Source organism: Dreissena polymorpha, chromosome 8, assembly GCF_020536995.1.
Source record: "Dreissena polymorpha isolate Duluth1 chromosome 8, UMN_Dpol_1.0, whole genome shotgun sequence".
NCBI classification, from domain to species: Eukaryota; Metazoa; Mollusca; class Bivalvia; order Myida; family Dreissenidae; genus Dreissena; species Dreissena polymorpha.
In genome coordinates this window covers 9969270-10041358 of record NC_068362.1, presented here as the reverse complement: position 1 = coordinate 10041358, position 72089 = coordinate 9969270, and the positions used below count along the sequence as shown (strand labels likewise).

Genomic DNA, 72089 nt, shown 5'->3' with positions numbered 1-72089 from the left:
TAAACTAACTAAACAGGAAAATGATTTCTTAGTAAAATTCGAATGGAAAACAAGCCTATTGTATGGTCTTCCAAAAATTCATAAAAGTAAAATCATTCAGGATGCAATTAAACACAGCAATTCAGAATATATAGAGTTAATGGATCCAGACGATTTAAACTTTCGCCCAATAGTCGCTGGAACTAACTGTGAAACAAGTCGTTTAAGTTCTTTAATGGATATCTTGTTAAAACCGTTTGTAAAATATGTCAATAGCAATATAACAAATAACATAGATTTCCTAAAACATATACCTTCACAAGTTCCAGAGTCAAGTACATTAGTATCATTTGATGTAATTAATTTATATTCTAATATACCGCATACTCTTGGTTTAGAAGCTATTGATTTTTGGCTTCAAAAATATCCAGATTCGGTTAATGAAAGGTTTTCGCAACGGTTTATAAAAGAAGGCATCAAAATAATACTTGAAAATAATAACTTCAATTTTGATGATAAGTACTACAACCAATCTAAAGGGACTGCAATGGGTACTAAATTCGCGCCAACATACGCTACATTGGTAGTGGGATTTCTAGAACAAAAACTATATGCAAGTATTGGATCAATTTATAATGATGAATTTCTTTCTTTTAAAAAAACATTTTGGAAAAGATTTCTAGACGATTGCTTTATTTTCTGGACAAAATTTCCCCGTGAACTTCAAAACTTTTATACTATTTTAAACAACTTACATTCGGATATCAAGTTTACAATGCAAACAAGCACACTCGAGTTACCATTTCTTGATATATTGATTATAAAAAACAATACTGAAATTAATACTGATATATATTACAAAGAAACTGATTCTAAACAATATCTTAATTTTACCTCGTGTCATAATAAACACACAAAGATAAATATTCCTTTCACTTTAGCGAAACGGATCTGCACCATAGTTTCGAATAATAAACTTAAACTAAAACGTTTAAATGAACTTAAGCATTCACTTATTCAAAGAAAATATCCACAATCTATTATAAATACAGGTATTAAAAAAGCACTTTCCATCCCTAAACATGAATTACTTTCAAAATCAACACAAAAAGACAAGAGTAATATAATTCCAGTTATTTCAACACAATATCCAAAAAATAAAGAACTGTTTGGCGTATTAAAAAACAACATTGACATTTTACAAACAGACCCGGTTATGAATAAAATAATTTCAAATCAGAAGATAATAAAATGTAAGCGACAGCCACCTAATTTAAAACGTCTGTTAACCAAATCTTACTTTTCATCTCAAGAACCAAGAGTATCCAAATGTAATGACTCTAGATGCGCCCTGTGTGGTTATATTATTGAAGGGAATTCTTTTGATTTTAATGGCAAAATGTTCAAAATAAAAACTAATATGTCATGTGATATACAAAATGTGATTTATGTATTATTATGCAATGGATGCAAACAATATTATATAGGTCAAACTGGCGATAAACTTAGAAATAGGCGATCTGTCCATGAACAACAAATGCGAGACCCCTCAACAAGACAGATGCCTTTAAGTAAACATTTAGATGAATGTTCACATAATGAACCAAAATTTAAAATATTTCCATTTTATAAGCTATTTTCAAACAATATTTCAGCTAGGTTAGCAAAAGAACAACATTTTATACATGTATTTAAACCCAAATTAAATTTCATTTAATATTTATTGACATTTCACGAATAGCATTAACACGCGAAATAAACATCAAGATATCCTAACATATCCGAAAGATCCCGAGTAAGAAATAAAATATAATCGGTAGTAAATAGCACCGGTTATAATCGAAGAGTTAAGCTTTAGAATGTGTCTGACGAATACTGATCAATTCTGGTCAGTTGAGATAACTGAATTGTTGTGAGAAATATCAACACGGGCGGTGTTTAGCAATAATGCAAGATTAACATATTCGCCACAACAAATACATGTCGCTGTGTAAGCGACGCGGACACGTAAATTAATACATCATCATTAGTTTGTCTATGCAATATATAAATTCTTTGAATATTATCCATTCTAGACAGACTTGACTTAGATAAGATTTCGTTTGCATTACACGCTTGTACCTCGTGCTTACCCACGTTGTGACCACGTGGTTTCCCATCGGCTGTGCGAAAAATATCACAGAAATCAACAACCTCACCATTTGCGGCGTTATCGTCTGCGCGTTTTCGTTTTGCAGGTGGCGCTGCTGCGGGCGCTGCTGCGGGTGCCGCCTCTAGCTGTGGTTCAGGAACAGGACTGATGCCGGCTCTGGTACCGGCGCCGTTTCCGCCGCATTCCTTCTACGCCATCTGGCCCTGTGTTCCTTTGCCGGGGCCGAATCAACTGCCGCCCGCATCTCCCGTCTCTCTCTCTCTCTGTCTGTTTCGCTACGGTTTGCCCAACCCGTCTACGCAAGCTACGACCTCTACCCGACATTGTAGATTTAAGTTTTATGAATGTGTAAACAAACGTTTCTCAGTCAAAGCTATTTCACAAAAAGAACGAGATACGTGGAGCACGAGCATATATTAGTTACGTCAGACAATCACTACTGAAATCGATTTCACGCATGGTTTATTGTCGTCTGCTTGTACCTAATGATTTATACGAGATTTAAACCTTTTATTTACCGGAGACATGCATTCGCTACTTCAAATAAAAGAAATTAATTTTTAAAGAAATTAATTTTTAATAGTGTATATTAAACTGCTGCCAATAAGACATACTGATGATATTATGGCTATTACTTTATTTTTTTAATCATATTTTTCAAATTCATAATTTTCACATTTATCTAAAAAGTATTCATAACATAGGTATTCGTTTTGTGAGATATTTGCTTATAGAAACTAATTGATAGATTTCCTAAGAAGCATTTGATTTACATTTCGGAACAAACGTAACTTTCTGATTGAAAAATGCTTGATTAACATCATAAGTAAAGATATTGAACTTTTAGAAGAAATGTACAATTTTCACAATGAAACATAAGGGTCTATACTACAAACTTACATAAAGAAACTAGTAACCAGACATAAAGAAGAAAACATGTTTATACAATATTATAAAAATGTGCATGCTAATATCTAAAATTCTTTATAGTATTAAAATTGTATTTGCAAGGTATTTTCTGTTTAGAATGTTTTTAAATATAAAAGTGTTTGTAATATATATGAAAACATTTGTTTAACAACGGTATATTTATTAATTGAACACACATGTAGTACATATACATGAACTGCTCTGTGTATATCATGCATGTATGTAATATCTTATCGTAAAAATAATAATTTGCATTAAAAGCTACTTTACTTTGTGAATAAAGTTAATAATTGAAAATCCGTTCCCATTTGTACTTTAACATTAACTGTAAGAATGTTCATTACCTAAACTGGTACCTTGTAGACATATTCTGATTCCCATATAAATAGTAATTATATTGTGAACTATAGTTTTTAATATCTACACACATTGTCCCTATTTTAGTAACAGTTAAGAACAACAAGACGTTTACTTACTACTGTGCTTACTTCTATTCTGTTTAAAAGTTTAAGCGTTTTGTCTCTTAATATTCCTTTTTTTGTATCAGTATTCAATTTGTTTAAACTGTTATTATGACTTGATTAAACATATAACAGGGTGAAGTTCTTTTCTTCATCGGAACATTTGTACCCGGGCTGTGTGCAAAAACTACTGTTGATTTAGATCTTAATCTGACATCGTTCGTTTGTTTTTGGGCATGTTTTTTTAAATGATACAGCTGGTAATTGGTTTAATAAAACCATGATCAAGTGTTACTAATACGAATTATACGGTGTTTGTCCGGTTGGACGGAGTTTACAGAAAATTAATATGTATGTTATACTTGTATATTGTACTGAATATTAAAGTAAATAGCTACACTCTCTTAAAGGACATTTCGACAAGAGAAAGGTGTTGTTAATTTATACAGAGTGTCACACCTTTTTTTCAAAAGAATATACGCGCATCAGGGTGCATTGATTTAATGAACCTATATTAAAAACAAAATGAAAATAGACTGAGAGCATTTTTAATATAATGTTATTTTATGTAGCGATTATATGTGTTGTTTTAGGTAATAAACTGTGTACCTATTGATGCAATATTCGTGAGTTGCATGTATTCGATTCTAAAATTATCAAATTCAACATAGAATCACTTTATAACGCACACATGCGGACAATGTAGGCATGCACATTGCTTTTTTCAAACAGCTCTTAATGTGAGATACAATCTTTGTAAGATAACAGTTGATATGAAGCCATGTGTTGCGTTAGACTGTAAATGGCCCGTAATGAATCGCATGTGTTTATCAAACATGCTTCCGTCTGGCGAATTACATAAGAATTCCGAAAACGATACTGATTCAGTTCGTATAACCGTTTTGTAACGCAGTTATTTTACGTGCTCGTTGGTGAATCTGCATATACACTTTTGGATATAATTTGAAATGAAAGTGGACTTATATTGGACATGATTTTCTTGCTTCTGATCGCGATCAAAATTGTTGGAGGGCAGGGGTATGTAGAAGTTAATTTTTCTGTAAGTCTTACATATATCATATATTAACAAGTTACATATATTAACGTGCTATTCGTGTTTGCTTGTCATGAACAAGAAAGTAAAGGCAACATTATTGGTTAAGTTTTATTTAAATCATAGTAATGCATTGCGTTGAATGCATAAACATAATCATCGGACTTGTGAGTTATATTATATAAGTATCATATGGCCGCGTGTCTGACACCAATATTGTTAACGAGAGAAACGGATGTAATCCGAGTTAAAAGCAGAGGGTACGTTTATATGCTTTGGCAAATCAAAGTCCAACAAACTACGCTTTTGACTTAAATGGTAAATCATCATCATCCTCCTCTTCCTCCTCCTCCTCATCATCATCATCATCACTATTTTGTCGCTTACATTTTATGTTCGTTGAAATACAAACACAGTAAATCTTGTATATTTAAGCTGACGTCACGACTATTCGGATCCATTTTGAGCTTTGAATATACTTTCTTTGTTGAACTGCGATTTGACGTAATGTTTCAAAGCAAGTACTTTGGAATTTAAAAGTTATTAATATAGTTTTGATCTCATAGACATAGACTTGACAATAACGACATTCAAAAGTAAATAAACAATACCGCTTATTATGTATAACCCGAAGTAGTGGAGATGCTTGTTACATTTAAACGTCCATCACATTATATACGACCGTTGTTTGCAATGTAGTTATTTTGAATAAAGTGTTTACTAATAGAACAAACTAATTGTATAGCCTAGTTATCAGAAGATACGCTGGATTCAAATTCACACGAATTCGATTTGATTTAATATCAACATTAATGACTTCATTCTATATGTTCAATAAATCTATTTATACCTTAAAAATACAATTATTAATATCATTTTTTAATCTTTGTACTTCTTGATTAATGGTGAGCAGCATTAATAACAAATAATATAACTGCAAACTACCTTAACATGTATGTACCTTTGCGCATGAATTGATGAACTCCACAAGTGACAGGAAATGCACATTTGAATTAAAATCAAATGATATGTTGTCATTCATGCCAGCGTGTTGTTTGCAAAGATTTTTGTTATCTAATATACGAATAGTGCAATGTTTTCATGTAAAAAATAAGTATAGATACCAAAATACAAATGTGAATGTTTCTCGTTAAAACCATATATACTATGTATAATACCTATTAGTAGACTACAGGCGGTGTGTGTGCGCGCGCTTGGAGCAGACACGTTTTGGATATATACACTTGTGTAGGTCTGCTATTTGTTTTAGTACTGTTACGTTACCAATATGAATTGAAAATATTAAACAAACATTCATTAGATTTAAAATAATGTAAAGTGCAGTTACGCTTTTGAAAGCATTTTATCAGCACATACAATTGAACTGTATCTTACCTGTCTATATCATGAAATAAAAACTAGTTATGGTTTTGAAAATAGATTGGGGCGTTATTAGAAAAATGGCTACAATATTACTTAATACAATTACATTATATCTTACTTGTGTATTGAAAACTGAAAACTATGTTTGCTTTTGCCAAAACCATCAACATTAAACTATTTTAATTTTAAATAAAACAACTTATATTATGTGATTTGTATTTTGATATTAAATACTTAGGTCACTTGGGGCAAGTAATTGCCTTTAGATGGGTTGAATTATTCGTCATTAATTGACAGATTGTTTCATAAATTTTCATGAATTGAAAACATTAAAGACACCGAAAAATAAAATAAAAATAACATTGTTTTTTCCATTTTTAATTAACTTTAAAGCAAAATTGTCCATTTTATTTTGTGTCCACGTAGTGGTGTATTACTTCAAATACGAATAAATTACAATAAACGTATTGGAACATTAATGTTTAGGATAACACTTTTAAGTGCTAAAATGCTTATCTGATTATTTTAAACTATTTTTTCACATTTGATAATATATTGAGTGGGACGTACTTTCTTTAAACTCAATCGCATGGACACTGGCTGTGCACTGCTCTAAACCAGGCCACGTTTACGTTAGGCAACCACGAACAATCGCGAACTGAATAGTCGTTTTGCGATCGATAGCGAACGCACTCGGTAGTAGCTGGTGAATAAAACTTAAGAATTAAAAGACGACAAGAATGGTGTTGCAGCCAAAAAAAACACATGTATGTACTTAACACATAGAGTATAATTGTTCAACATTGTTGTTATCGATAATCACTTCAATATGTTCAAAGGTCAACGTTATTTCGCAACGTCTCTGCCATTAATTCTCAATTCTATTTGGGCCGCCATCTATAAACGTACATGGCGGTCTTGTAGTTTAACAGGGCCAAATAAGAAACATAGTGTCCTTTGCGAACGTTAATTGTAACTGAACGCACGATGTAATTTCAATATATGAGCCCAGCCTTTTAGCGATTACGCATGCTTAATTCTCTACTAACCTTGCTCATCCTGGTGGTTACTTGTTTTCTTTGTTATTAAACTAAACACTTTCTGCTCCGAATTCGCAAAGACCAGATAAGGTGTATTTGGAATTTTGTAGCGTATGGAGGTAGTTGTTTTCTTTTAATGTATATAGTGATTTAGTTTAAAAATTACGAAAGCTAAGAGTTTAGTATCTGGAATGAAACGTTGTTCGGTGGTCGTGTACAAAAGTTGTTCAAATCATGCCTATTGGCTTCGAAATTGGCCCCGACATAGTGAAAACCTCCGTATATAAGTGAAATTTATTAAATCATCTATGAAAATGTTAGGCTCAGATGTTTGGTATGCGTGATGTTTCATTGAATGTGAGTCTTCTACCATGTTTTTTTAAATCATGCCATTGGGTTCAAACCTTGCCACGCCACAATGTCTTACACTTTAACAAACACAACTTTATATAGAAAAAGCCTACACTAATCTTCCTGTATTTAATCTCAAAGCAAACGGCTTACATCAGATTTATGAAGCATGATCTTGAGGTACTCTACACAGTTTTTTTCTATTCTGCAAACAACAAGCTTCACCCTGGGAGTCCCCAGTATTATCTAGACTTATATAGGGAAAAATCTTTAAATATATTGTTATCTGAAACCCAAAAGTCCATGCCTGTCATACCCATTAAGGCCCATCTAGAAGTCCCCTTCAATGATTGTTCAAATGTTGCTATGACCAATTTGATCTAATTTTAGATTAACCCATGTATACAAAACCTAAACATCTTCTTTTTCTCCACCGCAAAGTCCACGAATTACGTCATGGTATGACAAATCATCTGTATATATATTCTACAAAGTATTTTAAAATTATACACCTGAGGTAAAAACTGGGCTCCTCCTGAGGTCACCAGTTTTACATTAAATAAACTAGTTAACATCTTTAAACATCTTCTGTTCTGAAACCGCATAGACTATGGTTTATTCCATAGATAAGCCGGCATTGGAGTTGCTGCCGTGACTAAACCTAGACTAAGTTAATTTTACGAATATAATAAATCATGATCGAATGTTGTCGAACACTCAAACTGGAATACACAAAAAACTTAATCAGTTTTGGCCTAATTTGTAATCGAATGTCGTTGCTATTTTGTTCCGTTTCACCAAATTTCTGGAGATATAATGCACTATTGATCCGTTACACCCTAAATGTAAATACCAGTTTTAATTACTGTCGCATAGTTGGAAGAACACAAGAACGTACACAATTCCATTTCAGTTTGCATTGGGATTTATTTTTGCTGATCAAACTCTAACACAACGTTGAACAATGTCCATACAATATTTTGAACAACAATTAAGATAAATACGGCGGCCTAACGGCCCGCGACAACAAGCTTGTGACCTATCTGCTCGTTTGTCTAAAGTGTTCTGACCTCCCATTTTTTGTTACAGTGACATTTGCCAAAATGGGCCAAACATGCAATACTAAGTTAAGTCTGCCTGTAGTGTGTAGCGTAATTGCGTATTGTTCGTTGATAATACACAGTAACCAACAAAGTTCATTTCTGATTTCTTTGCGTTTTATTTCTAAGTAAGACTGTCCATAAATATAGATATAAACAACGAAAGCTTTGATAAGTGTTATGTGTACAATTCTGATTGGCTGTGTAACGTCACGTGTCTACATGTACAATTCTGATTGGCCGTTTGTTAAGTCACGTGTCTGCAACCTAAATATACGTATGCAACGGACACCTAACGAATACATACGGAAATGACCGAAGATTGACACATACGGTAAGCAAATATTCGTGTCCGGTAATTATAACCCGAGGCTTATGATTTGTTGATCCAGATGGCTGCCTATTTAAGATTGTATGAAATGTGGTACAAATTTCGATCATTATATAAATCCAACAATGCCCCAAATGTGCGTTTTGTGTGCATTATGTTACAAGTGAAACTACGAATGAAATTTCTGAAAATAAGCTCAGTTGGTAAATCGCAAGAACCCATATCGTGGATCGCGGGTCGATCCCCGATCATGCTTCATGTTTGGTGATTTCTCATGGTAATTAAGTAAGGACAGTTGCGAATTACTGACACATAATTACGTACACTTAGTACTGAAACACATGAATACAACATTCATCAACCCTATACATCTGAAGCAGTTTTTTCTGTTATTGAAACATTTTAGCCTTAATACAATATCAAGAGAGGTATTTATGCACGTTTGCTATATATAAAAGTTTTATCGAACTTGGTCAACGCGAACTAAAGACCGGTAACCAATTTGTCTGTTATTGACCTGTTTAACACAGCCAGTCCGCCCGCCATGCCCTAATATAATAACTAGGAGTTTCAACTTCGTTGAAAACCAGATAAAATTATTTCATTACGATAACGCTTAAACCGTCACAAAATAGTAAATTAACATACTTTGCCCTTTATTCCTGAAATTGTCTCCCTTAGTACAATCAGCAATTATTAACTTGTCTCTCTCTTCAATTATGATACAACACGTTATGACAGTTTATTGTTACCTCCGTTTTAGAACTTATTCGCGACACACTCGGTGACTACACTGTGGTGTTCTATATCGCCGCGGGTGCCGCTGTGTACATGGCGTACAGGAGTCTGGCTACGACCTGCCATGTACGGCGACGAGAAAAGGCTTCATCGATAGTAAAACACGTCGAGGAGAGCATCACACAATAAACAATGATAAACTTGATTACAATATTATATAACATATCATACGATTATTAAAGGCACCTTACCGTCGCCTGCTTAATTAAGTGGCCAGAAAAGACTGCCATCAATGAAAAACACAGCATCAAATATTATACAAATGATAAACTAGAACACACCATTTAAGTAGGAATGGTAACGAATATCCGGAGAATAAAAGAGGACCCGAATTCTTATTGAACGAAATTTCCTCTCTTGTTATGCACAATATTTTCTATAGAGTATATTTCGACGTATATCTGTATACAGTATACAAGAAATCGTTATAAAGAGCATCGTTGTCAACTGCTGAATGATGTGTGCAGAAAGTTACGGAAGGTATCATCATATATTCTAATCTTGAATATGATGTTTAAGTAACATCGCATTCATCTGCTTAATGAAGTGTCCAGAAAATTACAGACGTAATGACACTTAAGCAGATATCGTTGAACAATTAACTTGAAATCTATAATAATACAAACTGTGAAGGTATCAGTACCGTGCCCTGCGTACTACAGTGGCCAGTAAAGATTAAACATGTCATTATACGGACAGGGGATAGCGACGCATGACGCATGTGACTGAAGATACACGTACAAAAGCATTTACTAAATAGCACTTTCGCCAGCTTTATACAGTGGAAAAAGAAGAATGCTGGCATAGTGAAACAAAGCGAGGATTACGTCACACGCGATAAATAAAACTGTAGTTGGATAAATGAGTGTCGTTTTGCGAAAACTGGGTTTAATACATATGCGTAATGTGTCGGCCTATATTAGCCTGTGCACTTTCCACCTTGACTTGATATTCCTTTAAAGTAGAATTCCTTAAAACGAAAAAAAAAAACATCAAGGCGGAAATGTGATCCCTGATTTGCCTGTCGGGACTATACAGACTAATCTGGAACGACACTTAACGCACATGCACAAAGCTCTGTTTTACCAGAACGCGGCTCACATGTTGAAACGCCTCTCACGCGGAGCGCTCTATACGACACTCAACAGTCTAGTTGCTGTCAGCTTGATAAAGACATAGCAAAGACTGCCATCATAATGAAACAAATCGAGAATAAAAGCGGATATCTTATATAGAAATAAAAACTCTTTTAAGTGGGCTGTCCGATTAGCGAAATGGTTGTTTCAAATGCATCTTATCTCTTCGACCCGGGTTTTAAGCCCCGTTCCCTGCTTAATTCAGTGGGCAGTTAAGATTAAACACGTCATGAAACTTACAGAGGATAGCGACGCATGGCGCAAACTGAAGATAAACTTAAAACAAAATCATAAACTAAATGTTAATGTCGCAAGTTAATACAGTGGCAAACGAAGACTGCTGTCATATTAAGGATAACATATAATAAATGTCATATAAACTCTTTTCAGTGGGCTGTCCGGTTCGCCCAGTGGTTGGTTCATATGCTTCTAACCTAGTCGACCCGGGTTTAAGCCCCGTTCCCGGAAGCACGTGGGTTCTGTAGGTGGTAACCACACCGGTCAGGTGGGGCCTCATCCGGGTACTCCAGCTCCTTCAATCAACCGACTTAACAAAGATCACAAAACTCAATTGAAAATATTGTATTGACATTTAAATAAATTGCAATTGCAGCTGTTATTCATAATTCTTATCACTTCAGTGTAGTAATTTTATTTGGAATTAGTGCTTCGGCACACTCCGGGTCCACACATACGACAGACTTAGGCGCAAGGACATCATACACTTTGATATACACACACACACACACACACACACACACACACACACACAAGTTGTACTTTTAGCGAATGTTAATACGCTGATGGTCAAGATAAAGAAATCCCTGCTGCATGCCATTTTCGTTATATGAGCAACGCTCTGTGAAAACAGGGCTTAATGCATGTGCGAAAACTGTTCGCATGCAGTTCGCACAGGCTAATCAAGGACGACACTAACCTCTTATATGAAATATTTTGTATCGTACAACACACGAGGATACCATCCCATATAATACAGTGACGAGAAAGGACTGTCGTCATATTAAAACACAGCGAGGATAGCATCACATATTATAGTATAACTTATGATTAACTAGAAAATACAATTTAAGTGGGGATGGTAACGAATATCCGGGTAAAGTATCCAGGTAGTAAAAGAGGACTCGATTTATTGATTAAACGAAAAATCCTATCTTGTTGTGCATACTAATTTCCATATGGTATATCTCGATGTAAATCTGTATTCAGTATACTAAACATCGTTTGAATAGCATCGCTGTCGCCTGCAGAATAAAGTGTACATATAGTTACCGATGATAACCTGATATATTGTGAGCCGAATATATTGTTTAAGTAACATTGCAGTTAGCTGCTTACTGAAGTGTCCAAAAAATTACAGATGTAATGACACATAAGCAGATGTAAACTTCAAATGAATAACTTGTCATTGCAGCTGTCATTCATAATTATTATCAATTCAGTATAGTAACTTACAAGGACATCACAAACTTCGAAATACACACACACACACACGTGGTACTCTTTACCAATGTTGAATATGCCTTTGGTCAAGTTAACATATCCCTACTGTAAGCCATTTTAATTATACGAGCCACGTTCTGGAAAAATGGGGCTTAATGCATTTGCGTAAATTGTCGCACCAGATCAAGTGGTACTTTTTACCAATGTTGAATATGCCTCTGGTCAATTTAACATATCCCAACTATAGGCCATTTTCTATAACTTCACTCTAAATTCATGCGAAACAAGGAACATAAGTAAAATCACTATCGGACTATCTATGGTTACATGTATATTCAAAACGAGTTGCATGCAAACAATTCGGACAAAATAATTCAAAAGGATGACCATTTATGAGGTATTATAAGGAAGTAAAAATAATTATTTTCCGGTTTTTTAATTGTCACCAGAAAGAATGCAAGAAACTTTCAAACATTTGATGTATGTGATATACTACGCTCGTTTGAGAACGCCATACAATTATTTTGTTTGACGGTTAACTCATTGCTTACAGAAGCCCGTGTCTCAGTGAGTGGTAGTTTTTGAACCCCTGAAGACAAAGGCAATGAATGACTTTTTTATTGTTGAAAACAACTTAATCGATCACGTTTAAAAAGGAAAAACATAAGCAAATTGATATTTGCTCAATATTATGTAGGTGAAATCATTGCTATAAGCGCTTTTAAATACATTTATCTGATTGCGAACATATAATATGCATAATGTGTGTTGAATAGGGGCCTGTTCAAAATCCCGTAGGGTTGCATGTTTTGCCTTTTCTAGTTCCACTAAACACGAATAAGACACGTTATTCAAATAAACTTTCATAGCAGGATTTCAGAAGCAGAGCAAACGTTCGTTTTGTCCGATGTGATGTGTGGGTGTTCAATGCACGTTCTGCACGTGCGGTACGAGTATGTGTTCAAATACATTGCTTAATGACCGACAGACCTATTATTACACATCAATGTTTTCCAATTCAATTAAGAAAAAGACATTGCACAAACAATATTTATCAGATTGGTAAAGGAGCAAGCAAATACAAATATAATGAATACAAATTATTCGCAAAATTCTAATTTCACGCGCAACATGACGCAACGAGACCCGCACATGGTTCAGATTTATCAGAGTGTCGTGCATGAATTTGTTTATTAATCTATGTAGTTGCTGATCTCAAGCAACACCACACGCAAATTAGAGATTATATATTTAGCCTTTATTTCATACATAAACATTATACAAACGTTACGATACAAGTGCGTTTGCACTTCAGTGTCGCATTCATAGAGAGCAATTTTCTGAGTTACGTATCCTGAATCGTTTTATGTTTAAAACTTGAATATAGAATGTTTTGTATTTATAAATCACAGTTGTCTTTTAATTCTTATGTCAAAATAAAAGTTACCACCTGGCTTTGACACATTATATTTTTTAAATGCTCTGCAAAATAAACATACTATCGACCACGAAAAAAGCCTGCTCTAACGGTGACATTAGCGTCTTACTTAATGCGGTGTTTTATTTTAAAATACAGTAGGGTTCAAGCCCATACGTACACAAACAGTTCAACACAATATGATCGCACTTGGTAAATCGCATACACATGTAGAAAAATTCATTTAAGCAACACAAAGTTCAACAACTTCTTTTAAAACAATTTACAAAACAGCATTGTAGTAAACTTTTCTAGTAGGATTTTGTTTTGATACAGTGTTATTAAATCCGCGAGTCTGTAATCATTTTTTTCAAAGTCCTTTTCTTAGGTAGACGTATGGGTATACGAAAACTAGCCCTCGGTCGTTTTCAAAAATCCATTTTGTCCCGAAAATTCAAATTCAAGCAACTAAGATTTTCAATGACAAACACTTTACAGTTGCTTCATGTTTGCAAGTCCGATGATTACTCATACTTAAAAACGTTCTTAGCAGTAGTTGTTTACAAAACGAACTATGCACAGAAAATACATATACTCTTATAAAAAATTACATAAACTAATGCTTTCACTTTTTTGTTTAGCTTGTTTCAATATTGTTTGCTTTAACTTTAAAACGAGTCGTAATTTTTGATAGAAACGGGAAGAGGTTAGGTATAAATAAGAACATGTCTGTGTCTTGTATGCCCTCATGACGAATTTAAATATGAAAACTGTACATTAGTTGATTTTTACATGACCAATCGATCATTTGATTTTGGAGTTGTAAATATGATATATAACAAAATGCCGTTGACTTGTTGATAATTTTAGACAAGAGTGGTATGGTAAACTGAATAGCAGTCCTGTATTTGAAATGTATGAAGTTATAAATATTTCTTTTGAATATGAAGAATATTTAGACTTCCTTCCTAGACGTCTGCGTTTATTTTTTTAGAATAAGAGTCTCTGCACACCCGTTAAGAATTCAAACTGACATATATTCCCCGAACAACATTCCACGAAAAGAACTAAGAAGACGAATATCATTTCATGTGTATATGCAGATGTTACACTGAATTTGTTTAATATAAATATTACATTTTATATTAACCCATCTGTGTATTAGTTTGTTGTGATAGATTAGTAATGTCCAATGTATGCAAATATACCAAAGAAGCTCTAGTTATAAGAAATACGATCCTAAATAATACCGTTTAATAGATTTCAACAATCCCTCGATAGAACTTACGTGTTCTTATTACATATTATGTTTTTTTTGTATTTGTATTGATTTTATGTTATATAATGTTATGTTATTATTCGCATTCGCGTGACTGAATATAATGTGTATTTTTGAGTGTGAAGAAAATGTACGATTGTTTCAGTCCGAATAAACTGTATCTGTCTGTTGTATGTCCGTCCGTCAGTCCGCCTGTCTGTCTGTCCGTCCGCCCGCCCGTCCGTCTGTCCGTCCGTCCGTCCGTCTGTTTTTCTGTCTGTCTGTCTGTCTGTCTGTCTGTCTGTCTGTCTGTGTGTCTGTCTGTCTGTGTGTCTGTCTGTCTGTGTGTCTGTCTGTCTGTGTGTCTGTCTGTCTGTATGTCTGTCTGTGTGTCTGTCTGTCTGTGTGTCTGTATGTCTGTCTGTGTGTCTGTCTGTCTGTCTGTCTGTCTGTCTGTTGTATGTTTGTCTGTCTGTCTGTCTGTCTGTCTGTCTTTTTGTCTGTATTATTGAATACGTAAGGTTCTAACATGGAACAGACAGTATATGCCACTACATGAATATGCGTATGACATCAATGAATGCGTAATGTTACTATCAGGAAGCATGGTACAGACCATATAAGACACTACAATAGCAACTTATAAACAGCTGAAATATAAATTCTTACTTTTATATCTTATGCATAGACTATAATTGACGAAATCAAACTCATAAAAATAGTAAATAAAAGACAAGCGGTGACTTTTCTGTCCTGTTTACAAATGCATCGGTCGAAGAGTTGATGTTTATTTAATACCAGAGCTATTGAAAATAGTTACCTCATTAATGTAACGATATAAGAACGGACATGTCATAAACAAAACGATCAAACTAAGTACATGGAATTATAATTACTAGAAATTCAAATTTCTCGAAAAAACCACGCGACATTTAAACAGTGCTTGTGACGTGCACAATAATTCAAGTTTATTTACTACAACTGCGTGGTGTGTAGCCTCAGGAGTGGTGTGTAGCCTCAAAGCGGAAGACAAGTTTTTTGAAAACCGGAGAAGAATATTACCATTTTACAGCGTTTATAAGTTTCTCCTCATACAATTTTAAGATAACTTGATAAAGTTTTGCCCATATTTTACTTATGTGTTACGTGTGTTTAGAGAAATTGACAATGAAGAGCTTATTCCACCATCTTAGCGGGCGGCCACCAGTAACAAACAAGAGCACCGCCTTGCGGGTGAAGACCTCTCATCTATTTTCTTTTTAAAGGTGAAGGAACTCTCAATTTCAATCACAAAGGAGGGAGGGGTGGAGTGAAGAGGGGTGTATAGTGTGGGGGTGTGGATATTATTACATTATCTTCCAAAAATGCGGAAAAAAATGCAAAAAAATCGGGGGTGGGGGGTGGGTGGGGGATTCTTTGGTGCGATGGTTGGACGGTATTTCAAAAATAAAATAATAAAAATAAATATTAGTGTTTTGAACCGTTCCAAAAAAAATTGGGGGTGGGTGGGTGGGGGGTATAGTGTGAGGGTGTGGTGGTCATTTGTGAGATGATCTTAAACAAAAAAATAGGGGGGGATTCGGGGGGGGGGGGGGGGAGGGGGGAGGGCACGGGGATGGTTTGGGTGGAGTCTATTGTTGTATGTCAGGTAAAGTAGTTTTGTCAAAGTATCAATCAAATCTAATCATCAATAAAGAAGTTCTTGCAATTTTAGCAAAATTTAATAATTTGACCTTGAGAGTCAAGGTCATTCAAAGGTCAAGGTAAAAATCAACTTGCCAGGTACAGTAACCTCATGATAGCATGAAAGTATTTGAAGTTTGAAAGCAATAGCCTTGATACTTTAAAAGCAAAGTGGATCGAAACACAAAATTTAACCATATATTCAAAGATACTAAGTAAAAAAGGGCCATAATTCCGTAGAAATGACAACCAGAGTTATGCAAGTTGTCCTTTTACTATACCCTTATGATAGTTTGCGAGTGTTCCAAGTATGAAAGCAATATCTATGATACTTTAGGGGTAAAGTGGACCAAAAAACAAAACTTAACCAAATTTTCAATTTTTTAAGTATAAAGGGCCCATAATTCCGTCCAAATGCCAGTCAGAGTTACATAGCTTTGCCTGCACAGTCCCCTTATGATAGTTAATAAGTGTTGCAAGTATGAAAGCAATAGCTTTGATACTGTAGGAATAAAGTGGACCTGAATACAAAACTTAACCAAATTTTCAATTTTCTAAGTATAAAAAGGGCACATAATTCTGTCAAAATGCCAGTCAGAGTTACATAACTTTGCCAGCAGTCCCCTTATGATAGTTAGTAAGTGTTGCAAGTATGAAAGCAATAGCTTTGATACTTGAGGAATAAAATGGACCTAAACACAAAACTTAACCAAAATTTTCAATTTTCTAAGTATAAAAAGGGCACATTATTCTGTCAAAATGCACGCCAGAGTTATCTAACTTTGCCTGCCCAGTCCCTCATGATAGTAAGTAAGTGTACCAAGTTTGAATGCAATGGCCTTGATACTTTCTGAGAAAAGTGGACCTAAACGCAAAACTTAACCGGACGCCGACGCCAAGGTAATGACAATAGCTCATATTTTTTTTTCAAAAAAAAGATGAGCTAAAAATCCAAGATGGCGGCCATCATAAAAACTTCGTTTACAATTGTATTCTTAACTTTGATAATAAGAAACATCAATAACAATGGCGAACCACATAGGCATTTAAAAACAACTCTTTTTGTGAGCTAATCTCGCCAACTTCAACTCCTACGTCGATAAACTGTGTCTCCCCATATTTTAGAAAGGAAAAGACCTGCAGACCCGTCAAACCAAACTTCATGGGAAAATCTCCACTCAAGTTGCTTATGCTCTCCATCATTCTGTCCGGTTACATAGAGCTTAACCCCGGACCAACAAATGGTACTCGTAATACCCCTGCAAGTACCCGTAGTACCCGGCAATAGCATGTGATGACTGTAGTGTCTGGTATAACTCACATTGTATAGAAAGTAGTACAAATGATATAAGCTTGTTACACCAGTCAAATGTATCGTAGATTTGCGTTTAATGTCATACACTAAATGTAGATAGTTTTACGTACCACTCCTTTGAACTTGAAATATCATACTCATTTAGTATTCTCAGTCATGTATCATCAATACCGTCAGTGACATGTCATATAGCCCTACAGCATTTAGTAGCCCAAGACAACGCAGATTGTTATCGTCAACGTCGACAGAACAGGGATCAGTGAACACTACTCACCAGCACGGAGGCAAACGTAACAACTTAAGACTGCTTATTAAAAACTGTCAAAGTATAAGAAATAAAAGAACACAAATGGCGGAATCAGTAGTAAACTTTAAACCAGACGCCATTATTGGCTGTGATTCGTGGTTGTCAGACGATATGATAAACTCTGAAATATTTCCTAAAAGTTACAAGACAAATCCATCGTAAAGATAGAAATAAAAATGGAGGTGGTGTATTAATAACAGCTCAAGATAATTATCAAACATGGTCAATCTATGATAGCAACTCTAAATGCGAAATTATTTGGACTGAAATTAAAACAGAATTGAAAAATGTTGTAGTGGGCTCCTACTACCGACCACCACGCGCAGATATCAGTGTCTTAGAATACCTAAATGACTCAATCTGTAAAATTAAACAAAAATGTAAAGAGAAAATAATCATTTTGGTCGGAGATTTTAAGCTATAGACATTGATTGGAACTCATTGGCGGTAAAGTCAGGATGTAACCAAGCTAACCAACACCAATACCTCTTAGATATTGCAGAAAAAACACTGTCTTGATCATGTACAAATGAACTTAACAAAAAAAGATCATAATCTAGACCTTTGTTTTATGTCCCACCCAAGTCTAGTTAAATCATGTGACAGTGCGCCTGGATTTTTAGACCATGAAACTGTGTTTACAGACTGTGACAACAAGCCAAATTATAACAAGCGGAAAAGAAGGAAAATTAAGAATTATAAGAAAGAAAACTGGAGAATTATACAAACAAACATGGCTGAATTATCTTTCCAAGTTTGTAATATGTCATAGTGTTCTTCCCAGAAGGGAAAATAGGCATGGCGCATTACTTTAAAAAAGGGCATTTTAACGCGCAGTTTAGGTAAAAAGGGCAAAAACGTTACGTGACTAAGTGGTTTAGAGAGAAACATTTACACATAAACAAGCACATTTTATGGTTATTGGTGTATTTAACTTTCTTTAATTAATATTAATACATTTACCTTGCTATGTTTCCATTAAAGTAACATGCTGTTGCAGTAAACTGTACAGAATGACAACGATAATAAAGCAATATATGAATATGAATCTGATAATACACATATCCACTGACACATAAATGAAACCATGTTTTTCTTATCCCATTTTCTAACGATAATCTTGTCAGAAGTGTTTCTAGTAAAATGAGTAAACAGAGCGCTAACAATTTGCAAGCACTCGTGTCCGTGACATACATCAAATGAACAGATTACTGATAAATATGTTTTTTTTGTGTTTAACGATTAATGCATCGTTCTTTAGCACGTGCATTTCATTTATCCCTTCTAAATGTGTGATTTCCATCGTAAAATTGCCATTTTTGCCGAGAGTCACAATTTATTAGCTGTATCGTCCGCCATCTTGTTAAAATGAAAACCGACAGGTGCGCATAGCAACGTAAACTCGTATAAATTGTCACCTATTTATAAGATAAGAAAACGTTACAGTAATTCTGTCAATAATTAATTATCTAAATTTAAGATAAATGTTTTGATGATATTGTATTATGCATGAAAAGCACATTTTCCACGAGGAAAATCTTGGTTTCAATAGAAGTCTCCAAAGTAACTGTCCATGATTTTATTGTGGACTAGTATGCATATATTACCATGCCACTGAAATTATCGATAAATATTGACACCGGGTTATTCACGCCTGACTAATTCATATTCGAGCGAATCTTCGCGGCCTTGGGGCCATACTCTGACACTAGTCGACAAGGTAGTTTGCACAAAGAGCTATTATGCCTATAAATATGTTATCAATAAGGGCGCGAAAAACAGCGGGTGCTTATGTCATGAAAGGGCAATGCGGCTGCCTTTGAAAAGGGCAGCGTGACGATAAATTACTTTGAAATGGGCAGCGTGGCGAAACAAAACAAGGGCTTGGCGATTCGCCAAGCTAAAACGGCCTGGGAAAAACACTAGTCATCACCAGAGGAATGCTGGAACACTTAAAAAAAGTGTTATTAATAGTGCACTCGATAAGAACGTACCATCAGAACTAACGTTTGATACAGTACCACATCGGAAACTACTTTAAAAACTTGAAAATTACGGAATAAAGGGTTACATCTTAAAATGGATCCAATCATTCTAAATGGAAAGACGCCACTAAGTTATTGTCGATGGTGAATCCCATTCTACATGTACAGTAGACTCCGGAGTGCCACAGGGTACAGTGCTCGACCCACTACTATTTTTGTGCCATATCAATGATCTCCCAAACAGTGTAGCATCACAAGTACATGTACGTCCATTTGCCGCCGATTGTCTTTTGTATCGACCAATATACTCTTACGAAGATCATATCAACCTACAAAAGGACTTACATTCAATTGAAAAATGTTAAAAAAAACTGGGGAATGAGGTTTAACGAAAAAAAGTGTTATCTCATGACAATGCATAGACAACGTGTACCATCAACGTTTAACTATTCTCTGAACAACTATTACTTGAAACAAGTTGAAGATAATCCATATCTAGGAGTCCAGATCAGTGAAAACTTAAAGTGGTCAACACATGTTAATAAAGTATGAAACTGAGCAAGCATTATTGTTTGATTCATCAGGAGAAACTTAAGACACAGCAACAAAAACCTTAAAGAGCAAGCATATATATCCCTAATACGTTCAATTTGAGACTATGCGAGTATTGTTTGGTATCCATAATTTCAAAAAAAAATATCGATAAACTGGAAGGAGTAAAACGGCGTGCAGTCCGTTTTGTTTGCAACAACTACCAAAGCAAGAGCAGTGAAACAGAAATACTCAAAGAACTGAAATTGCAACCATTGAAGGGCCGACGTAGAGACCAACGATGGATCTTCTTCTACAAGATCATTTACAACCTGGTGGCCGTTTCCGCTGACAATCTTCTAGAAGTCAACAAACGCAAACAACGAAACTCTAAACTCTAAGTCCATCAATTTGCAACCAGAAACACTGACATTTACAAATACTATTTTATCCGACGTACTATTGGGGATTGGAACTCGTTACCAGACAGTGTAGTGACTTGTACAAAACGCGATCAATTCAAGTGTCCTAACTAAATCGTGCTATCTACAATGTAACATCAGAGCGCACACACACACACCCTCGATAAGCTTTGCTCATAAGTGAGCTAGTTTCGAGTAATATAGAGATACTGATATACAAAAAAAAACAATCCAAAATAAAATCAGAAAATTTCATGTAAAAGGTGCTTACCTCTAATTTCACGTCCATATTGAGAAAAATCACAAAATATTGCTTATCAGTTCACTTTACTGTAAACTTGCTCCGGTAAACACAGAACGAAATTTACGCGGAAATCTTTGACGACATTTTCAACATGACGTTGTACATGTCAATAAGGTATGTTTTCTCGCTACGCGATACAATTATTATATCAAATAACAATTTTGTATTTTATATTAACTGAATACTTTTTACAACGTATAAAGTAAAACAATGTGAGTTTATTTTATCGTGCCTCTTGTGAGATTAGAACTCGCGCCTGCTATAAAAAATTGCCTTATTCAATGAGCAAATTACTGCACTACGCTGCGCATGCGCACAGCTGTCCTACATGTACATTTCATTAATTATGATTTTGCTACAGCTTCTAATTTTACCGTATTTTAAAGTATTCCCTACGATAACTTTTTTATAATCATAAATATAAATATTTATTTGGACCTTTACAAACACGATACATAAACCTTACTAATCTGTTTAAAAAATACATATTAATAGAAAATAGTTTACCGTATTTACCTTCATAATGCGCATTTCATTTTTGTTTAAAAAAAAAGGCTTTCAAACAAAGTGTTTGGCTGAGTGTATGATTATTAAACACACAGTGTTCGTGAGCTATGAGATCAAGCAAGCTAGAAATACATGTTAGTACGGACACGAGGTCTGATGAGGGGGGTGAAAGGCAACCATTGTTAGCAAAAAGGCAAGAACTAGATTAAGATCAATCGCCACGCAGTGTTATCGTTCCCTGCTCTCACGGACAATCTCTGCCATCACAAGAAAACCTTACCAGATTTGATAGTATTTTGTTTTATTTGTTTAAATAGTATAATATGAAAAGTAGAATCATTTTCTTTTACATTTTGAAAATATAGTATAAGTTTAGGTTAATACCGAAAATATACCTTACTAAAAAAAGCAAACATAACCATGTTAAATTTATTGTACGACGTGGCTAGTCTATCATCACGTGGTCGGTTATGAAGGCAGGGATTTGATACAGCTATGCCGGTTCCCGTCAAATCTCTGCGCGGAGGTTGGATAAAGACATACTGTAAAATCTTTGACATATTCGTCGGCATTAAATTTCGTGCGACTTTTTCATGGATTTATTGTGGATCTTTAATTCGTGAATTTCTTAATTTTGAAAAACATGTCAATTCAGTAGGTTGTTTTCCGATGTGTTTGTGCTTAGACCGAACCGTTCAACGTCCACACCATCAGATCTTCTAGAATTAATGTCCTATCCCACACCTTCGGATCCTCGAGAATTAATGTCCCAACCCACACCTTCGGATCTTCGATAATTAATGTCCCAACCCACACCTTCGGATCCTCGAGAATTATTATACAACCCACACCATCAGAACCTCGAGAATTATTGTCCCAACCCATACCATCGCATCATCGAGCATTAATGTTCCAACCCACACCATCGGATCCTCGAGAATCTATGTCCCAACCCACACCATTGGATACTCGAGAATTGATGTCCCAACCCACACCATCGGATCATCGATAATTAAAGTCTCAATTTAAACCAACGGATCCTCGAGAATGAATGACCCAACCCACACCATCGGATCCTCGAAAATTAATGTCCCAATCCACACCATCGGATTCTCGATAATTAATGTCGCATATCGCCCAACTCACACCTTCCTCGAAAAGTATTATCACACGAATAATTATGACTTGACCGTAGTACAATACTGAGTCTCATTTGATAAAAATCCTGCTGAAAAAAGATAAAACAAAGATTAATCTTTTCTCACGTATACTAGTGTTTTAATTATATTATTATACATGTTAAATATATGTTTATTGCATATGTTACTATATTTAATAACAAAATTGGCCGTTTTTTCTCGTGAAAATCTCGGTTTTTAGCAAGTGTGCAAATAACCGGGTATTGGCACAATGTGCCAAAATCGGTTATTTGCAAACTTCCGGTTATCTCGCACCTGTTGTCCAGTAACGGTGAATCGTCGGCACGCGTTGATGTTAAAACAAAATGGCGTCTGACCGGGTTTTGGAATCGCTTTTTTTTCTTAAAACCGGCTTTCCGTACTTTTATTTTTCATGCAACTGATTGCGCAATTTATGACGTATGTTGTAAGACGTAATTTCTCTGACGAAACACACTAGTTTGAGTTTAACTATCTGGATTTTAAGGACATGTTGGGCGTGTTGTTTTTTAACAGTAAAATATTTGTTTAAAGCATCGAACAAATGCAAAACGTATTACGCATTGCGTGTTTATCGTGCATAATTATAAACTTCGAAAGGAATACAATAAAATAATGTGGTTAATAATAAGTTTCAATAAAGAGATGGAATAAAAAAAATGTAAGTCCAACTCGTTTCAATTTCATTGTTATAAATATTGATCTAAAGTTGTTATTGAGGTAAGCGTGTCATTTATATTCAATTATGTTTTTATTACGATATTAATTATTAATTTCGATATACGCGATATTCATCAGTAATTTTGATATACACGACATATGTATACGCCAAAGCCCTCGTACAAATAACTCACCAAGTGTGCCAATAACCACTAAAGGCACACTTCCTCCATATAATAACCTATACATAGATAATTGGTCACTTGCCGTAAATTAAAGCCTAGCGGATTGTATAAAGACAATTGTTCACTTGCCATAAATGAAAGACTAGCGGATTGTATATAGACAATTGTTCACTTGCCATAAATGAAAGACTAGCGGAGTGTACGTAAGACGTCGCGCTCAGTACTGGCGTTAGGTGTTAGGTGTAAGGTGTTAGGTGTTACGCTTGCGTACGTATCGGTAAAGTTCAATTGCACCTTGTGCTCAAAAAAGGTTTAGTCAGTGTGATTAAACCTTGACCTTTTGTAAATCTGAGTGCATAGATCTCTATTGAACGTTACTCCCGGGTATATTAATGTAATTGAGGATTGTATTCAAACCCATTCAACATTTGTTTTAAACTAGGGCAAACCCGTGATCGTACCATGTCAGTTTATTGTACTGCTGAACAATGTAACCCATGAATATCAATGCATGGGATCGTTTCGATCAAAAACCTTTTGTTCTTTTTCAAAGAAAAGACTTGTTTTGTCATTAAGCTGTCTTAAGCACAACACAACTAAGCTGTGGCGTCGGCGAATTGATATGATTGGTGTATTGTAACGCTTGTGAAACGCATTTAAAACATCAATTGGCGATAGTCGTTTTGAATTCTTTGGTACTCCCTAATTTTTGTCAAGTTAATTAAACCTTGACCTTTTAGAAATGCGATATCTTAACAACTATTTTGTTTTCATTATATTTGAATACTTTGGGATTTTATTTTGTGTATTAAGTTGCAGGTTTTTTCAATCGGTTGACAATTTCAATACATAAATATGTACATGGACACGCACATTGCTTTGCTTTGTATTATTGTCCTTTTAAAGTCAACGCGTTAGATTAAAGGAATTATATTTTATAAGATGTACAAGTACACGAAAATCTAAAATAAATATAAGGGTGTATCATTAAATTGGTACAAGTAACATCTTGCCGATTAAAAAATGACAAAATGAAATGCTTAATTGGCGACTTTCATTATACACACATATGTGCAATTGTTTGAACACTTTACTTTATTTTTTGTTTGTTTGCAGTTTGCTATATGGAGTTACTGAGCCATATTTTTAAAAACTCACATTTGAATAGCCTTATCCTCCCCTTAATCTCTCGAGCCATTAGTGTACTACAAAATTTGGAATGAATTGCGCGACTTTGTCGGGTATTGAACTCGCATCCCCCGTGACGGAGGCAAACTTTATACAACTAAATCATCGCGGTCGATTACAATTTTTTTATTTTATTTCTATGCATGTTTATGTTTCAGATGCAGTTTAAATCAAACGCAGGAAAAGCCGAGTACTATAAACACAGGAAATGATAAAAAGAAACAGAAAGAAACTTGAAACATTACCGAAACAATAATAACCACATTAACTCGGCAAAACGGGAAAACAGATTAGGCGCCCCTATTCCTGCAACAAGAGCTCGGTCAGACCGGCTCTTAAATATTCGAAGCAAAGAATATATGAAACAGCACAACTAACCAGAACACACGTATGATATAGAGGATTTTTGTTTATGTCAGTGTAAGATCGTTTGTTATTACGCGGGTGATCATAAGAAATATAATTTTTCTATGATCACGAGTGAAATAACAAACGATCTAACATTAACATGAACACATTTTCTGTTTCTTGTATGCCGCTTTTTTAAGAAAATAATTAACAGCTGTTTCCCATTCGCTGAAAGGTTACTCTGTCTCGTTGTTTCTCCCATGGCGTGCCTCAATACATTTCAAAACACCAAATAACGTCATAAGTGTGACCAAATGACGTCATTATAAAAGCGAAATTCTCCAGATAAACTCTTTTACAATGTAAATAAACGGTGAAAAAGCATAGAATAAAAAGACAATTTGTTAGATTCGGTGGAATGTCGATTTTATTCACTTGTGGTCATAGAAAATATACATACAATTATTTATGATAATCTAAAAATAGCCATGGAGGTCCGAAAATTTGCTCTTTTCACCTGTGAAAATAACAATGTGTTATTTTCACTGCTGTTATCTCACTGCAGAAATGTCATAGTTTATCATTAGGTATAAAAGAAACATTTAGTGATCTGGTCGCGGCGACTATGTGCGAAAAGCAGGATAACTCTGAATACTTTAAAAAATAATGTATTGAAAGAAAATATAATAGCTGCGGAGTAAATAGCGTATGGATGTTGCAAGATGAGAACGTACGAGAACCGGAAAAAGACATATCATGGGAAAGGTATGACTTTGTCAACATTGATGTTAAAGGACGTACGAAAAGAAAACTGATGCTCATAAAAAAGAAAACCGCAGCAAAGGAGATGTTTTCTTACTTCCGGTCACAATTGGAATCATTTACACAACACCAGTTCAGTGCTAACTGGCAAATCAATAAGCTTAATTCTTTGAAACAATGTCTATTGACATGATTTTATCCATGCTTTTTTGGAGAATCACAGGTGTATTGAAAGAATAAACTGCAATCCGGATATTTTGGCAAAACCGAAGTAAGCATCCATTTATCGGTTATATATCGCCACGCGGTTGTTGAATATGACCATGTAAACGAAAACGAGCTCGTGTCGGAGCTTATGTTCTGCATCAGCCCAGACGGTACTCACAACCACTTCTTTGTTGCTTAAGTTCAGGAGAAAATAAAATCTCACCTCGATAGTGTCGGCTATAAGACAGATAAAATGATAGAATATCGGATGGATGCAGTGTCCAATACAAGAGCACGACGTGCATGGGGAGGTCGTCCTTAGTTTGTAGTGCGATGAGATATAAAGTGTTCCAAGGAAATTATTTTGAAACCAGCCATGCCAAGGAGCCGCAGGACGCGACCGGGGGTGTATTGAAAGGTCAACTGGATCTTGTCGTGTTAAAGGGGAACATCATTCAAAATGCTCAGGATGTTTACTGATACGCAGCGGAATACGTGCATGCACCGAAGAGCAGAATATATACCAGACGAATTTTCGAGTACATTCACCAGTTGACTACCACTGAACCCGTTAAGATTTCAGCAATGAACAAGTCATGTTACACCTGCGACAAATGTTAAGTTGGTAAGTCTGATTTAAAGTTTATTATAACTAATAAATCTTAAATAATTCTTACTAAAAGTTATAGTTAAAGGTCAACATTAGTTTTGTCTTTTTCTCTAAATCATTTATTCAGTACATGTAATTCAATGAAAATATCGATAGATTGACCTGATGGTAGTTGACAGATAAGTCGGTAAGCGCGACGCCGAAGACGAATCCTGAATATATGTTACATGATAATATTTTATAATGTATATTTTACCGTATGGGAAAGTCCACGCCAAAACATGTGCATGACTAGCAGCATTGGTGACCTTGACATTCGAGTCCCTGAAGCGGCGATCGGGACAGAAATAGTAGACGATGGAATGGATGAGATGGAAAACACCGCAGACCTCATAACAGAAGGAGATACTGTAGCCGTCGTTCCGGCGGATGAAAATGATGATTACTCCTTGTTAAAGATTTTTCCGTATTCGCACGAGTAAAATAAATAACATATAGTCCTTTTAGTTTTTTTACCATCGATGGTGATCGGAAAAAAATGTCTACACTGATTATCAGATAATGCCATTTAAACAATTAACCGATAAAATTGAGGTACATGACAAAAAATAATGCAGCCTCACTTTACTGAAAGGCGTTAAGAACATATAATGTCTATTGAAGCTCTCATGTGCTGCACACATACAAATGTATCATTTTATATAACCTGGATTGTTTTTACCAGGTAACTCGTACTCCATACACATTGCGAGCAGAAGGTAGAGATGACTGGGGTAACACTTTTCCGAAAGGAGCACGCGTTGTAGAAGGGTATTACTACAAATCGACGGAGTTCGCCTTTTAGATCGTCAAGAGGAGAAAAGCCTTTGTGTATTCGGTGGCGGTTTGTTACATGTTGGATTAGAACGACTAAAACGGAAGTATAAGCGTAGATGAGAACAGTTTGAACATTTTAGATGTTTGGTGATAACAATAATTTTAGGACAGAAATTAACAGAAATTTGATTCTTAATGATAAGTATTTACGAGTTGTTCGTCATCGCATTCAAAGCACTTTGAAGCGTATACCATACTATTTAACTACATTTATAACTACTAGGGTTTGTAATTTATACATAACTTAATCTGATACCAACCATTGGCCCCTTCCATTGACAATGTATACTCTTTTGTTGTGGGACTTATTTTATTCATTCGTGGTGAGTTGATATATATCTACTGTTTCTTGTGTTTATATATGCAGATGTGAAATTTCAAATTATGTAACTGTCTAGAGTTTTGTCGGTCCGTGTAATGTACATGTATTATAAAGTTGTGGGCATTATTTTTTTTATTATTTTATGTCATGTCTTTCTTATAATTATGTTGATGTTAATAAGCAACTAAATGCTGAATCAGTATGTAGCCTCGTATAGTTATTCACAGAACAGACATTCTTTTCATAACACTTGTATATGATACTTTAATGTGTAAATTGTTATATGAACTTTCTAAATTTGTACGAGACTAAAAAAATGTAATAAAAATCATATGACGTTAAGATAATTTGTTGTATTTAAATGCGTCCAGACGACCGTTACTAAGCAAGACAATGCAGATAATAAAGATAATTATATGATCTCACTACACAGTGTTTGCCTTGAATAGTTGTTAAAAACAGTACACTTTCACTTAAAAAATCCCTTTAATAACAAACAAAAAGTTTTGATATGTAAACCTAAAAATTCGGAAGAATAAATGCTACATAACAACAAAAAGAACCAAGAGTCAACGGCTTAAAGTACACCTTAACGTTAGCATTCATGTTCCGTTTTTTTTGACGTTATGTAAATTGACGCCAGTAATGAGCGCGACGTCGTAAGCAATTATTTACTTGCCGTTTATTCAAGATTTGCGGATCGTGTATAGACATTTAGTCACTTGCCGTTTATAGACCAGCGGATTGTATATAGGCAATTATTCACTTGTCGTACATTAGAGACTAGCGGATTGTATATAGACAATTGTTCACTAGCCGTAAATTAAAGACTAGCGGATTGTATATAGACAATTGTTCACTAGCCGTAAATTAAAGACTAGCGGATTGTATATATACAATTATTCACGAGCCGTAAATTAAAGACTAGCGGATTGTATATAGACAATTGTTCACTAGCCGTAAATTGAAGACTAGCGGATTGTATATAGACAATTGTTCACTAGCCGTAAATTAAAGACTAGCGGATTGTATATAGACAATTGTTCACCAGCCGTAAATTAAAGACTAGCGGATTGTATATATACAATTGTTCACTAGCCGTAAATTAAAGACTAGCGGATTGTATATAGACAATTGTTCACAAGCCGTAAATTAAAGGCTAGCGGATTGTATAAAGACAATTGTTCACTAGCCGTAAATTAAAGATCACAGGATTGTATAGAGACTATTGTTCGCTAGCCGTAAATTAAAGACTAGCGGATTGTATATAGACAATTGTTCACTAGCCGTAAATTAAAGATCACAGGATTGTATAGAGACAATTGTTCACTAGCCGTAAATTAAAGACTAGCGGATTGTATATAGACAATTGTTCACCAGCCGTAAATTAAAGACTAGCGGATTGTATATATACAATTGTTCACTAGCCGTAAATTAAAGACTAGCGGATTGTATATAGACAATTGTTCACAAGCCGTAAATTAAAGGCTAGCGGATTGTATAAAGACAATTGTTCACTAGCCGTAAATTAAAGATCACAGGATTGTATATAGACAATTGTTCACTAGCCGTAACTTAAAGACTAGCGGATTGTATATAGACAATTGTTCACCAGCCGTAAATTAAAGACTAGCGGATTGTATATAGACAATTGTTCACCAGCCATAAATTAAAGACTAGCGGATTGTATATGGACAATTGATCACTAGCCGTAAATTAAAGACTAGCGGATTGTATATAGACAATTGTTCACTAGCCGTAAATTAAAGACTAGCGGATTGTATATAGACAATTGTTCACTAGCCGTAAATTAAAGGCTAGCGGATTGTATATAGACAATGGTTCACCAGCCGTAAATTAAAGACTAGCGGATTGTATATAGACAATTGTTCGCCAGCCGTAAATTAAAGACTAGCGGATTGTATATAGACAATTGTTCACCAGCCGTAAATTAAAGACTAGCGGATTGTATATAGACAATTGTTCACTAGCCGTAACTTAAAGACTAGCGGATTGTATATAGACAATTGTTCACCAGCCGTAAATTAAAGACTAGCGGATTGTATATAGACAATTGTTCACCAGCCGTAAATTAAAGACTAGCGGATTGTATATGAAAATTGTTCACCAGCCGTAAATTAAAGACTAGCGGATTGTATATAGACAATTGTTCACTAGCCGTAAATTAAAGACTAGCGATTTGTATATAGACACTTGTTCACCAGCCGTAAATTAAAGACTAGCGGATTGTATATAGACAATAGTTCACGAGCCGTAAATTAAAGACTAGCGGATTGTATATAGACAATTGTTCGCCAGCCGTAAATTAAAGACTAGCGGATTGTATATAGACAATTGTTCGCTAGCCGTAAATTAAAGACTAGCGGATTGTATATAGACAATTGTTCACTAGCCGTAAATTAAAGACTAGCGGATTGTATATAGACAATTGTTCACTAGCCGTAAATTAAAGACTAGCGGATTGTGTATAGACAATTGTTCACTTGCCGTAAATTAAAGACTAGCGGATTGTATATAGACAATTGTTCACTAGCCGTAAATTAAAGACTAGCGGATTGTATATAGACAATTATTCACCAGCCGTATATTAAAGACTAGCGGATTGTATATAGACAATTGTTCGCCAGCCGTAAATTAAAGACTAGCGGATTGTATATAGACAATTGTTCACCAGCCGTAAATTAAAGACTAGCGGATTGTATATATACAATTGTTCACCAGCCGTAAATTAAAGACTAGCAGATTGTCTATAGACAATTGTTCGCCAGCTGTAAATTAAAGGCTAGCGGATTGTATATAGACAATTGTTCACTAGCTGTAAATTAAAGACTAGCGGATTGTATATAGACAATTGTTCACTAGCCGTAAATTAAAGACTAGCGGATTGTATATAGACAATTGTTCACTAGCCGTAAATTAAAGACTAGCGGATTGTATATAGACAATTGTTCACTAGCCGTAAATTAAAGACTAGCGGATTGTATATAGACAATTGTTCACTAGCCGTAAATTAATGACTAGCGGATTGTATATAGACAATTGTTCACTAGCCGTAAATTAACGACTAGCGGATTTTATATAGACAATTGTTCACTAGCCGTAAATTAAAGACCAGAGGATTGTATATGGGCGATTATTCACTAGCCGTAAATTAAAGAACAACACTTATTTCTATCCTTATCATTTTTTTTTATTTGTATTTAACTTATATCTCTCGTTCACATTATGTTATAGTAATAAAACATTTTGACGAACACATTTCATTCTGGTTTATCAAAATTAATTGATCAAGAAATTGAAAGTTTTTTTGCAGAAAATAAATATCCGACTGACTCTGTCGTGTATGCCGTGAAAATAACAATAACACATTCGCAAAAATATATTTGGGTAATTAGAAAAGAACTTTACCTTACTACTGTCAGGAATGCACAAATACAACCTGGGACATAATGAAACTTACCACAATGTGATCAAATATCATTAATAAATTAGCTGAAAAACGAAAGATCGGAAAAACAATTATAACGAAAATCCTATAAAAACGAATGATCCGAAAATCAATTATAACAAAAATCAAATATTTTAGCGTTTATGTCTGTCCATTTGTCTCGTAATTGATACTGAGTTTTTATTAAATTCATATCGTTATTTTACACCAAAGAATCGAAATGTTTTATGCATTTATTTTATGTATTTATTTTCTAAATTCTAGTTGCAAGTACTGTTATAACGAAATCATATTTTCCCGCGTTTGGAACTGTCAGCCTTTAAAATGACAAATCGTTGTGTGTTTATATCTAATGTTTTTGGCAGAAGAGTATTCGAGTATCAATCAATACATTATTTCTATGCCCCACATTTGAAGAAAACAATTTATTTTTATGTTTGTTTTTAGAGTAAATGTATCTCTCTTTTAAAGGAACATTCTCATCTTACACATTTCTGCTTCTTTCGCTATATATTTGTTTTCGTACTTCTTCTTCTACTTTGTACTTCCTACAGTCAATTGCTGACTATTACATGAAGGCCGATATAGGCAGATATGGACACTGTCGAGTCCGTATCCTGAGAAGAACCTGTACATGGTGTCTATGGAGGAGATAATGAGAATGCTACCCGAGTAGGGAGCGAACCCACGAAATCCCGATCGCTAGGCGGACACCTCATCCACTACACCACCGGGATAGTATATCCGAATGACTACTGTTATGTGTATATTTATTTTTGGCATAGAATTTACTTTATTACCCAGTGTGCATAGCTTTAGAATTAATTTTTAATTGTAAACACAAACCTTAAAACTATCACTCAATTTTAGAGTGAACAGCATTTGATTGTGTAGCCCCAAGATAGAAAAAGTTATCAAGAAATGGACAGACGTTAAGGTATATTAACTAATGAAATCTCATGACCCTTACTTACTGACTTACTCTTACCACAAAATGATTATAAAATGAAACTTAGAATGGGAGCAAGGTAAATTTTGTACTTTGAATTATACATAAAAACATTTTTATTGAAATTGCACGGAATAATCATTAGGAATAATAATTGTTGTGTATTGTGTGTTTGCTGTTTTCTATTGACACATTCCGGACCAGTTCATGTATGTAAATAGGGAGACGGAAACTACAACGGGCGAGGCATGGTATGGTATTGCGCAAGGGAGGTTAGAGGGTTATGGTTAGGGTTTGGGTTAATGTTAGGGGTCGGGTTAGGGTTTGGGTTAGCCTAAACCCAACCCTAACCCTAACCCGACCCCTAACCCTTACCCTAACCCTTTTTTGGGGTTCTCACCCCTGACCATGCCTCGCCCGTTGTAGTTTTCCGTCTCCCATGTAAATATTTTTTAACATATTCTGACATATTTACCATAATTATTTCTTATATTTAGGTATTCGGTATCCATTCATCACTTTTTTCGTTCAACTGTGGAATGTTTGAATTTGAACACTATGTACTTTCTTTTCAGACGCACAACAACCATGTGTGAATGATGAGATCTCGTCCATCACATCAGTTGAACAAAAGTTGGTAAGATAATTAATCAAGTACACAGTATAAAGTTAGCACATTTATTCGTGTAGGTGTGTCAATGTTACAAAACACATAGAATAAATAAGGTTTAACAACGTTATCATAATCACAAATTAATTATGTGACATAAATATCGTTATTTATGAAGTTACTTGGTTACAGATACATTTCACATTGTAATAAATGCATAATATCAAAATATCTTTGTCATTGAATGTACATGTTTGTATGTATGACAGCTCATAAAGATCGATTGTCCATATTTATTAATGACTATTTATCGTTAGATACAAGTAATTTCGCAAAATAACAAGATAAAAAACATTGCATATACTTACATATGAATCCCGCTCTGTGAAAAGGGGAGTTTAATGCATGTGCATAAAATGTCATACCAGATTAGTATGTGCAGTCCGCACAGGCTGCTCAGGGACAACTTTCTGCCTAAACTGGATTTTCGCTAAGAAGAGTCTTTCTTAAAACGAAACATATAATACAAGCGGAGAGTGTCGTCCCTGATTTGCCTGTGCAGAAAGCACATGCTAATCTGGTATGACACTTTACGCACATGCATTAAACCCCATTTTATCAGAGCGGGACTCATATATAAAGTTATTATGGTGATATATTTAATACATGTTATTTAAAAACAAGAAACCGTCGGAGACGGGTGATGCTCCCCAAAGGTTTTTTTTGTCACAATATTGCACTATTTATTCAGATAAAAGGAAACGTTTTGAGGGCACAGTAGTTGGGGGGACAATAATTTTTTTATAGACAATTTCAAAGGGCCATAACTCTGTGAAAAATCATCCGACCAGAACCCGCTGATAATATGCACATCTCCTCTTGGTCGTGAGGCTTTCCATAAAGTTCCATTGAATTCCGGTCATTAGTTTCTGAGAAATAGCCCGGACAAGAATTGCACTATATGTACAGTTAATGGAAAATTTTAAAGGGCCATAACTCTGTGAAAAATCATCCGACCATAACCCACTGATAATATGCACATCTCCTCTTGGTAGTGAAGCTTCCCATAAAGTTTCATTGAATTCTGGTCATTAGTTTCTGAGAAATAGCCCGGACAAAAATTGTGCTCGGACGGACAGACGGACAGACAGACGAAACGGCGACTATAAGCTCCCCTCAAAATAAATTTTGGTGGAGCATAAAAAAGGTTAATCACATTCCACAATACCAATTGTAAAAAATCAATTGAATCTTTTTTTTTTTAGTAATTACAAAAAAGTTAGTTTTTTTTACATGGACTTGTAGAAAATAAATTAACGAGCATACATAAGCTAAATTAACATATTGGATTACTTATGTTATTTTACGAGACATATTCATTCATATATAATCATTATAGGAAATCCGCGAAACAGCGCATGTGAGGCCCAGTCAGATGAGCCAGTAAGAAAAAAAAGATGTGAGTTCCATGAAAATTAAAGATTAACTTATGAAGTGTACGTTCATGAATGTGTAATAATGAATCAACAATCCATCTTATCATAAATGATACAATTCATTCTCAAGAATTTTTTATATGAAACTATTAGTTCCAACAGAACCTCGTCTGATGTGCAGTATACACAGTACATGCTCTTTAAAGAGCAAACCACATCTCTTTATGTTACAATGTTAACCTTTATTTCATCACTTGTCTTACAAATACAAATTTTATTAACATAAAATGTATTTCATTTTCAGATAGTGTTCCACTTCATTGTTCCCTAGCTGTAGAGTTGTTGGAGAAAACCCTGTATTGTTATGTTACAAAGATAATGAAATAAAGGAGTAGAATTTATTTTCACTTTGTTATTATATAAACGAAACATGAATCATGGTACGCATTGCATAAATGAATATTGTAAAAAGTGTGTCCTTAATGAAAAACATCCACAAGAACGGTAGAAATTGTCAATATCCACACTTTTTCAAAGATGTTGACCACACTTGACCGAAGTGCAGCAGTTCATAGACAAGAAATCATTAACTTATTAAGTTATTATGTATCATTAGCAGAAACATTATGACCATCTTTCATCAACAAAGAGTCAAATATTGAATATAAACACATGTCGCCGAACATAGACAGACCACAATGACTCACCAATAGCACTTCGTGCACATGTTAGCATAAAACAGCAACTACATAAGTAAGTTAATGATGTATTGTCCATATAAGCTGCATTTTGGTCTTGTTGTGGACTGTGCACAACCTCATCCACTTCCTGTGCCTCAGTAAGTTGTTCAGGCAGTGGCACCTGCTAATCTATGCATAAGTAGTGCAGGCGCATTCATGCAGCCACTGCTTGTCAGCACTCATCGAGTCTCACGAATAAACAACCGCCAGTTTTATGTAGACACCTGTCGATAGAGAATAACAATCAATATTAATTAGTGATTTAATTACAATATCCAATTTATTATTATTAATACTAATGATTATTATGCATTTTATTTAATTGATGAACATCTTCAGATATTAATTAAATTTAAGACTAAAATGGGTAAAGAAATAAATTCATAAAACAAAATTTGCAATAATCTACGGCATCCATTTTTATCAACACATGCACGTGCATATGAAAGCAACTTTAAAATCTGTATCAAATGTTTTTTTAACTACATGTGTCTCCTTCAGTGATGCCCCCATGTCACGTTGAGATACACAAACAAGTCCATCCGTCATTAAAAGACAAATTTCTGCAGTACAAACAACTTGTGTATATATGCTCAAAACTTGAAAACAAATAACAAAACAAATTTAATTACACATTTGTGTACAGCTGCAATTCATTAACACATTAAGGTCATTCAGCAGTTGCTGTTATGCAAAATCCATCCACAGGTGAACAGACAGACACAGAGGACGAACAGGTAGGGGTGGCAAAATCTAAAAAAACTATACTTGTCCACGGACAACCATTTAGGAAATTTAACTTGTCTGTTCCTGAACTACACTTGTCCGTTAATGTTTATATAAATTATAAACGCATTTATTGATTAATGTAAAACAATGTGGAATATACCAAAATGAGTATGATTTGCTAGTTTTGTTTATAGTTGTATTTCAATAGTACATTCATTATAGCAGTATATTATAAACAAAATAAAGACTTTCTAAAACTTTTAATCTTGCAAAGCTAGTGTTATTAAAACATGTGTTGAACATAAGTACATCGTAATCTTAACAAATTAAACTAGTCCAATATGTCGACCTCATCAGACTGATGCTCTGCGCCGCTACTGGTAGCAATTTGATTATCATCAACTGGTAACCATTGAAAATCTGTGAGCCAAGTTTCTTGAAAAGTTCTGGTGCGTTTACTTAGATCATATTTTTTAGCATAATCTTTTTTTGGTTTTTTGGGGAGGTGGACTGCTCAAAGCTTCGGGTTTCTGCTCCGTTGTTGAAGATTTAAAAAAACTAAATGTTCCATTTTTACCATTGAAGTCGTCTTAAATAACAGATACACCGTGTTTTGATTATCTTACTTTGATACTTTTTATGTTCGTCTGATTGTAAAAATAAAGAAACCAGTCTGTACACTGTCTAACGGTCGGGCCGAATGTTTAAAATGCCGCATGCTCCTGGTCTCTTATAGAATAAGGGAGATCACTGCGCAGGAGATAGCCCGTATTTTTGCTTGATTGCTCCGCAAATAGCACTGACAGTGTAATCGCATGTCAACATCCGGTTTTGTAAAACTTAATTACGGCTTTAATACAATGTATTTTTTGTATACCTGGACCCAACTTTTAAAAAACTTAATGTCTACGGACAACTTAAATGAAAAAAATCAGTTGCCCAGACAAGCAAGTGTACGACTCAGGCAACTCGGACATTTGATTTCGCCACCCCTGACAGGAGCAATGCTTAAGGCTTCCCACGGTGTACGTTTACTAAATTGTTATGATGTAGATGTGACGATTACAATTATGCTCTAAAGAGTATTAAAGGGGCCGTCACTAAAACGCTTACGGATTATGCATACAATATAGATAACGTTGAAAACTGCATACGATATGAACAAAGAAGAAAATTGCATACGATATGGACAAAGAAGGAAAATGCAGACGGGCTTTAATAAAATGGATTTAAATCATTATTTACACGTCACTAAGATGCGCAACACTTGTAAATGTGATATTTTATAAAATATAGTAGCATTATTATCCATTATTATCCATAGTACCGATAGTTTAATCAAAAAGAAAATATTTAAAACCGGTTGAAGTCCGTGGGTAATTTTTCGGGGTTTTTTTCTTTGCAATTTCATATACAGGAAATGTATAGGTATTTCTGCGTTTTTATATAAATGACACGCAGACGATATAGAGAACGCTGAAAACTAATATATATTTCCACTTTTTTTAAAGAATTAACGCACACAATCCATGTTCTAAGAAAAACAACACAAAACATCTAACTTAATGATTAATATCCGGCCACACGTGTCATATGGCTTCAACAGGTGTTAACATTTTCTATACTGGTCTCGAAAAATATCCACAATCCCCCTGCGCGACACCATAGCAGAAGTGTAGAATATACTTACTCTGCAGTACTTGTGTTTTTATAGCAAAATTTTGTTCCCACTTTTTGCCCTTTATACACTAGTTAAGTGTCAGCAGAGCTGGCAGGTGGACTCCATAGTATTCGAGTTAAGAGACCCCATGCTAATTAATATCCATCAATTTCCGCAACAATTATCAGTTTGATGTGACGATAATCTAGAATGTGTTACAAATGCTGTCGTTATTTAACAACTCGATTTGTATCTAAGAACAGAGTTTAAATGTATAAATAACTGTAAATCATTGTATTTATTATTTAAATAAGAACATAAATTAATTTTTATATTACTCGCCGACGGGAATAAGTTAGATGTACATTGCTTATACATCTTCTCATTATTTATACACAAACAATAACATTTATCTGTCAACAAAATAATTGGTTAGATTTACAGCCACTAAAAATAAAATTTTAACACAAAAAGAGAAGTGCTGTCTGTTCGGAAGTGTGTAATGACCGTACAATATGATTTATTTGTTTAATTAAAAAAATATGTGGTAAGAATCCGAGCACCTAGGACGATAAAACAACATAACAGCTACGAGAATTTAAATTCCAGTTAGAGCATAATTTGCTTTATGTTATAAGATATATGTATAATATAATATAACATTTTTAGCAGTATAGTTCTTACCCCGCACGTTTAAAACGACAGTCAATATATATTTATTTAAGGAAACAATATTAGAACGTTGGAATGATGATACACCGGTTAATAAAATACTAGAGACTCGATCTGTGAAAAGGGGTTTAATGTACATGTGCGTAAAGTGTCGTCCTAGAATAGATTGTGCTGTCCGCACAGGCTAATTAGGGACGACACTTTCCACATAAACTCGATTTTTGCTTAGAAGAGACTTTCGTTAAACGAAAAATGTCATAAAAGCGGAAAGTGTCGTCCCTGATTAGACTGTGCGGACTCCACAGACTAATATGGGACGAATCTGTACGCACATGCATTTAAACTCATTTTCACAGAGCAGGGCTCATTATGTATTTGCTAATATTTATTTCAAAAGTTTCGAATGTGCATTTTCCTGTTGCTCATATGGAATAATAAATATAATTCAAAGTTTTCAAAGTATATCGGCAAGCTGTTAGTTAACATGGTAACTAATTGAATAAGGGCATACTCGAAATGGTAAAAAAATTTCTTCATGTATCTACTTTAAAACGTTAAGCATTTGGTGTAAACTTTTATGTAAAAATGAGATAATTAAATAATAACTTGATAGAACAGTATCTTATTAGTGTTCACAGTTTACAAAACAATAACAATTTGTAATAACTTGTGAGCTTACTTATAAGAGAATGTCACAAATATCAAACAAACAGTAGTCTATACGATAAATCATCGTATATTGTGAAAAAGAGTTGTTAAATGAAAAATCTCCAGTATAGGGTCAGTAACATAAAGGTGGGATTATGATAGTGATACTGATAATACTAATAATGATGATTATATCAATCACGGTGATAATAATAGTGATGATTATACAGCTAGGAAGGGCAAATAGTACGATAACACTGAACATTAGGGGTGGTACCTAAGTCATAAGTCTACAAATTCAGTTTATTTTACACGCTATGGCATTTCCTATGTATAATACATACATGCACATGCACTTGTGTAGTGATTAAAAACTATTGCAATATCCGTTTCGAAATTGTAGTATGATTGAACGTACGTAGGTCCCCATACTATAAATAGGGTACTCGCCCATCGAAAGTTTGTGAAGGTAACCGTAGAGAAACTTTTAAGCGATTAAATAGTACAATTATACGTTTTATCGAATTCAGTTCATAAAATTGCTAAACGCTAATGTGTACAACTCTTTATGATAGAAAAAGATTTATAAAATTAAACAAACATCTATATTATAGAACTATTCCGACAATTCGTAGAAATTCTGATGGGTATTTAGGCCAAACAATGTTATTAATTTCCACTTACATAGACAAAAAGTAGGAGAGATAGGTCGTTAACTTGTTTTTACTATTCAATTGAATAAGAATTATTTATTAATATACAAATGACATGAATTCAACTTTCAAATCTCTGTATAATCTCTTTCGTCACTTGTTGGCAAATTACAATTATTAAATTTAGATAATATGATCGCAAAATATACAGCTGGTTAATTAAGTGTAATAAGCAAAAATGATGAAAACTTAACATGGAATACCAAAATAAACTTTGGGGTTCGTTGGGGAACCAGTAACTTATACTCCTCGTAAAATTAGTGATAATTGATGTTTTTTAGGGTTCACTAGAAATAATGTTTTATCTGTCTAATTTGCAAATGTAATACTTTATGTGTATTAAACTTATTATAAACGTAAATGTTACCATTTGATATATGTATATAAAGTTTTAGCGTGTAATAGTAAAAGTAATTACCAATCATTGTGGCAAAAGTAATTTTCATGTACCTTATTTTGATACAACCTTAAACGATATGTATCTAGTGTCTTGTATTATTTTAATACTATTTTAATACCCGATATGTATCAAAAATAGACACAGCGTTTTTAAAGAAGACAAATAAATAAGCAGAAAATCTATCAAATTCAACAACAACATTTATTTCAGCAATGAAGCTTACAATAAAGCTTCTAGCATACAATAGTAAATGTCTGTTTTTAGATATAGTCCGTAATGGAAAAAAATACTGATTGATAATGCTACAAAAATCAAAAAGTAAACTCACTGATCGCCTTCCCTAAATAATTCTGTAATTGTTGTTTTGAGAAATAAAATTGTGTGAACTAAATGCTGTTACAACTTATGTACTGTTTTATGTGGCCTGTGAAACAAATTAAAATATATTCTGTTCTGTTCTATAAATATACCTCTGGTTCAGTTGATTGCATTTATTATTTGATAAAGGAGTCAGCAAACTATTAAAATAAAATTGGTAGATTTTTGTATAAGCGTTTACACGCCAAATTCGATTTTTTAAATACACGGAATAAAATTCTCATTATATTATTCATTTGAAATGAGCAAATAAAGAAATATAGAAATGTAATTATAATTGTATATTTGGTAAAGATATTTCATTCTCCATTTATGTAATACCACTTATGATGTTGTGGTAGTTGTTGTTATAAAACCACTTGTTTACAATGTATTTAATATAAGAGAGACGGACATACTTTATTAACTTATCGTGTTAATCAGTTTTCAAAAATACAATTTGAAGATCAGACGCAATGGTAATATCGATTCTTTAAGCATTCTTACGTGATTTACATATCATCAAATATTTTACGAAAATATTAAAGTAATGTAAAGCTGTGTGATTTAAATCAGAATGAAGATGTATAACATATTCCTGTCAGTTGATATACTCTACAAATGCTTTTATTTGCCTTTATATATATATCAGCAAAAAGAGTTAATTAATAAAGTATCAATCCTGTGTATTATCTCCGTTCATTGAAAAATACAGCGTCAATAAATGACAGACCCCAGCATATCCACATTATGCGTATAATCCTCATAAGCTCTCAACGGACCTACCACTGGGTTAATGCATTTTTTCCTGTGCACCTGTTAGTTTTGATCACCGATAATGATCGCTGCTCTGGGACCACAGCAGGATATCAATGAACGGGGATAATACACAGGATTGGGGCCAATAGTGAACCAAATAAAGTACATTATTGTTGTAACTAAGTACTGCATAGCTATTGAAGATTGCAAAATGGGTCTTTCGAACTGGGATTCATGTGTATTTTACTGTAAGGTAACTTCTAAATGATTTTGGGGTTTCAGATATAGTTTTATATTATAACAAAATAAGTAGTTCTTTGTCGTTTAAGAACATGTTTACTACATATACAATATTATCACGTTCTATATACACTTATACAATTACTATTGCCAATTCATGATTTTGCGATATGTTGTCTGAGGAAGGACATTTGTTGCACGCTTTAGGATTTTTGCATCCTCTTTAAGTATGAATATTTAGATTTTTGCATCCTCTTTGAGTTTCACAGTGAGTGATTGACTAACTATGCGAATTACTTTTCGACGGTGTGATCGACTGACTGCGCGACTGTTTATGTAAGCGAGTGACTGACTGTAAGAATGTTTGAGGGACGGACTCACTCCGCGAATGAACATGCGATTTACTGACAGTGCGAGTTTACAAGTGCGCGATTGAAATACAGTTACACTGATTGAATAATTTGGCTATAACTTATTTTCATCAAACGCCATAAAACTGATAGAATGTAAAGAATGTATGTGATCTACCGTAAATTCGGCTAATGAAAATATTGAGCCGGAGGGAACTCACTAATTGACTTACTGTAAGAATGGGATTGATGGACTGAATATGCGAAAGAAGCTGTGAGTGAGTGACAAGTGGGGTTACTAGATTAACCGAAAGCGCGCGCTTTCGGTATCGGTACCGAAAGCGCAAAAGAACTACCGAAAGCGCATTGAATATATGCGTCCGTCCCTTCTTCGTTAAGGCCGGGTTTCCATGTCTCCGCGTCCGCGTTCCGATTGTCCGTGTCCGCGAAAAAAAAGAACTGGTTGAAATCTGTTGGACCGATTCCATGTATCCGCGTTCCGCGTCCGCATTTTTCGTCCGCGAATTGCGTCCGTGAAAAATCGCTCGGTGAGCGATTTTTCACGGACGCGGACTCAGTACACGGACGGAAGTGAACATGAATGGTCGACATTCAAGCATAAATATTAGTGAAAAAATAATATATTTAGTAAGGGATCACTCTGAAATATACAACCAACGTAAGAAAGAATACAAAGACAAAGACATTGCATCAAACAATTCGAATATATATCGTCTACACTCTATAATCGCTTTTCAAAAGACACAGTATATATTTCAAACAAGATATAACGCTATAAGAGTCGCTATTTATGTTCTTTTTTGTCTATGCGGGTTCACATTTAAGTTTTAAAGTCTGTAATACGAATAATCTGTAATGTGTATCAATCTAACTATGCTAATTGTCATTAATTCAGCTTGTCCAGAGTGGCTTATCAGCTAGTTTCGGCTTTCTGTACTGTGGTGTTGGAGAAATTAGCTGATAGCGGTATGAAACAATGAGATATTTAGGATTTTTGTATACCTTGGGTTAAAACAGTATTTAAATATTTTGTTAATAATTATTAATAACTTACCAAGGTCCTAAACTCTTCATCGTTCAGCTCTAATTCTCTAATAAGATGGTAGTATGTACCGTAATTTTGACGGTTTCTTATGATTGCACGTGACAAGTAAAAAAATTGTGTGCTCTTCTAATAACAACATCCTAATCCAAGTACCACCACGTTTGGAATAAGCTTTTTACACGGAAAGGCTTAAATAATAAGCGGATGCATGGAAACGATACTCCGTGTCCGTATACAGAACGCGGACACGGAACGCGGACCCGGAGCGCGGACACGGATGCATGGAAACCCGGCCTAATCCGTCCGTCTGTTCATTCGTCAATTCGCTAATCCGTCCGTTCGTTCGTTCCCTCGTACGTCCGTCCCTTCGTCCGTCGGTCCTTTTCGTTCGTGCAGCCTTTCGTTCGTACATAACATTACATGAATTTTTTTATAACATATAATATTTGTGCATAATTTATAAAAAGAAATAAAATGAAACACTTGATGTTTTATAATTTTGTTAAGTGCGCGTGCCATTGAACGTTAAGTTAAGCGAGAGATGGGAATTAAATTACCGTACACATAATTAAGAACTGCAACTATTCTGTCAGCTTGATTTATAAATCATGTTTCATCGCGCCAATATATTCATTATTTCAAAAATTGTGTATAAAAGCAAAACGATTGAAATTATGTCCGAAACCCAGCTTTTCACATAAAATGACCTTGAACATAATGCCAGCAGACCCGATTGAATACACTTCATTTATTCCAATCAGGTAAATAACAAATACAATAATAAAACAGGGGAAGTCTACACTGTGTATTAGCAACCTGCTGTGATGATCCCTCTCTTGTCAGCTCAATACACAGGCACCTGGCTAACGTACTGGAAAAAAGGATTAACTGCCAAAATAACGGATTTCATTTATTGCTAAACTTTTGTGTACATTTTAAATTAACAACGAGAATGGATCAATATCACCGTTGCACATTTTAATTAATTTCACAGTAATCTGTTCTTTAAATAGTGATAGCCTAATGAAAGACGGCGCTAATAAAGAATAAAGTGTGAAGGTGGATATTAAGAAATAAGATCCATTTTCGCATGACACTGGCAGTATAGAATGTAGTCTTATATAAATAAAACACATTTAAGACATGGATAAAAGATAAATAAGACACATTTGAATCTCTCATATCTTAAAAAAAATAAGCACGTAGTCACAAATAAATAAGATACGTTTAAGAAACAGAAAAAAATATATATAACATACATTTACATATTTCATTTCTTAAAAAAAAGCTCGTAAATCTGAAGCAATACATTTATTTCTTACACATTATTCTAAAAGTCGACAGACAACATAAGTTCAATGAGGGAACCACAATTAAATAAGAAACATTTTCGTATGATACTGGTCTAACGAATTTTTCAAACATTCAATTAATAGAGAGCAATATCTGGCTGTCATCATCGAACCTAAATTTGGTTGCAATGGAAGTCAAAATTGATGTGTAATGTTTTGTTTTTCAACTTCTTGCTCCAGAAAATGTTTTTTATTTACTTTCTCCATGTACATTAGTTCGTCCGTTTTAGCGTTATGATTAACTCAACAATAATGGTGAATTGAGTGTTTTTATCAAAGTTGTAACATTATGCAGTTCATAAGGAAGACGTTATACGAAATCTAGCAAAATAACGGCGCACAGACATTTCACTTAACAAACGTAGTAGGTGTACGTTTCGGCGGCTACTGCGTCTGACTGCACTAAAATAATTCCGCTTTAATATCAAATGATCAATTATATTCAAGTCACATAGAAGCCGCTCATATCTTATTGAGACGCAAGGTAAAGGGTGTTATAAATGGGCTTCAGTTATCTGAATCCGTACCTATGTTGTCCGAAGATAAGAGTCACTGGAATGTGGAAAAATTGTGCTCATAATTTTTATAAGACAATTAAATGATTTTCACTTTTTCCATTCACCTATATTTATACTCGAACTGTTATTGTTATTGTTGATGTTTGCTTACAGTTTATACTTAACGATTGTTAGTAGCATATATTACAATATATGTTTGTACTGACCGTATATTTTAATAAGACTAATACTTAAATCCCATAAACTGTTGCTTGTTGTTTTTACAGCTTATTATTAAGTTATCTTTATTGTCGATAATGAGCCTTTGCACACACTTTTTCGAGCCAATGTTTGAAACTTAAACGGAAAAAAACGATCGCTTACATCTAATTTTACTTTGATTGTTCGTGTGTTCATATTGTTAAATGACAAATGGTCGATAAAGTGAAGAAAGATCAACAAATAATACCCACTGTAAGAACGTGACCGTCGCGTTTAAACGTGAACTCAACGAACGTTTCTATTGTGGTTCGCGAACGTTATCTACATCGTATGCGTTAAAACAATTTCTATCAATAACTGCATTAACCAAAATTAAAGTAATATTTTCATAAAATTATAATAGTTGATGACTTATTATGCATTTTTCAAAGAAAAGAATTTAAAACAAAGTACATGCATTTTTCAAAGAACAGAATTTAAAACAAAGTACATTAAAAAAATCTTCGTTTATATGTTGCTTTGAACCAAAACAAGAATCATTTGTGGCTCGGCACGAGATAAGGACACCACCATCTTGTCAAGAGATGACTTCTTCATTATAAAAGTGCAAAATCTGACAAATTAAAATCAGAAATTTTAGCTCTGACTTCTCAATAGGGACGAATTTGTGACACTTTTTATGTTTACTATTTAACACCGATTTTGATTAAAAGCAAAACAAGTATCATGTGTGGCTTGGAACGAGATCAGGACATCACCATCTTGTCAAGAGATGACTTCTTCATTATACAAGTGTAAAATCTGACACATTAAAATCTGAAATTTGCGCTCTGAATTCCCAGGTGGGGACGAAGTTGCGACACTTGTGATGTTTAGTCTTTAGCACCGTTTTCGCAAATTTTGTCAATAAAAGCCAAACGATTTTATGATATGCAGTGCATGTAATGACCAACCTTATGACTGTAAGCCTCGCCACAAATGCCGTTGTAAATGGTTAAACTGCTTAACACGTACATTGGGCCGCAAAATGTAACAGGCAAAAAAAACATAATGATATCATGGATGAAATGAAAAGACAAATCCAGCGTATTTCATAAAAAAATAAGATGATTGAAAGGCCATTACATAACATAACAAGGTATGTGTTTGTAAAACACAATACACAATGTCCCTTTTTGAGCGATTTTGACCCATATATTTGACCTTTGACCTTGAAAGATGACCTTGACCTTTCACCACTCAAAATGTGCAGCTCCATGAGGTACACATGCATGCCAAATATCAAGTTGCTATCTTCAATATTGCAAAAGTTATGATTTTGACCCATATATTTTACCTTTGACCTTGATGTTTTTGTAAAAAAGTGTGACATGTGCATAATACACCCCATTTAAAATCAATGGATGCAATGTAAAAAAGTACATTATTCACAGGGAGCTAGAGACAGACAGATTTGGAAACTAAAACAAGCAAATTCATTGACAATGTGTAAACAGTGCTGAGTGAACAATCACTGGGCAATACATGTATATAGTCCGTGTTACCACCCACACACAGCTCAAACTGACGGTTAGATGTAAACATGGTAAGGTAAGGTTGCACCAGGATCTGCCAGGTTCAATTGTGAAGATCTGCAATGAAAATATATAACAATGACTGATAATTTATGACTGCAACGTTCCACAAACACATCAATAATACATCAATACAGTGGTAACCACATATTATTTTTCCCTGCATTGTTGTTTTTCTTATTGAACTTAATATTTGTAAAAATAACACAACACATTATTAATCAAATGATACACTGTTATCAACATGAAAATAAGATTTTTGTTTTGTACATAATTTATTTCTGTTCCCTCCAGATATGCATAGTGAAAAGAGCTAAGGCATTTTTGTTTAATAAATTCTGTTAGTTTTCATCTAAACATCGGCATACCATGGATAAGATAATCAATAAATCATATGTTGTTTTTACTAATGGAAAAAATAGAATAAATAGTAAACACAAATGAGGTAAACAATACATGGTGTGAGTCATACCATACCTGCTAATTACAGTATAAGCACATCTTTTGGTACTATGCCATTATTCCCAATGAGTATGTTATGATGTGGATCAGCTTTGGACACATGCCCCTACATGTATATAATTGGAGTTCTTCACTGAAACAACAAGATACAGGCCTTAACAAAATTATTGCAAAATATATATGTGTGGTTTAAATTATATTTAAACATAATATATTACAAATTAAAAAAATGCCCGCAAAAGTATTGAATCTGGTAACAATCTTACCAATATTCCAAAACATATGAGCAGACAACCTTTAAATTGTCTAAAACTGGAAACTATAGTCTCTAATGTGACTTCCAAATTTGTGTTGTTCTACATTTTTTATTTCTATATTTGTTTTAACGAATCATTATCTTTGCGCATCACTGTTTTAATTTCAACATGATCATGAACACTTAATTGACATTGATAACGCATTCATTAATCCTTTCAGTGCGGGAACCAAATTTTGAAGGCCTTTGCAAACAGTTTGGATCCAGATGAGACGCCACAGAACGTGGCGTCTCATCTGGATCCAAACTGTTTGCTATTCTGATAGTATTTTTTGAAAAAAAATCAAAGAAATGCTAATTGTAGAAATTCAGCAGACGACATTTTAGCAGACGAAAAATTTCCCAGCATGTAAAGGGTTAATTCTGGTGTTACAAATAGAATTGCGATTGCTTACAGTCCATTACAGGATTGCACACAGATTTTTAACACAAATTTTATAATACATGTACAGTCATGTTAACATTACCGGATCAGTAGCGTAATAAAGTTGTTCTGGTGAAAAGCAATAAATGTTTTGAGACTTCTTTTACATCAGTTTGATTAAATATTACCTTTGCTCGCTGATTCAGCATATAGTCTTATTTTTAAACGCAGGCAAAATGTATTTGTGATACCTTTTTTTCGCTGCAGAATTCATGCATTAACAGATCAGTTGTAGCAATAACGGATCACGTGATCGAAACCACTCAAGGGGCTTCTACCACGCTATTTGAACTGTCGAAACATGAACTGTGTTGTTTACAATGCCCAAATTACATTGCCAGTTGTTAATTATATTCATTTGTTTTTGTTATAATTGTTTTCTATATGTGATTGAAAATGCTGTGTTCAAAATATCATCCAAAACTGACAACTATTTATCGGGAAGCGCATTCTTGAACATGAAAGTGATCCTCTATGGGTAATGATCCGGTAATGGTAACTTGACTGTATCTACTACAACCTAATTCCATATTCATTTGACAGTCTTTCAGCTATCCATTGATCAACAGTTATACAATCATCTTAAAAATAAATAAAGTGAAAGTAGAAATCTTTGAGAAGCATATAAGCACTAAAATGTATCAGAGATGTGTTACTACAGTTGATGTCATTTTAAAATCGTATAATAAGAAATGATTTGACAGATAAATTGTGAAGCGTTTTAGATTTTGACAACTGTGTAACAGACAGAAATATCCGCTAAAATCGTCATTATGAGAGCCAATACGTCTCATAAACACGTTATGATTGATGAAATATATTCTTTTTACAGGAAATGTTTTATCCACATACTACTTCTTGAAGCAAACAAACTGAAAATCTATGAAAAAATATACCTTGACAAAATCCAGAAAGTTTATCCGAAAATTAACAATGTTGATCTGCCATTCCATGCCCTACTGTTTTGATTGTTATATTTACTTAGGTTAATCTACACCATAAAATATCAAAATAAAAAAGGTAAACATCAATATTTAAGTATCCATCGTGTATTTTTAACATAAAAAAATAAAATTAAAATAACTAAACCATAATAAACACCATATTAACGGACAGCGATTACCGTCTGCAATTTCCTTCTTTGTTCATATCGTATGCAGTTTTCAACGTTATCTATATTGTATGCAAATTCCGTAAGCGTTTTAGTGAGACCCTATTAAAGGCATAAAGCATCAAACTTTTATCCAATATTTGGTGGGGAGATTTATTTTGTGCTTATTAAAAGGTGTCTTATGTTGATTAACTGAATGTGTTTAATTGATTTGAACTAAATAAACATACATGTAGTAAGCTTACATACCTAAATCTACTCTTTGGCAGTCCAAAAGCCCTCTAAACCACAATACACTTGACTGGGCATTGTTGTACCTATTGTTGATAGCCGAGTCCCCCAGTAGGTGTCCCGTGTGGTTTTCTTCCAGAAAAGTCTAATAACAAATTTATAATAAGCTAAGTTTAGTTTAAGTTGGAACAATCATTGGTTAAACGGTTTATGAACGTAGCTATAGGATGCTCGCAAGCTTAACGCAATCTTAAATTCATTTAAATTATAAATTTAACATTGATATGCATATTTTATGTGTTGATACAGTGTGTACACACATGTGTACAGAAATATAATTGAATCTTTTATGTTGTTGAAAGACATTAAAAGTAAAATTATGTATGCACATTAAAACATTATATTTTAGTAATGTGCAATGCATTGATGTAAAAAAATATAATATTTGCATCATCATAACAGTAGTATTTCACTTTTTCCTAACCAATAATAGCCATAGTCCCTCTAATGGTATATCCATAATAGCACATTATTTATTGTCATACCTTCAAACCACGGACAAACACAGAGGCATCGTGTGTGTTGACCCAAGCCATTTTGACAAAACCTCAATGAACCTGCAAATAAACTATACTTTAATATGTGAAATGTGTTTCACTAACTTTGTTTCAATGATTTAATTCAATTTAATTCACATGTTTTATGATTTAACACTATTAGTTAAGCCACTTCTGACTGACAAGTGACATTGTACAGTGTGATACAGGGTCATTAAAATAACATTGCCATTGGGCAAGAGCGTAAGAATATAACTTTGCTACCTTGCATCTCACCATGCAGTTTGAGATTTATGTTGCTCAGCTACTGTATGTACAGTCGATTGGTGTATAACGAATAGCTAAGGACTTCGAGTCTCATTTCAACGTAAATACCATGCATTCAGTAATTAAACCATTAAACCTAGATAGACACATGTCTTTCCTATTCCTATTAAAACATGCCAACGGTTTTAAATTTCCAAAAAATTATATTTTTATAGCGCGAATTTCATGGTACACTGATTTAGTCAATACCGGATCGCTAAGGTCTTTATTGGATTACATGTGTATCGTGTTATTTCTTGAAAATTGACACATCATTTGTAAAAAATAATTGCAATATATGTACATTTCCAGAAAGTAAATTCATTTCTGCGTTTAATAAGACCAAGTTCATGGAAATTGCTGCACAATTGATGAAGTACTGGTTGTTCAAAGCGATGCACCCTATATTCGGGTCATTTTGAGTTGAATACCCTGTTATAATAATACATAGATTTGATTGGGAAAAATGTTTTGAGAGAAATCGATTTTTCATTATAATTTGATTATTTTTCATTAAAAAAGATGTTTTCACTAATTAATATCATAGCCACACGCTAACCACATGTGTATTGGACAACTTCAATTGAGTTTATATTTATTTTGAGACAATCCCCACATTTCTGAATATGAGTCACCACATGTCCGTTATTCACTAAATCCCGAGTTGCAGCTTTCATGCTTATTTTATGTGGTACGCATCAATTTGGTTTCTGAGCATTCTTCCTTTTTTAAAGGACACATAATACTAAAATATTACATCAATGAACATTATGTTTACTAAACAAAATCTGCATAATTCAAGAAACCATTTGTCTGCACTTTTCCTGTCGTCACAAAAACAGTGCGTACAGAACCTGACCTTGTTTTGCTTTCAAAAAAAGTTGTAAACATTGACACACGTCAACAAAAACATGAATCGACTTAACAATGGTAGGCTTTTTGTATTCAATTAATAGAAAACAATAAATCTTAACATAAATAAAAGTATTTTGCAAAAATGGTTTAACCTATCCGTTACTCACTAAAATCCGCTATACACCAATCCACTGTATTACTGTACAATTCATGGTTTCCAGTCAACTCGTACCTAAGTCAACTCGTACCCTAGTCAACTCGTACCCGATTTGGTCAACTCGTACTTTAGTCATTTTTCAGATTGGTCAACTCGTACCTTTTTAATATTTGTTCTTTATGGAAACAAATTGCGATGGGTGTTTGCATGCATTTGATGTTTTTTATGTTTATTGCAGGTACGAGTTGACCAAATAATTATGTTGTACTGAGCAAGTGTGACACCTAAAAAGTATACAAATCGTTCTGATACAAATTTCTTTGTTTCATTTTTTTGTATTGTGGCAAAAATAAGATTAATGACAAATTCTATTATGACAATGCAATTTTATTTTTTTAAATTAACTGTAAGCAATATTGAATTAGTTATTTAAAAACGTAAATTAGTTATATATAATTCACGTTCCATAAATACATCAGTTCTCATTGTATATACATATGGGGCCTGCTTTCTGCTAATCTTGGTATTAGTGTACATAGTACAACACACCAATGGCGGCTGAGCGCAGAATACTGCAATCGGCCGCCAAACAAATCTATAGGATTTGCGGACAGAAATACAAAGAAGGAATCTGCGGACGATATATACAATTGTTGCGTTATAACTCGTATACAGATAACTCTATTGATGGTTCTGTGTTCTTTATTCAGTTCTTTACATAATGTTTCAAAGTCCAATACATCCAAGTCCAAAAGTTAATCAACAATATATTACAAAAACCGTTCAAATCCATCCGTATGAAATTCTAATTAAATAATGTATTGAATTAATACATCAAGCAAAGATACTCTTACTCTAACGTACATTTAGTCGTGTTACTATGTCAATTGCGGAAGAGAAACCTATCACCGAAAACGTAATTTATCATATATATCGGTCATTTTGGTTTGCTTATACAATAAATGGTCTTTTTAATTGAAAACGTTTTATCTCTCCATTTGGAGACCGTTTACATAATTTACGAAATTGGCCTTTAAGTTGCGCTGCTTACCATTTTAATATTTATATATTTAAATAATAATAATCTTATACCTTAATGTTTTTATTATAATTGAACATTTTCTTTGAGGCCAATTTCTACAAAATTTAAAATATACTGCTCTGTTTTATTTACATAATTAATGTTTATTTACATAATCATACGCTAATAATCATATTAAAAATCATATTAAAGATAATTTCTAAAAAAAATAATAATAACAGTTCTGTTTTATAAACATGATTTATGCATGCATCAATATTTAGTATACTCTTAAGGATAATAGTTTCAACTTAATAATCATATTCTACATAACTAATTTCTATATGATTTAGTAATTGTTCTCAATGTTAACTATATTAGGTTAATACGACACCCAATCAATCAATTAACACAGACCGTTATCTCTTTAATCTCTTAATTAATCGACATTGATCAATTTAGGCCAGTTGCTACTTCACACAGCGCAATACACGCGAGAATTATTGGAAGTTGATCAGTATCAGTTTAGTAAATTGAATATTGATGATGTTTTTATTGAGATTTAATGATGTTTATATGAATTTTAAATTTATTTGCCTATGCAGGGATCGACAAGATTACAATAAATTAGATAATCCGACAGAGGGTGGTTATATATTGCTGAATGAAAGAACCATAAACAACGCAAGAAGTTACACTCAAAATCTCATAATCTTAATGATTATAATACACATATTAATGTACAAATAATTTATAAATTTAATATATACAGCTTATATATAAAATAATAAATGATGCACTTTATATTGTGTACATTATAATTTAGACTTTACATACTCACCAGTTCCAAATAGTTTATTATATCCTTTAACTTCAAAGTGGATCATACCTTTATTTGGTTAAGTCATCATGCGGTGTTTACAATCAAACTTTTTATCAAAGAAAATGCCGACAACTACCGCGCGTGTCATTTTAGATGCACGACAAACAAATTGTTTAACAAATCGCCGACAGTCCTGTTGTCATAAAGGTGTTATTAGTCAACATTTTATCAAACAAAACGCCGACAAACACGTCCTTTATAATTATACACGTGTGAAAAATAATGAACTTGTCTACTTTTGAAAAAAAAACCATTTTTTTATAACCTTTATCTATATTCATATCAAAAACATATACAAAAACATATTTCACGTATTTGATATATATAAATAATTTGTAGGAGGGTACGTGTTGACCAATTCGGGTACGAGTTGACTAGTGGGGGTACGAGTTGACCAAAAATCGGGTACGAGTTGACCAAATCGGGTACGAGTTGACCGAAGGTACGAGTTGACTAAGGTACGAGTTGACTAGCTCCCCAATTCATAAATCTAATTTTGACAGAACATTGATAATATTGGGATTGCAAAGTTTATGACTTATAATCGCTGGGGCAGATATTGCAGACATTATACAGTGCAATATTTATTATTCATTAGATAGAAAAAAACTTCAAAATTTATGCGCAAAAGTTATATCAGTCTATTGCGTCGACAACTAACTTGTATAGCAGCGTCCGAAATGTGAAATAACCGAATTCTAATTCACTCGTTAACATTCAATATTTAATGACAAATGAACTATTTTACTTCAAAAGAAACCATAAAACATTTGTTTTGATAAAAATTGAACTAAGATGACTAAATATTTACCTATTTTACAAATTAATTATCCTAACATCACAAATTTCATTTCCCATGGACGTTTAAGGTCCTCGGATGTTTCGCCTCCAAGACGTTTCGGCCCTCGTCGTTTCGCCCCTGGTCATTTCGCCCCCAATGAGCGGAATGTTTAAATGTACAATGTTTGTCACATATCTTTATTGTGTAGTTTGTTCATTGCTGGGATTTGAATAAAATGTGAAATTAAAATGCACTACAATTGATGTTTGTCCTTTGTTGATCGATGTGCTTTGAAAATATTGTGATTAAAGGTAACACCATTGAAAATTTCGTGTAATAAATATAGTATTGTGTACGCTTTAATGCTTACGTATAAATATATTAATTGTTTACACGAACAGTTTAATTGGTGATAATTATATAATCATCAAAGAAAGTATCCCGAATCAATAATGTAAGTATATCACGCATTATCCGGCAAAGGGTAGGTGATAAAAACAATGAGCCACAATAAGTATATATATTAATGTAAAATGCATGCAGTCAAAAAAAATTAATAAAAAATAAACAAACAAACACGTGTTAATGCCGAGCTAAGCCTTTCATTGTCAGTCAGCATTCCGCTGAAACATGACTGGCATGTATGTGCCCCGACCCGGGATCGAACCCAGAACCTCTGGATTTTAACGCAAGCGCCTTATCCACTGTGCTACGGAGGCACTAATAGAGTTAGACCAGTGCATAGTCCAAGTGTAAGATCAAGCACTTTTAACGGCGATTTTATTTTATGACATCCAATATTGTTTTATAAAGTGTAACATAATAGTGTGATAGTTTAATAGTTGTGAAAGGGAGTTGTGTGCAACATGGATTGTCCATGCATAAGATGCATTACTGAAGTGCGTCCTCGGCAACACGCGGTCCAATGTGATTAATGTTCGCGTTGGCAGCATCGAACGTGCAAAACAGGCGAGTCAGATGAATAATAGCTAGTTACTAATGCAAAAATGATGATGATTTTTAACCAGGTTTTCCGAAGGAAAAAACTGGTTATTAGATTGGCGAATGCGGGCGGGCTGGCTGGCTGGCGGGCTGGCTGGCTGGCGGGCTGGCGGGCTGGCGGAATAAGCTTGTCCGGGCCATAACTATGTTTTTCATCGTCAGATTTTAAAATCATTTGGCACATTTGTTCACCATCATTGGACGGTGTGTCGCGCGAAATAATTACGTCGATATCTCCAAGGTCAAGGTCACACTTTGAGTTCAAAGGTCAAAAATGGCCATAAATGAGCTTGTCCGAGCCATAACTATGTCGTTCATCGTCAGATTTTAAAATCAATTGGCACATTTGTTCACCATCATTGGACGGTGTGTCGCGCGAAATAATTACGTCGATATCTCCAAGGTCAAGGTCACACTTTGAGTTCAAAGGTCAAAAATGGCCATAAATGAGCTTGTCCTGGCCATAACTATGTCATTCATTGTGAGATTTTAAAATCATTTGGCACATTTGTTCACCATCATGGGACGGTGTGTCCCACGAAAGAATCACGTCAATATCTCCAATGTCAAGGTCGCCACGACTAAAAATAGATTTAAAAAAAAAAAAAAACTTACAAAGGGGGTTATTTTTTTTTGGTCATTTCAAAAGTTCAGTTTGAGTTTTCTCCCTTTATCAGATTTTTTTTTCACAATGAAAACCTGGTTTTGTGACAATTTTGTCCCTTGTCTTTTATTGAATTGATAATCACAATCCAATACATTCGATACAAGTATATTCCAAAGCGCGTCATAAAGCCGGTATAAACATATATATTTGAGGCAATTGACCGTTAATTTAAAACATTTGGCGATCCTGAGTTAAAAAAATAGTGTTGCTATATTGTAATGTATAATAATTACGACTCATTAAGTTTGTAATTGTGATTTTATGTATATCCTTAATTATTGTGTATTGTGTATACTCGAAGTGATCTGTTATGTTTAAAAAGGGTAATTGTAAAAAGTTAATGAAGTGAGAAGGTTTAGAACAATATCAGTGAAATGCAACAATTTTGTGTTTTATTTATTTACCCATGAAATAAACTACATCGTATTTATGTAGTACAATTTCATATTAAATAAAAAATATAATTTAATTAAATAAAAAATATAATTTAATTTAAGTCGTTGGACATTATTAAACATTAACTGCGTTTAATTCCTTCGATTTACTTGACATCTAAGGCACAAGTGGTGCTTGAACAACAATCAATTAAAGTGCTCCCTAAATGGGTATTTGATTAACAGTCTGAGCAAGTGTCATAAACATGCCACTCAATGCGGGCATCTTATCTTTTAGAACATTGCCGCTTATCCGATGTTAAATAGATAAGGATCGTAATGGAGTGTTAATTGCAATATCTACACTTGGGGACTTTCGTTACGCATCACTTAATCATATCGATATATCTCCCTTATTTTTGAACGGCTTGTGTTGAAATGTGGATAATGAATAATTCAATACAAATCTGATAATTCCTGAAAATTAAATAGAAATTGAAAAAGAACAAAATATAAAAGTCAAATTCGCAAACTCGTTCAACGTTAAATAATAACTTTACGGATATGCAGTACACCCCGTTTTCCCAGAGCAAGGCGCAACTGTATTATAATATACTAATATATGATTTAAAGATGTTAATTTTCAAATACAAATTTCTTTGTAAACAAAACGTATGCGCAAAATATTAACGACTAGATTATTGACTTATATGAAATTAGGCAGATGTCTCAACCGATGCATTATAAATCATTTTGGTATAAAAAAATTCAAGCATATTTTCAAATGAAATAGAACTGTGTGTACGAAACTTATAACAACCGTTTCTTTCACATTTCCGTGTTCTTTATTATTAGGAAATAGCGTATTATTAATAATGAAATGACAAATCAACTTGTTTTTCTATGTTCTTGATTAACGTATAAAACGATATACGTTTACTTATGTTAAAAAAGTTATTATATAATCCAGCTGTATATTGTATGGATAATATGATAATTTCTGTATTCCTTATTGCTAAGAAATAGCGTATCATTAATAATGAAATGACATATCAACTTGCTTTTCTATATACTTGATTTACTTTTAAAACGATATACATGTACTTATTATAAACAAGTTATTATATAATCCAGCGATATATTGTATGGATAATCTGATAAACAATAAATCCGTCATTGCACAGGTATTTCTTCTGATGAATACAAAGCCGCTGTGAAGTCAGAATGCGAGCTTGAGTTCGTATGCAGTCCTTGTTCAAAAGAACAAACACGTAGAACAGAGGCCACCGATATTGATGCCGACGACTTTGCTCCAAATAGGGATTTGGGCTCTTTCAGTGCGCCAAACGACCGCTGAATGCTCATTCTTGTGTAACTGTGTATATAGTTATACGTCCTTTGAGTTTTATTAAAGGGGCCTTTTCACAGATTTTTGGCATTTTTTTAACTTATTCATTAAATGCTTTATATTGATTAATGTAAACATTGGATCATAAAAGCTCCAGTAAAAAATCAAGAAAAAAAATAAAAAAAGGAAAAGAACATTGCCCGGAGCAGGTTTCGAACCAGTGACCCCTGGAGTCCTGCCAGACTCCTGAAGTAAAAACGCTTTAGCCTACTGAGCTATTCCGCCGAGTACAAATTCTTGACGTATTTTATACATTATATAAGCAATCTTCGTAGTTTCACAAAATTTAACGACAAAAACAGAACTCTCCAAATTATTCAATCGTTTCGCGTTGCAACGCTTGATAATTTTTAGGTCTTAAAATCGTCAAAAGATGCATATAATGGCTATATTAGAGCATGGTTAATGTTCAGTATTACTGTTTCCTCACAAATATCATAACTAAAACGAAAACTTACGAATCTGAAACAACTTTTTTCAATTTTGTCAATTTACCAAAGCGTGAAAAGATCCCTTTAAGGCTGCCAGTATCTTTATACGGAACCATCATCCACTGTTGCAGTGCATATGCTGAATCTCCAAGGAGTTGTGTGTTCCTTGGGGAAACTGTGGGATTGTCAGTCTGAATCTTATCCATAAGTGTTGAGTTCTTAAAAATCCTTGAGTCGTGGACAGAATCCGGCCAGGCGCAAAATACATCGGTGAATTTCAGACTGCTGTCACAAACAGCTTAATGCAGAGAATGATATAACGAATATATTGAACGTTATCAAACATAAATAGGTCCAATAGTATCAATATTTCTCCATCACGGAGATCGCTAAATCCTTTCTTTCTCGAAACACTCTCACCTCTCTTGGTTGACCTACGTCTAAAGCGCGTGCGGCCGCTATGATTACGAAGGTTTACGAACCCTAAGAGTGGTCTTACCCAGTCATAGCTTTAAGCAAAAATCTTACGGTATCGGGTCCGTTCGCCCTAGTTACACGTTCGCCCTAGGTTCGTTCGCCCTATATTATCATTTGCATATCGGGGTATGAACAGTTGATTGTTCACACATATAAGCAAGTTTGAACCTTAAGTTTTCATTAATTAATATAGTAAGCAATTAGTGAAAATTACTGGCCTTTGTTGCAAACACGCTTACGAGTTAAAGAGCGCCGTCTTGATGAATTGCAAATCTTTAAGTTTTATGATATCAATATGACATTAAGTTGTTATATACAAGGAACTACATTTGTTTACAACGTAGCCTAACACCACACACAATTCACTTTCGATATCTAACTATCGAGTCGATCACGAGGTGCACATTATTTGCTTCTTTTTTATAATAGGTGGTTATTTCGTGACGAAATAACAAAGATTACTTGGATTTAAGCTAATTATATACATTAACATTTTGAATGTTGAAAGTGGCACCAAAGAATTGTGAGGCAAAGTTGTTCGAACGCTGGTGAACCGTGAAGTGACTGGGTGGGGCGAACATCAAGATCAACTTGTTCGACGGTAGACAGTGGTTGTCTAGGCTGCATTTCGGCCATAGTTTCGGTGCGTGAAGGTGTACAAGAGGAACTGTTGGATTGTTACATTTACTGGACTGAGCAAGAATGAACACTTTTGCAGCTGTTCAACAGATATGTTGGAATAATTGGTTAAGGACTGGACAATTTGTGCCCTGTTATTGCCATGGTTTCAGTGGGTGGATATTTGTATTTCGAAATTTGTGGACCAGGAATTTGCGAACTGAGTGGTTCGTTATTCTCTTGTGCTTGAGAAAGCCGGAGTCTTTTGCCATGGCCTTCAGCATCTGACCTAACTTGTTGACACCCAATTGTTGACGCAAGAATCACCGGGATGCAGTGTCATTTGTGCGTATTGCCAGGTTGAAAAGATGCTTTGAAGAAAAATCAGATGGATGCATATCCGAGTACAGCTTATAAATTAACACAGGATTTCTTGGTCCAGACGATTGTTTTCTACGGTCAAAGGGGAGCAACTCGCACTGACTTCTTCAAAGGGGAGCAACAACAACAGAACCTATTTGCATAGTGTTAAATTTACCTAATACTTGAGGTTTTAATAAAAATAAATGACAAAAAAACACGTTTTTTTGCTACTTTCCTTTGTTTTAAGGTCATTAAGATTGACAAACATTTGAGATTGTTTTTATTATTGATGCACTTGGCAAACACAGGTGACGAGGTGCGTGGGAAAAAGTAGTCCCGGTTCGGCAGTTGATGACGTCATTTCGTGCCATTGATTATAGCCTTGCCGTTGATTATAGATGAAATTTAATAAACGGGGCTTTAATCAACCGATTTCGCTGTAAAAGTTGGTAAAATTGCTTTTATCATACTATCAAACAATATAAATAATTCTTTAGTCGGGAAATACCCAAAGGACTTTTTATAGATGTAAATATAAAAAAGAATCCCCTTTTGTGATTGTGCACTTAGCTCTTCATGTGTAGCGCTTCAAGATAATTTTGGTGTTAACATTATTCCTATGTATTTATAAATAGATGTTAGCGCTTCTAAAGACAGCCTCGTAACACAGACCATTAATTTCCTATAGCATCCGTCCGCTGAAAAATACGCATGTTTTCTGATTTGGTATCAATATTAAGAAATATGTGTACTTCTGAAATATACCGGTTATGTAATATAACGTGTATAAGGTATTTCCGTTCGTGTATTTCGAAGTTTATGTGTTCACTCCACGCCTGAGGCTGCACTGTAAAGGACCTCAAGTGTGCACCCGTAATACACCCTGATAAACATAAGAGACTTATGTACTTAGTGAAATATTCCCCATTTGTATAGTATATGGATGTATCCGAAATCGGAAGAAACGCAGAATGTGTGCGGGGTAAGGCTCAAACGGGTCAAAATATTTATTCGGGTCGGATGGGTGAATCAAAATGAAAATACCCGAGAACAATCGGGTCGGGTCGGGTCTGATATTTCGTACGGTAATTCATATGTAAGTACATTAATTTTCATAACATGTAAGAGCGCATGAACTATTTTACTGTTTGTCAATTTAGAATATATGTAATGTCATTATGTCATTATGGCTATCAGTTTGCCTAATTTAATTATGAATGAAATAATTAACACCACATAACTATTTATTAATATACATATATATATATATATATATATATATATATATATATATATATATATATATATATATATATATATATAGCATACTCTGTCAGACGTTTTGTTAAATTCGAGATTTATTTTAAGATATAAGTATTAAATGCATAATAATGAGTTTGCTATAGTTTTAATGCATGCAAACAAAGGTATTTGTAATCATGCACGTGTGAATGTTAACATTCTTTAAAGGAAATTACAAACCATTCACTCTATGGGGTTGCTCCTTTCGTTAAGATGTGTTAAATATGACACATTATATTGTATGTGATTTTGTAAGAAAACGCTTGACCTACTTTTATATTACCATGCGCAGAAAAATGTGAATCTGTACATCCTTTAATACTTGTATAATGTGGTTATGTTGACATTTAATGACAAGGAAGTCTTCCTCATGTAGTAATAGAAACCATCTTATATCGAAACGTTTCAATGAATCTGACAGTACATAAAATATTCCTATGTCAAAAACAGCTGAAGGAATATCGAAACACAAATCAAAACATTGGTGTTGTTTAACTAAACCATACAAGCTTTAACGGGCACATCGATGGTATTGTCATGAAGTGTCACTGAAAACCATTAAGCGTTGCAACGCAAAACGATTTAATAATTTGGAGTGTTCCGTTGTTGTCATTATATTTTGTGATACTACAAGAATTGGTTATATAAAGTATAAAATACATATTTTTTTTTCTCTGTGTGAGCACGGATAGCTGAGTGGTCTAAGCGATAGACTTTTACTCCAGGGGTCAGTGGTTCGAGCCCAGTTCAGGGTTACTTTTTTCTTTCTTTAAGTTTATTCTTTTTTTACTGAAGCTTTTTAGATCTAATGTGTACATTTATCAATATAAAGCAATTAATGACAACCTTCAATACGTGCCAAAATCTGTGCAAAAGGCCCCTTTTTAATATGTACATATATTTTAAAAACAAATGTTTTTCAATACACGCCTTCGATTGGATTCAAACACATTCCTTGAAAACAGCTGATTACAATATCGCTGAAATACATGCGACTAGCGGCCTTTCATGAACATTTAATCCATAAATACTTAACTACTTCCCCATTGGTGTAGGCGGTATACTTCATGAAGGACAAGCCTGTGAATCCGTCATTTGTTTGCTAGATTTAAACACTGGTATATGTATCTTTTTCACTCAAAATAATGCAACGGATTCGATACAAATTGCATGCTAGTATACTTGCTTCTGGAACATTATTTTTGTTTTGTTAATGACTGTTCTTGTTTATGTAACGTCACTTCATGCACTTTTGAATTAAGTTAATTTAATTATACAAGCATAACAATCTTTATATGACCCCACAGGAAATTGATGAAATGTTTGTCGGATGAAAAATCTGTGCTCCCGCAACCGATTATATTTTTACCGAAGAGAGGTTTTTTGATTTCAGTTAAGCCGACATATTGAAGGACTTAACCTTTAAGTTTTCCTTTATAAATCAGCATTACTCTGTTTGGTCGTGTCTTTAAGAAGAGTGTCTTTTCTTTAGTTGTTGTTAATAAGCCTGTTACAAATATGTTTGCAGACTTATTTCGCCCGCGGCCTCTCCTTTTGACCATGTTATGCTGTATACATTTATTCAACATATTGTCTGTGGTTGATTGGCTAACATTGTTGTCGATTGTCAGTTCAAAACCTCCCTGCCCTTAGTTTGTCATCTATGTGTGACTGGAGCAACACACCATTTACAAATGCCTTATTTAGTTATTGACGATTGCCACATAAATTTAAGAACATACAGTGCTATAGATGATTATATAAACAGGTCATTAGTGATAGCATATAAAGCTTTGGATGTGTAAGGCAGAAATATGCAAGCTTATCGTGGTGATAATATGTTTTAGCGCCATCTTTAAGTGCGAATGAATCGGCTGCATAAAACTATATTCAATTCATATTGGAACATAGTGAGATGCTTTTGTAATTGGTAATTCAGTAAGCGAACGAACTTCTGTAGTTTTGTGTTTTTATCCGCAAGCAACATCGTATATGTTGCAATAAATATAAGCCAATAGTGCTCACTATCCCCTTATATAATATATTAACAAGTGCCTACATATGTGATATGTGTTCGATAACCGTTTATAGTGAGAAAATACATATTCACAATGTGTAATGTTCTTAATATTCTGAGACAATAAGTTCACGATAATACCAGGAAAGCAAATACATAAGTATTGCTTTAAAGTATTTCGTTTCGTTTTACTTACTTAATCGACGTGTTATGCACTTACTATGTTCTCATCGCTTGTAGTTTGGTTAAGAAACCAGCCTTCCAGCCTTATCTTGAATGTCGCTTAGGTTAAGTATAAGTAAAAACAACCACTAAGTCAATATATATACATAATAGGGAAGAGCCGGTACCCATGAAACAACTCGCATGACGTAACAATATTATGTCATAAACCGAGGACTGTTACAACAATCAATATGAACCAATAACATCAGATTTTTGGTGGATGGTTAACTTTTATATTATATTAACGAACGTTTCTGTTATGTATGTCTGCTTTTGATAGCCATTGCTATTGTTCAAAATGTATGAATTGTCTGCTGAAGCTTGGTGTTGTTGTTTGTATTTGATAATACGAATGGTGAAATGTTATTTTTAATAGTTGTACAAATTAATTTTTTTATCCATCTTATTTCAGTAATACATAGACTCCAAATATTACACTCACATCGAATATGTTAAGAACATACTCTGTAAGTAAACTTATTTATCAATCACATTCCCTGACATGCTATTTTATTGAAATATTTGATATGTTTATATGGCTATGTACCGCTTATATTCGCCAATAAAATTGTCTGTCTGTCTATCAATTACATACATTGTAGTGCAGTCCGGTATACGACTTTTCGAGAGCAATTTTAATGAGAGTAGTGAAGTCTTTTTAAGTTATCAGCATTTATAAGCAAAACAACATATGCACGATATACACAAATATGGAAGAAAGGTAATCAGTTCCGGCCCGGAAATCGAAGTTACGCATGTGTATTATCGGGACGGAACTTTTCAATGCAAAACCGTGTATACCTAGTATCAATAAGTGCTGCTTAAGTGGATAATTTTGATATAGGATACATAGATATATGAGATGATTAAATTAAATATAAAGTTATCATAAAGTGTATTAAGGTGGGCTGTAGTTCAACAATATCTTTTTGTCAGTCTTTACAGCAGTGCTTACTATCAAAGCGCTCACTGAATGTGTTTTATCAAAAAGAAGATTATACTTGTTTCACTTGTATTGGTGATCCGTGTCATTAAATTAATGGTGGTAAAAGGATGGAGTGTATTGTACATATAAACACAAAACTAACACTTGTGTAACTCACGTTTATAGCATGTCATATGAAAAAAGCATTATAAAGATTACCTTCGTACACACCTTTGCTGTTAAAGGAAAATGTCAATGTGTAAGTACATTTAATATCAAAACTGTTTTATTTCGGAAGAGGCAGTAAGCAATGACCTATATAGTTTATGTGTGAATCATTGACAAGCTTTAATATTGTCAACATTGAAAGCCTACTATTTTATATTGTACCATTTAAAAGTGTCATGCATTGTTATTACGTCGGTATATATATCAAGTTACACCATATCACCATATCAAGTTACACCATTTGCATAAAAAAGTCGTCGGTCTTGCGCAGTTGGTTGACATTTCTGAATATGAAACGAAGTACTTTCCGTGTCAGAAGATAATACGGTAAAGCTGAATATGTTATTATTTCATGTCATGATGTAAATCTATATTTAGCAATGTGCTGTTTACCGTCCATATGTCATTTGATATACGTTCATGCTGACTGATCGCGCATGGCTACATACGAGATTTTGTGAATTGAGACAACAACTATAAACTGAATACGCATTAAGGGACAGTTTAATAATATGTAGTTTGCTTTTATTATTGTAACCGTTCCAGTTTTTTATTCCACAAGTATGCAAATGTCATTGGAACATACTTAATTAAGCTCTTATGCGATGTTCACTAATCGAGAATCTATCAATTAAGTTCGTGTTAAGAAATCGCCCATTTCCAGAGAGTGACAACCTAATTATAATTGTATTTCACTCGAAGTGTCTTCATGAAGACTGTCTACAACGTTTCACTTGTTCTAAACATTGTCTTTAAAAAGACTTTCAAATTGAGAAAGAAAGAGCCCGTAGTAATGATACTTTGCATTTTCTCTTAACAAATATGGGATCGCACTAAATTCCAATAGTGCCAGTCAACATGAATAATATTTAATATATGTAAAACTTATTATGTGTTTTTGCTTCTCATACATCATTCGTGTGACATATATAGCAACACACTTCATTTGCATTATTTCTAGTATACCAATTAAGGTCTAAATAACATTCAGTGGTATATTTTGTATTTTGTAAGTAAATTATTTTCTTCAACAAGTCATGTATGTGCGGAATGTATTCTTTACAATGAATACAGAAACAAAGAAAACATTTTCAGTGCATTTAAACGAAATCCTCATATTGAATATCACCACAAATTTAATGTCAATGGCATTTGCTCTTTGCATTGATGTTTAAACACCAAGGCGCGTTGTTAGTTTCAAAGATTTGATATCCGCAAGACATTGTTGTAGTATCAATTCAGCAAACTCCTTAAGACAAAGTGTACATTCCATTTCTATGACACCATTTTAAATACCAATGCAAAGACAGAGAAAGTGTCAGTACCAAATGTATCCTAAAGAGTTAAATGCGCTAACACAGCATTAAAGACCTCACTATACAGTAGCAGTGCCGAAGTAATATAGCCATCAAGAGGCATTATTACTAGTACTTTTTGCAGAAACATCCCTAAGCAACAGTGTCCGTATCATGTTGCAGAATATTCAAGAGACCATGACGGTACCAATACAGTAGCATCGTCAAGAGACAGCGTATGTACAAATGGAGTAACATACATGAGAGACAGCATCATTACTATGAAGTATGAACCTCAAGAGGCAGTGCCTGTACATATGTTGATACATCCTCAAGAGAAAATGTACCGATGTAGTAAAAACCAAATAAGACATCGTCCATGCCAATATAGTTAGACCTTAAAGAGACAGTGTCAGTACAAATATAGAAACACCCTCAAGAGACATTGTCAGACAAATGTAATAACATCCTCAAGAAGAACATGGTCAGCTACAATGTAGTAACAGCCACTAAAGACATTGCCAGTTAATATGTAGAAACATCCTCAAGAGAAAATGTCAGTAAAAAATATAGAAACATCCTCTAGAGACTGTGTCAGTAATCAATTAAGTGAACGTCGAAGGACAGCACCAGTACCGATGCAGTGGAAATTTGACGAGACTTACCCATATAGTATACTCCTCAAGAGGATGTAGCAGTTCCAAACAAAGAATCACACTAGGAAGTGTCAGTACCAGTGCGATGGTAACCTTGAGAGACATTGTCACTACTAGTGTAGGTACGTCCTAAAGTGCCAACACCAATGCAGTAACACCCTCTAGATGTGTTTATATCAATGCACTGATATGTTCTTTTTCTGAAAATATATTCTACATGAAAAGTTATGGCAACAACTTTTAGTATAAAGTTTTATTACGTATCGAATATAACTATGAATGTACATAGGATATTGATAGTAACATAATACTAAAATATTTTAGCTGTTATAATTATGCAATATATGGTGTTGATATGTACTAAAACTAATTGGGCTTTTGAATTAAACTATTTCTTATATATACGGTTAACGTTCAGTCTCTTTCGGTCTTGTTTATATGTGATAACATAACTTTCTTGGGCTACAATTGCAAATATTTTTACCTACATGCCCCAATCTTCTTTTGGCTATTCACATTTATATTGGTTGAATTTGTATGCATATCCTATATAGCTACTGTATATTTACTTTAATTGTTCTTTATATTTGTTTTATGAACATTGCATAATAATAAGTATTATGCAACCATTCAGGTTTTATAATTTGACAGCGAATTTCTAATATTTTGTCAGTAATAGCCGTATTTTATAATTACCAAAAAACTTTTAATTCAACGCTGTTTTATTTGACCGATTTCAATTGTTTGTAACTTATTTTTTATAAGCGATCAAATATTTGTTTAATAATTGTCTCTGTCGGGAGTGTTATTGCGTGTTTACATTTGATACTAACATTCTGTTTTTCAATTTATGGTACATTTCTTTTAAACAATTTATTGTTACAAACTGTTAACAAGTTCCATAAATGCTAAGTATTTTTAATTAAAAAAGTTCAAAGACAAGTGTAATTGTAACTTATATCTAATGAAATGAGCCACGATTCAATTATACATGCATAAACCACTGCTATAATATTATTGTAGTTATTGTACACATATGGTCATCATGGATGTGTACTCTTAGTCAGCTACGTCGAAAAGTTCTGAATTCAAATTGGGATAAATACAATGTCATTTGCAAACATGGATACGTGATTTATTAAACATATTTAGTCACCATTACAGTTTACGAACACTATTACTAGATACTTTCCTCACGGTGAGCGATGTACCGTAAACCAATTTCACGCTATTTCAGTGGAGTAGTTGAAACACGATCTTTTAATATCAAAACTCACAAACAGTGACGGCGGGCATGGGACAATGGAGGGATGAGACGTCTGTAGTTATATCAAGTTACTCATTTGCACAAGAGGTATGTCAGCTTGCAAATTCGGTTAAGCTGTTTCTAAATATCAAATTTGACTCCTGTTTTAAACTTATATACATTAAGCAACCATTTAGTGTGTTTACAATATGTAATTCCTACGATTACAAATACGTAAATATGTACTGACCGGGCATGATTATGCGTGTGCTTTGTTTCAGTACAAAACAAATCAATTACCGAAAACTCATTTAAGGCCGGATCAGTTATATCAATTATAATAACCTCTCCGATTATTTTTAATAATTTCATCGTCTGAAATAACTTAACTAGAAAGAATTAAAACATTCACCGTCATAATGAAATTGGGTTTATATAACTGTTTTACTGAAACCTATTTTTAAATTACTAGTATTGTGACATGTGTGTTCTGTCTTAGCAAACTTATATTAATATTTATGAGTGTTACACACGGTTTACTGTGATAAATTCACTAGATATCTGTAAAAATATACTACGATCAAAATGTGTATGAATATATGGTATAATTAAGGTATATGGTATAAAACGATTATGGATATTACAAGATACTCTCAAAAACCTTTCAACACATTGAATTGATACAAATTGTAACATAATTCGATCTTTATGATTAATATGCAGTAAATGTAACGTTTGCAGGTTCGCAATAGCCAAGTTATTTGTGTAATTTGCGTTAGCGATATTTTTATACGCCCGTTTTTTCAAAGGAAGCAGGAAGCAGGAAGCGCTAAACCATAATGCATTATCTAGAGTGATGCGGTTTATTGGTCATACTATTCATATATAAAAATGCAATCGTAAAGTAGGCTAACACGCCAGTTATTAGAAAAAATTAACACATTTAATGTCATAAAAAAACAACGCATGTATCCACTTAATGCTGCTTACTATAACACAAGTAATATTTGAGTAGTACATGTACAGTTGTTTTGATATCTTGGAATTGTATTTTATATTTGACTGCAGTTAAATGCATACTTATGTAAGTTTCAACGGATTTAATGGACTTAATTACACTCATATGCGATTTTTAAAAATACGAGATATTATAAATTAAGTGCAGTCCTGTTGATTTCAAAATAGTTACACACAGTAGATAATTCCAGTCCAATCATAATGTTATTGTCAATATTAATTATATTATGTACACATAGTGTAATGCTAAAGCTTCCAATTGATAAAGAAATGTAATGAACATGTTTTTTCTAAACAAATATTGAATGGCACTAAAATCTCCATAGTGCCAATCTAGTTGTGTATTATTAACTTTATATCTTACATTTGTAATCATATTTCATAAATATGTTTATATATTTTTATCCTGTCATTTATGTAGTACACACATCGTTGGCATTATTATGAGAATCAGCTAAGGTAAAATAATATTAAATGGGATATTCTGACATTTAAAGTTTGTTTTTCAAAAATACGTGTATGCCAGAAGTATTTGCTTAACAATGACTAACAAATAGACAAAAAACGCAAGAAAACAAACGTGTTAATCCATTTGAACGACATCCTCATAATGAAATATCAGCACCAAGTCAATGTCCCTTTAAAAGGCAAATGATATTTCAATTGAGTTTAAACATCAAGACGTGTTGGTTTTTTTTCTTTAAGGGACAGACAACTGGTTACCTGGTAGACATGCTAAGTAAAATCGAATTACCGAATATACTGAAAAGATGAAAACTTAACAACATTTTTCAAGTAATATAATATACCAGTTGTGATATTTTAATCAATATAAACTAATTATTATAAACAAAATCGGTATTTTGGAACTTTTCTTAATTCGTCAATCTGGTTAACTGTCCTTTAAAGTGATATTCTCAAGCTATTCAGTTCCTTTACCAATTCAGAGAACCCCTGTTTTAACCAAAGCACAAACGTACCATAACCAAAGCAAATGTATTGTTGGTAAAAAAGCACACCACATGATATAAGCTCTACAACAGTGTCATTGTCAATTAAGTAATATTCTCAACAGACAGAGTCAGTGCCAATATTGTGACATCCTTAAGAGGCAGTGTCAGTACCAATGTAGTTACCTAATCAAGTGACAGTGTCCGTATATATGTAGTAAAATCATAACGAGACAGTGCAGTAATAAATGTAGTACCATCTTCAAGAAACGGTGTCAGCACAAATGTAGTAACATTCTCCAGAGACTGTAACAGTACCTGTGTAGTAACATCTCCAACATAGAGTGTAAGTATTAGTGTATTAACATCGGCGATCTAAAGTGTCAGTTCCAGGCAGTAACATCCTCAAGAGACTGTGACATTACCAATGCGGTTACATCATCAAGAGACTATGACAGTACCGAGGAAGTTAAATCCTTAAAGACAGTGTTAGTACCATACAGCCATATCCCGAGGAGACAGTGTCAATATCATACAGTAACATCCTCAACAGACAGTGTCTGTACCAATATCGTTACATCTTCACGAGACAGTGTCAGTATCGATGTAGTATTATCTTAAAGAGTCATTGTTAGTACAAGACAAAAACATCATCAAGAGACAGTGTAAGTACCAATGTGGTATCATTATCAAAAGACAGTGTCAGTTCCATTGTGGTAACATCCTCAAGAAACAGTGTCGGTACCAGGCAGTTACATCCTCAAGAGACAGTGTCAGTGACAATGCAGTAACACCCTCAGAGACAATGAGAGTACCAATACAGTACCATTCTCAAGAGAAAGCGTTAAAACCAGGCAGAAATATTCGTAAGAGAGAGTTTCGCGACCAATGCAGTAACATCCTCAAGACAGTGTCGGTATCAATGTAGTAACATCCTCAAGATACATTCTCAGAGTAGGCAGTTAAATCCGTAAAGAGAGTGTCGCCACCAATGCAGTAACATCCTCAAGAGACGAATGCATTTCAGTATAGTAACATCCTTAAGAGACAATTCGATTACCAATGCACCAATATCCTGAAAAGAGAGTGTCATTGCCTATTGTTTTGCATCTTTAAGAGAGTGTCAGTATCAATTCAGTAACATCTCCAAGATACAGTGTCAGTACCAGGCGATAACATCCTCGGGAGGCAATGGCCGTACCAATGCATTAACATCATCTAGAAACAGTCTCAGTATCAAAGCAGTAACATCCTGAAGTGTACGTGTCAATGTAGTAACATCCTCAAAAGACAGTGTCGATACCAATCTATCCCCATCTTTTAGAGACAGTGTCAGTATTAATTCAGTTACATCCACAAGATACAGTGTCAGTACCAATGTAGTAACATCCTTAAGAGACAGTGTCAGTATAAATGTAGAAACAACCTCGAGAGACAGTCTCAGTATCAATTAAGTAACATCCTCAAGATACAGTGTCAGTACCAGGCAGTAACATCCTCAAGAGACAGAGTCAGTACAAATTTAGTAACATCCTCAAGAGACAGTGTCAGTACAAATGTAGTAACATCCTCTAAAGACAGTGCCAGTACCGATGCAGTAAAATCCGCAAAAAACAGTGTAAGTACGAATGTAGTAATAAAGAGACAGTGTCAGTATAAATTTAACCACATATTAACTAGACAGTTTCATTACTAGGCATTAACATAATCAAGAGACAGTGTCAGAACCAGACCGTAACATCCCCAACAGACAGTGTCGTACCAATAAAGCAACATGCTCAAGAGACAGTGTCGTTACCAATGTAATACCATCATTTACAGACAATTTCAGTACAAATGCAGTCACAGATTCAACAGACATTGTAAGAACTAAGCAGTTACCTCGTCAGGATACAATGTCAGTACCAGTGTAGTACCATACGCTACAGACAGTGCCAATACCAATATAGTAACAACTTCAAGAGAATAAAACGCGGTATAATTCTACCGATTTGCATTGTTGATTTTAAGTAGCGAGCCAATATCGTTTAACAATTGCATTAAGCCAGGAATGTTATTTGCTTTTTTAGAATTTGTTATGAATCGTTTTTAAATATACGACAATTCGTTTTGAAAATGTGTTTTTTATCAAACTGTTAACAATTCCCATAAATGCTAAGTATTATTACTTGAAGAAGTTTACTCAAAAATGCAATTGTTACTATAAATGCAAGACACGATTTAAATATAAATACATATTTAAAGCAAGGCAATACAATACTTCTAATTATTAAATATATATTGTCGTTATATGTATGAACGCTTAGACAGCGATACAAGTCGAATAGTCTTATCCCAAATATGTCTAATGTGCAAAGTCATTCTCAAACTTTGTTACGTGATGTATTTAAACAGATTCAGCCATGTCTACATTCTTGAAAAATGATACTAAAGATTTTCTTTTTTTCTATTAATAAACACGGCAAACGATGTTTTCATTGTAACATATCGCTTCTAAATGTGGGGCATGTATAACCTTTCTGTTTAAGTAGTGTACTCGTTTATAGACAAGCTTAAAGATGTTTTCGATGACGCTTATTACCCATGTCGGATAGGAATTTAACTTAACGAAGAGACATATCGAAATTAATATATTGGACGGATATCCATATTTTCGAAAAAAAAAAATATTGCGAAATTTCCTTACAAAAATGACCTTCAATAGATTTTCACTAATGATACTCGCTATTGTTATAAATTAAGTATCTTTACTTATTCAACTGATGATCTTCAAAATATCCATTTAATATCGATATCTGCATTGACACACAATCATCATCACTGATAGTTGCATATCACATATTCATATCATGTGTTCGACTTTGTATACAGTGATCCAATTGACATGTTATGGCATTCATTATGACCAAACTATTATGTCACCTTAGTTAATTTTTTGTTGAACGAAACTCGAGTTTCATTTTGAGGCTATACACTCGAAGGCACTTGCTACACTATATGTTAATTTGTAATAATTAATCAAATCGTTATCATGTGAATACCATGAGCAAATAAGCTCTTTTGAACATGATAACCAGTATTACATAACACAATGTACATG

At 33.9% G+C, this 72089-nt stretch overlaps 4 long non-coding RNA genes across 5 annotated transcripts; 2 read left to right on the top strand and 2 right to left on the bottom strand.

Annotated features, from left to right (window-relative positions):
- Positions 1–32580: 32580 nt before the first annotated feature.
- Positions 32581–35106, top strand: LOC127841609 (uncharacterized). Of its 2 annotated transcripts, XR_008031177.1 has the most exons (4): positions 32581–32647; positions 33235–33296; positions 34669–34728; positions 35010–35106. It is a non-coding gene; the product is annotated as an uncharacterized LOC127841609 (long non-coding RNA). The 2 variants fall into 2 exon arrangements; XR_008031176.1 differs by lacking the exon at positions 34669–34728 and having other exon boundaries at positions 32589–32647.
- On the bottom strand, positions 33324–53904 carry LOC127841610 (uncharacterized). Its single transcript, XR_008031178.1, has 4 exons — positions 53819–53904; positions 49774–49845; positions 49247–49373; positions 33324–35669 (listed from the first exon to the last, which is right to left on the bottom strand). It is a non-coding gene; the product is annotated as an uncharacterized LOC127841610 (long non-coding RNA).
- LOC127841615 (uncharacterized) lies at positions 46624–49080 on the bottom strand. The gene is made up of 3 exons (XR_008031183.1): positions 48783–49080; positions 47162–47279; positions 46624–46741 (listed from the first exon to the last, which is right to left on the bottom strand). It is a non-coding gene; the product is annotated as an uncharacterized LOC127841615 (long non-coding RNA).
- Positions 53905–54808: 904 nt separating the features above from the next.
- On the top strand, positions 54809–55475 carry LOC127841613 (uncharacterized). The gene is made up of 2 exons (XR_008031181.1): positions 54809–55057; positions 55220–55475. It is a non-coding gene; the product is annotated as an uncharacterized LOC127841613 (long non-coding RNA).
- Positions 55476–72089: the final 16614 nt, after the last annotated feature.